The sequence below is a fragment of the Pecten maximus genome, unplaced genomic scaffold (genome assembly GCF_902652985.1).
Source record: "Pecten maximus unplaced genomic scaffold, xPecMax1.1, whole genome shotgun sequence".
Lineage (NCBI taxonomy): Eukaryota > Metazoa > Mollusca > Bivalvia > Pectinida > Pectinidae > Pecten > Pecten maximus.
The window spans coordinates 11,959-74,542 of record NW_022982912.1 but is presented as its reverse complement, the minus strand read 5'-3'; the positions used below and the strand labels follow the sequence as shown (position 1 = coordinate 74,542).

Here is a 62,584-nt window from a genome sequence, read left to right as displayed (position 1 = left end):
ATCTTATAAAACTAACAGCGACTGTTTCACACTCTTGTCCTCATCCTTTCCTTACAGGACATCTCCAATGAATGAAAACACCCACTTAATACTTAAGTAGGAACTCCAATGGCTGCCTTCAATCAATGGAGGATATGCAAATGTAGATTTTGGATGATACGGTGTACTAATGCATCACAGTGTTAGTACACTGTATCACCTTACATTTGCATCACGTCAAGCATAGGAAAGGCCAATTAGGGCTTACGGGACCTTTGATTACACAGCGGTACATATTCGCACCTGTGCTTGAAAATAAAAGTGTAGTTCTTGCAAAAACCTACGCATTTATGCCAAAGGAAATCGATTTTCCTATATGTACATATATTTCCGATATATTTTTATATCGCTGCAGCCGTTTCATGTTTAACAAATTTGTTTAAATACGTTTCAGAGTATTCTAAACATTCACATATTAATTTTTTTCAAGAAATAAAAGTGAAGTACTGGGATGAATTGAATTTTACTTCATTCCCTGACAAAAATGTAGGAGGTAACGCTTATTTTGTCCCCTCAGGTAGACTAAGTACAGTTCACCCCTCCCCAGTACTAATCCCTACCCAAGTCAGTACCTCTATATACTAGTCCCGACAATTATCTCCGCTTGACACTCCAACAGCCCCGGTAAACGGTGACGAACTACAGTCAGCACTCAATGTATGTGTTATTTCTATTCCTTTTCCATTTTATTTGAATTTTCACGTTAACTGCAACTAGTCTTCGAGACAGTAGCCGCCGACGATGGAGTTAGGGTTAGATCCCCCACTGAGGATTGTATTGCTAAGATACAAACTTTAGCTCGTGATATGTTACATATCCCTAATGCCCTGGCAATTGATAGTGCCCACAGGATTGGCGAGAAAAGACGGGGCAAGACCCGTCCGATCGTCGCCCGTTTTAACACGAAGCATCGCCAGCAAAAGGAGGAGGTGAAACGGAGGTCAGGGAAACTGAAAGGAACCAGTGCGTTTATTTCGGACCAGTATCCCCCCGAAGTACAGGAGACGAGGAAACGTATATGGCTTATATGCAAAAAAGTTAGGGAGGAAAACAAGAAAGTATAGATGGGGAGCTCTACATTGAAAAGTGTTCAGCCTCACGCGCAACGGACAGGAAAAATAATTCGATATCCGCCCGTCAGGGAACATCCGGTAGAGGGAAGCGATAGGACATACATGTAGTGAATGAGAGACTGACTATTCTATCGTGGAATATTAATGGAGGTTTAGACTCAAAGTTAACTATACATGATTTTGTATCCTTTATAAAAAATATGATATCGTTTTTCTCTCAGAATGTTGGATCCCTAATGACTACAGTGTAGAAATCGAGGGTTTTAATTATCATTTTATACCCATAAAACGTACGTCCCACATTCAAGGAGGTGGAATGTGTATCCTGATCAGTTCAAAATTTACAGATTATATTTCTCTTTGTGAAATAATAAATATGATTCTATAGGATGGTTAAAGATATCCAAAACGCTAACAGGTAAAGAAAAAGATATATTTCTAGCATGTGTATATATGCCTCCTGTTGGTTCCCAATATTATAATCAATATAATTGTGATTTATTCTATGAATTAGAAACAAGTATATGTAAATATACCCGAGAGGGTGATACAACGTTGTTAGGTGATTTAATAGCCGCACTGGTAGCTTGAAGGATTATATTCAAAATGATAATATACACATAAGTGTTTCAAGACAACTTTCAAATTTAATCACGTATATACCAGATGTGGATATACAGAAGCGGATCAACACTGATAGTGTAGTAAACCAGTTTGGTTACCGTTTAATTGAATTATGTAAAACCTGTGGTATACGTATTTGTAATGGAAGGGATGCTCTATGCTCTACAAATAGTTATACATATTGTGGACATAATGGTTCAAGTGTAATTGATTATCTTTTGATAACCCCATCTTTATTTACATCTGTTCATATGTTTTTTGTTGGAAATTTTAATATGTCGTCTGACCACGCCCCACTACACGTGGAAATGAATACAGGTTTCCCATTGGTCGAGAACAGTGACACACGCGTAGACATGAGTGCATACAACACACGAACCGTGTATCGATGGAACGATAGTTTGAAAGAACAATTTCTGGAAAAACTAGAATCAAATATAATGAAACTTAATGACTCGGTACATATTGAAGTTGATGTTACACAAGAGGTTCCTCTGATCCGACATCAGACTTTTAAACAAATCGCCAATGCTTACATACCAGTAATATGTACCAGTGATTGTTATATAAAGGCTTGCCAGACATGAACATGTACTTGACTTAATTGTCCCCCTAACTTGTTGCCATGGGTACTAATCCCCCTCCCCACCACCATCAACTTCACCTGATGGCCATGGGTACATACTTGATTATGTGTCATCGGGCTCAGGTGTGTAAGTCATAACCACACCTGGTCAGTTTCTCCTTTTTACAATTAGCCCTATAGGGGGTCTATTCATAGCTTGGTCAATCTTTGTTCAGAATTCTTGATCTGTTTACCTTTACCTAAATTAACACTTTGATACAAGTTTTTTTCAATTCATTTAGTGTATTACTTAAACCTTACGGTTTATCAGTACAAATGCAGTGAATAAATGCAGTGAAAATATAGATAAATACATAAAAACAAAACAATAAAGTTCGGGCACACAGAGACAACACATACGCGATCGCAGCGCTAGTGCAGAGAATGATTTTATTTTAAAATTAAATGCTATCGTCTTTTGTTGCCGAGAATAATAAATTTTCCTAAATTTGAAAGATCCTTATATGACCTTAATATTTCCGGTTTCTAAAAGTTGTACAAATTTTCGCATACTGTTCTATAGTAGTACAGTTTGATAAAACGTTCTTCCGCTTCCCGATACAGCATTCATTCCATCAGACGCCATTTCACTGTCGTTTCTATGTGTTCGCTTCGTCTAGGATCCGCTTTTTATAAGAACCAGACAATTTATTCAGAAACGGCCGATTATTTGTGAGCGTCAACCGTAGCATTTCCGTAGCACTTCCGTAGCATTTCCGTAGCATTACCGTAGCATTACCGTAGCACTTCCGTAGCATTATCGTAGCATTACCGTAGCACTCCCGTAGCATTACCGTACGTAGCGTTTGCGTTGAAGACGGAACAGCGAACGTACACGGGTCTGAAACATAAAAATGTTTAAAGGAATGTAGTGATCACAGGGGCTATCGCCAATCGGGGTTATCGATGAATAAGTCGGATTTTTATAAGGTTTATCTGGAGTCCAAATGGAGTGCACTTGGTTGTAACCTTTAGTCTACACTCAATTGTATATGAATACTTAATTTATAGTGTTGTGGCTGTTTACTGATGTCATATATATGTTACTCAGAATCTCGAAAACGAGTCCCTGTGTATGACACTACCCTATATGTAACTGAAAGGTTTACATTTATGTTTGTGCTTTTTACCGGCTTTTGAAAAATATAACACTTTAAAGGGACGATAGAACACCAGAAACCTTCGAGTTATCATACATGGAGCATTGCTTTGAAGAAAACAGCACTTAAACAAAGGAGATATTTGAGGATGGAAATAGTTTCCATTCATTTTCTCCCTCCACATATATCTATTGTGCGTCCAAAAATAATATTGTCTTACGTAGTTATATATCAAAGACAAGAAAACAACGAATACAGGATGTGCGGATATGTATTTCGTTTCCAGCATAACAACAACATCATTTAACAAACAATTGTTGATGATTCAATAAATAAAACCATCTTACTGATTGAAACTGTTGATGTACAACAAAGTAAACTTTGTACTTTTTTCTTTCCGTAAATACTAGATAGGTACCCTATATCACAGGTAATGTCGCCGACCAGGTAAAACCACGATTTACTGTGTAGAATGGAAACCTGTGTTAGATAGCATGCGATACCTCAACAAGAGAAATATATCTGAAGTATATCAAACCTGATCGAAACTCGTCAATAACCAATTAAACCCAATGTACATGATTATAAAAAAATAAAGTCAAAGGGCCGGGAGGTTGGGGTAATCCACATAAGAACCAACAAATTGACAACATCCTCACTGTTCGACACCGACCAACGCAATGCCCTAACTCTACACACCCCACGTGTAGTGTATACGTAATGCCGCGTAAAGTCGCAGGAAGGGAGATAACTCGTACGACCTTACACTCTTTGAGGAAAGGATATCTACTAAGTGTCCGAAAATAGTCTCCTCTCACAACAAACACGCAAATACCATTTGCCGACTAGCCCTACTGTATACAGTATTGTATTTATATTGTGTACATTGTTGTATGTCTACTGTATACATTATTGTATTTATACTGTATACAATATTGTATTGATACTGTATATATTATTGTATTTACATTGTATACATTATTGTATTTATACTGTATATATTATTGTATTGATACTGTATATATTATTGTATTGATACTGTATAAATATTGTATTGATACTGTATATATTATTGTATTGATACTGTATATATTATTGTATTGATACTGTATACATTATTGCATATATACTGTATATATTATTGTATTCATATCGTATACATTATTGTATTGATACTGTATATATTATTGTATTGATACTGTATAAATTATTGTATTGATACTGTATACATTATTGTATTGATACTGTATATATTATTGTATATATACTGTATACATTATTGTATTTATACTGTGCACATTATTGTATATATACTGTATACATTATTGTCTTTATATTGTATACATTATTGTATTGATACTGTATACATTATTGTATATATATTGTATGCATTATTGTATTGATACTGTATATATTATTGTATTGATACTGTATACATTATTGTATTGATATTGTATACATTGATGTATTTATACTGTATACATAATTGTATTTATACTGTATATATTATTGTATTGGTACTGTATTCATTGTTGTATATATACTGTATACATGATTGAATATATACTGTATACATTGTTGTACTGATACTGTATACATTATTGTATATATACTGTATACATAATTGTATATATATACTGTATACGGTGTTGTATTTAAGTTTTAATAAATTTTATTCCGAAGTGTCAATATCTATCCTCCCCGGCCACTAGAAATGACCCCATGACCCCTTCCGTAGGATCAGACGTGTCTAACAGTAATGTATATTTACAGCGGAACCTTGTTAGTACGGAAACTTGCATCCGGATGAACCAGGTTCCGCTGTGGCTCATTTGTTTTATGTGATACGTCAAAGTGACTATAACTGTAAACCGAAGGGAAATATCAACAATGCTATCAACAATTAAATATTTTTCCTGTAAAATACCACAATTATCGTTTGTTCCAGTTACCAAGACTTTTGTTTGTTTTTTTAGTTAAAAATCCAAATAAAACAAGTCCTGCATAATGAGGCTAGAAAATTCCACAAATATAAAATGATATGTATTGAACTAAAGGAATGTTTTATTCTTTCAGTTTTTAACATCAAAGTACTCTCTTTGATACCACAAATGTTAACACTAACTAGACTGGAGTTCGGAGTTCGAATCACCAAAAGGTCACGTTTTATTTTTAATGTGTTTTACTACTATGTGATTATTCTTGATCATATTTGAAAGATATTTTTCAAAAGTTTATAAAATATATTCAGTATAAAGATAAACACGTTCAGATAGGAGGAAAAATGTATTTGAATAAGATAATAAGTACAATGAACGATTTTCTCTGCAAACTGCCACTTCCATAGTAGAAATACCAAATGAACGTAGATATAGGTAGTGGGAAATCCTACTTCACTTCTCAATCGGAGTGGGGGCTATAGTCCGTCAACTCAATTTTCTGCACTTTTCTCAGTCATGCTTCAAGGTATGTTATTAAAATATGAATACCTACTGGTCGAGTTCGAGTTTCAGTGTTTAGGGATCAAGGTCAAGGTAAAGGCCACTGTTACTATTTAGATATAGATTTCCTCCCCGTCTGTCTGTTTGTCCGTCAACTCAAATTTCCGCACTCTTCCAACCTTGGATTTTCTGTGAATTAATTGAAATGATATAAAACAACAATTCAGTAACGTAACAGTAACTTTTATTACATGTAAACGATGACATTTACAAATGATTGGTACACACCAGGACCAGACAGGGTCATGACCTGTTGACACTACATATTAAACTGTAACAATGGTGGTACAATTCGTGACGTCACGTAAAATGAACATCCATATTATACATCACTTAATAAGTATCAATGCGGTAATTTTAATGACATAAAACATAAATATTTACAAATGATTGGTACACAACAGGTCTAGACAGGGTCATGACCTCCTCAAACTAAACTGGATACATATTATAAACAGTGACAATGGCTGTACTACAGTACATGTTGTACATGTATCGGATTGAAAATAATATATTTCGGGGTCATACCAAGTATTTGTGGGTAAAATAGTTTTGGTAAGATCCACAGATATTAGTCGTATTGACAGACGAGGCGAGTGTCAGTGGTTATACACCTTAAACAGATACAGGAGTGTTGATTTCAGATTTCATTACAGTAGTTGAAATGTATCACAGTGACGTGATTACAAGTTCCAAACCCAATACACATGTACTAAGTCAACTAAGATTACACGCAAAACAAACGGCCTCTTCAAATCAGTTGGGTGGTTAACATCCTTTATATAATTGTGTTGTTTAAAACAACGCGAAAAAACAACGACAAAATATTTCAACATTAATTACATTTCTTATGTAATGTGTAGACAAACATTGATAAAAGTAAGATATGATATCGAACTAAAAAGTTAATGTTGTTTAAGTCCACTGATATAAACTGTCTGTACCCTCACTCAAGGTTGAGTCACTCAGTCACTATAATACTTGAGGAGTATGAGTCCTCTATCTAACCCTAAGTGTGACCACAACACATCACCCTTCTGTATACCTACTACCCACTGGTCTCCTTTGTTTGTGTGAAGTGTTTTTATGTACTTCCCTGCTCCACTTATCAGTTCTATTGTTTTCCTTGTCATGTCAGCAATAACAATATTACCCTTACTGTCATATACAACTGTAAGAGGACCAAACCTGTCTGGTGTGATCGACCCCCGCACCTGCATCCCCTCCCCCCGGGCCTGTATCCCCTCCCCCTTGTAGTTGACCAGGGGCTGGAGTGTTGAGTTGTACACAATGATATGTTTATAACCCACTACTACAGCTATATTACCTGTAACACCACATTGTGATATTGACCATACTTCCCCCTCCACAATGGCTGTATGTAACACCTGACCGTCCACTGTATACACCCCCACCTTGTACCCCTGTCTATAACAGTCTGTACCCACCACTACCCGACCCTCCCTGGTCACACACAGTCTGACTGGGCTATCCTCTGTAGTGAATCTTGTGACTGGTGTATATGATGTAGATACTTCACAGATAGTCTTATCATCATAACAACAGAACCACAGACGACCTGTGGTGGGGTCCAGACTGATGTCCTCGATCTTACTGCTGTGTCGTATCGTCTGTATGACCTGACCTTGGTTGTCGATGAGATTTACTGTGTTGGTGTCCCGCTTACACAGCCACGCACGTCCATCAGATGTAGGGCAGATCGACCAGATGTTACCCGGGTATGGGAACTGGGACATGACGGTTGGACGGTCACGAAGTTTGTACCGGACTTCTCCAGTGGACGCTTGATCAAGCCTCTTTAGACTGTTTTGGTCGGACTACTGGACATTGGTCGGAATGACCACCAGTTGCTAATCCTGCCTGGAGATGGTCAGTAGGAAGTTTGAGGTTCCCGAGGGCCTGTTTCAGGTGACTTAGTCTGTCCATTCCCGGAGTAAACTCGGCCATGTCTATGTTAGGTGTCGGTGGGATGTCTGGATCCAGTTCCCGGATTTCTGATACCGAGTCGTACACGAGTACAGCGGTTCCTGTCTGGAGAGTCTGGTTATACTCAGATGAGAGTTGCTTCAGAGTATCCAACCTCTCCTCCAGGTTTGTGATGTGGGTCTGAATTAGGTCCATGGCCGCCACCTCCATCTTGTCACAAAATTTTATGTAATCGTCGGTGATCTTGTCCAGTTCTAATTTACACTGGTTATTATTGTCAATAATTTTTTTGCGAAGATTTTCGTAATTAGGTTTACATGAAGTCATTTTTGTTCGCGATGAAATTATTTCCTGCTTCAATTTCGGAATATTAACGTTGTCGGTTTCATTTAAAAAATTTTGAATAACACTTTGGTTTTCTTTATTGATTTTTGAAATTTCAACAAAACTTTTGATATGTGATATATGTGTGGAAATTGAGCAAGTCGGGCAAATTAGCGTTTTACAATTTTGGCACAAAAAAATCACGTCATTGTCTTTGTGATCTTTACACTTAGTATTTCCCTTAGCCCTAATATGAAGCTGTGCCCGGGGGACGGCGTTTCCAGAAGCCATGATAAATATATATATATATATATAGGTGTGTATATTAGAATGGTGATTTGATGTGACAAGATGGAATGCGGGGCTCTGGTAGATCTCTTGTTTTTTTCTTCTGTATAACAAAGAAATGACAGAATTAATAACAAGCAGCTTTATTGTTATAGATAGATTTTATACATATAAAAAATCCCGAATCGTTATCCGTATGATAATAAAATTCTTCTCACATACAAGATTGACCAAAGTTAACTTTCTCCAATTGTATATACATACGAATAGAAGTTACCGTCTAATTAGAGGTAAAGAGAGGACGGTCAGAACATATATATATACAACGTTATGAGTTGTACGTACAACATAATTCTGGTGTATGTATAAGATAAGTCAAATTAATAACATACCAGTCGAGATCACTGACCCTCAAGTTTAGCTATGGTTGTGTCTTTGGTGAGGATCTTAAATAACGTAAGTGGTTTGAATATGACAGTGAGCTAGCCACCAGCTACTACAATTTTTAAAGTATGACACTATACTCACGAAGTAGTAAAATTCCAGTTTTTGACAGCAATTTGATGTGCTACGTTCCCTGGTTTGAAGAATGATGTCCTCCGAGAGACTTTGGGGGTACTACTGCCTGGTTGAGATAAAAGTAGAACAATAAACATATTTTTCGTCTAAAAGGCAACAATACAAATGGGAAACATTGATGTAGATGCTCGAAAATGTATCAATTTTTTATGAAGTATTAAAACATGAGTTCCCAGACGGATCTTTCCTTCTACCATCGAATTATCTTTATGTGTTCTGAATGTAGATTTTAAGTCCGTTTTATCATTTGGCAGTATGAAATGTATGAAAGATAAAAGAAACAAATTCTGAGAAATAGCGATTGAACTTCAGCTGACAAAAAATCCAAGATGGGTACCTGTCGGTCCATGGCCAGACTTAAATTTGAGTGGGCACAACTAGGGACCAAGCGTAACAACTAGGGACCAAGCATAACAACAAGGAACCAAGCGTAACAACAAGGAACTAAGCGTAACAACTAGGGACCAAGTATAACAACTAGGGACCAAGTGTAACAACTAGGGACCAAGCATAACAACAAGGAACCAAGCGTAACAACAAGGAACTAAGCGTAACAACTAGGGACCAAGTATAACAACTAGGGACCAAGTGTAACAACTAGGGACCAAGCGTAACAACAAGGACCAAGCGTAACAACTAGGGACCAAGTTTAACAACTAGGGACCAAGTGTAACAACTAGGGACCAAGTATAACAACTAGGGACCAAGTATAACAAGTAAGGACCAAGCGTAACATCTAGGGACCAAGTGTAACAACTAGGGACCAAGTATAACAACTAGGTACCAAGTGTAACAACTAGGGACCAAGCGTAAAGACAAATGAAATTTGGGAAATATTCTCCAGGAATTTTCACGAAATAACGTAACAAAATTTCAAGATGGCCACCTGTAAACCATTTTGTTCCCGAGCCTAGATGTACATGACTACGGATCAAGGGTAATGTACATGTGGAGTTTAATATGTATCCCTAAGAATTAGCGATAACTAATTCCTACGGTAAAGATGAAAGACGGCCGCATTTCGGCCATTTTGTTTTCCTGATCAAACTCAAAAATATAATTGGGCACAACTAAAGACCAATAAAAACATATATGTTTTGTTTTAGAAAAAGAACTGGCCCTTCAATACATCTCAAGAATAGCGATAACCAGAATTGTTTACGGGCGGACGACAGATATATGACAATTAGAATAATTTGAATAATTTTCAAATGTTGAAAAAAACTTGATCATATAAATCAAGGCCACTAATTAACACCTGATTGTAGTTCAGAGCTCCGTGTAATGTAAAACCTGATGACTTTGTAAGATCATGATTTTTTATTTTTTTTTTTTTTTTTTACAGATATCTTAACTTCCTATAATATTCAACATTTACGTAAAAAAAGATGTTGTGATTGACTTTATGATACTTAATATTTTCGTACGAGTTACTTCCCTTCTCATCAGACAGTCATGGTCCGCAAAATATTCCTAAGTATGGCGAGAGTGTCGAAATTTTGTTGATAAACATCTCTTCCTGACACAGGATATAGCAAGCATTTTCAAACCCACTGTCCATTTACAATGTATCACATATATTCAAGTCCCTGTGCGTTCCTTATTAGTATTGTAATGTTGGACTGATATCATTTGTTAACCTTTGATAGGGAGGGGTCGATGGTACCTGGTAAAGAGGGAGTACATTGGGAAGTAATTGATTGGGATATAGACTGTGATTCCAAGGGTTACAGTCTAGCTACGAAATTGTTCAACGACTTACCAGTAGAGGTGGATACTGTTGGAATTCGTATTAAAACGACGAATTGTTTCTCATTCGTTACGAGAAGAATGGAGTAAATTAAGAATTCAAATGACATTAAGTCCTTCACAATTTTGTACTCACCGATTAGTCAACTAAGGATGTTTTCGCTCGAAATCACTGTCACAATTCCAGGCCCAGGTCAACAGTCGGCGTCCTCACTGTGACAGAAGAATAAACTTTGACTTATATGGGACTAGATCATAATAAGCTAGTTCTGTTGGTTAGTACAGGGTTAAAGTGTACCACATAACGGGATAAAGGTATACCCGTGTTATACTTATCTAACTCATTATAAAACAAGAGTACCGCATGGCGGTATTATAAACGTCCATCGAATGCCAAAGATAATAGATTATTGTTTATAAATGAATACAGAAATAGAAATGAAATATTTATTGTCCGATTGAATTCAAAATGTTGCCGAAAATTTGTCTGTTTGTTTGTTTGTTTTATTTTAAGTCCTAATAACAGCCAGTGTCATTTAAGGACGTGTCAGGTTTTGTAGGTGGAAGAAATCCGGAGTACCCGGATAAGAACCACCGGCCAACGGTCAGTACCTGGTTACTGTCCCATTTAAGTTTCGAACTCGCAACCCAGAGGTTGAGGGCTAGTGATAAAGTGTCGAGACACCTTAACCACTCGGCCACAGGGCGGAGAAAGTACAATTTCATGTCACAGTAAACAGAAAGAAACTCGAAAGAAATTTGTTGAAAAACTGAGGGAGAGGACTTACAAACGACACAAAGAAGATTAGAATACTTAAAAATGACGAATCAAAGTGTCGCTCAGAGAAACACAACATGTTACGATTATAAAGTCTGTCAAGATCGATTGAAATATATAGGATGGGATCTTCGGAACACACAAATTACTGCTGAAGGAATCACATCTTATAATCATTAAAGTCTACCAAGTATCAAATGAACCGGTTGTATAATGTATGAGATTTACGAGAAAAAAAGCTGACAGTGGACAAAAAAACGGCCGGCAGGACGTCCGCTCGGGTGCAGAGGTACTTGTGAGGAGATTCACCCGTACATTGATGACTTGTGTGTAAAACTCGACTTGTGCGTTGCAGCGCATAAAATAATCGCTCAAAACGTCACGGATGATCAAATCTATGCAAAATAAAATGTGTTGAAAAATGCACCCCACACAATAACGGACCCCGGACAGCCAATGATATTTCAGACAAGACCGTAGATCGTATCTGATTTGTTTACGTTCTGTGTCGTGCTTTCGGAATGCCTTGTAGTTTTCGATGTCCTCGGGAGCTTTCCTTAACATGAACACTGTAAACGGCGGGAAATGTCAAGTTGATCAGCCATGGCCCACTGAGTGATGGAAGCGAACGGCGTGTCAGTTTGAAAGGTAAGAAGCTTTTACGACAAGTTTAGAGGACCAGTATATTATATTATAAGATATTATGAGACCAGGACAGTTCTGAAATGGGGGTAGATCTAACACACTTGAACGAAACGTAGATAGATCGATCAGTCAGGGATCATACTATATTTTTTTTAGATCGATGCCAGCAATGCTCAACCATTTTTTTCCTTAATATGTGTTTATATAAACTGTATCTTATTTTGTTTATCTGTGTTTTCTCATTTCTCATTACAAAACAGAAAACAGATTGGAAATCGGTTGAAAAACAAATTTTCTATGCTATTTTTAAAACACGAAAATCCACTGTCCTAAAATGGCATTATTTTCAAATATACAAAAAACGCGTACTCCATGCATCTTGATAAGTTGAATATGATTTTGTTTGTATAAATGGTGTAAGAATTGGCCAATTGTAATATTCAAACTAAAAACAGAACATTCTTCAAAACTAGGTCAAGTTGACTTCGATATGACGTCGAGTCTTCGTCAATGAAATGGTGTGTTCATCTGTTATTGTAAACGTTTCATTTGTTTAATATTGATGCTTAAATTGATTTGATTGTTTGCTGTGTAATTCAAACTAATGGATTCGGATCATTCCATACAAAACTAGACAGAAAATGTGTATGGTGTACCGCTGTGATCAGGGTCTCTCGGCGCTACTTTCGACCGCCATCTTTGATTTTACGATGTTTTTCAGTGACCCCTGTCTCGAATAAATGGCATTTTCATGTGTTTCCCGGGATTGTCATGCATATTATTATATACCCAAAAAATCAGAAATGCCTAAGTAATACAGCAAGTATGGTCACGCCGTTTGACTCGGCCGGAATCACGGTAATATTCATAATTCAGTTTTTCAAAAAATCGGCATTCCTTACCCTTTTGCCAATTTTAACATACGAAACATAGTTAAATCAATAGGATTCCTTATGGATATTTTTAGGTAATTTATGCGTTTGTACAGAATGATAAAGACAGTTAAATCCTCCGGATACTAAACCCTATAATTGGGGTACGTGTTTTAAAGCGTTTCTAAGATATTGATACGAGTTACCTGAGCCCCGTTCGATTTGCACTCTTCTAAGAAGAGAAGCCTTCTAAGAAGATCGTATTCCGTTATATGTAAATCGAGTAAACCGGGAGAATAAAACAAAAAATAAGCAAGTTTTTAAGTTTTCTCAAACACGATGACACAAACATGTGCATGTATGTGTTATAAATCCTTCTCTAGTGAAACTCATCACTCGCACACTTAAAACATGGTCGCCGCCATCTCGGAAGATAAATCTTTCAGCTTTGAGACGGAAGAGTAGAAGATCTTCCAGAAGCAGAAGAGCTTCAAATCGAGTGACCGGAAGATATCTTCTAGAATCAGAAGAGTGCAAATCGAACGGGGCTCCGCCCTTTGCTTGAGCATTGATGGTCCATCATTCGTGATATCGATGTCAGTTCTTGTTTTGTAAGTTAAATACCTCCTGACCTGTGTAGGAGAACCTCCGAAAAGTTAAACTATAAATTGTTCCTTCACCGTCCAAGATATGATAAGTTTTATTTTACATTTTATATAGATCAATCTATATTTTATATTCACATGTTCAGTTAAACGAGGAATTAAGAATTCAATTGGCGCCAAGCAATCATATCAATTCTGAATTCAAGAATCTAGCTCCAGTTCGACCTATAATATCTATTTTATTTTTTTAAATATCTTAATAGTTTTTGCAAAAAGTTTGTATTAAACTGATAAAATTCTGTATTTTTGAAAACGTCTTTCACTTGTAGATGATCAAGCTGTCTTTGTGGTACAATGTAGGCCCTATAAGGAAAATAATTAAGTTTTAAAGCTACATTAATTAGGTTTTATTGATCTATCAATTAAAACACTTTCTAATAACAATGCAATTATGCTACATCATCCATCAGACAAAGTTCCTTGATCTGAAAATCGCTTGCCAAATCAGATTTTTACTCATGGACTTGTAAAACAAGTGTTGTAAACAAGTGCATGGTTTTCCAGAGCCCTGATCATGAATTACTAGGCTAGTGGTGACATACAAATAAAATTAAATTCTTTCAAATAATTAAAATAAGCTGATTCATGTTATAAACTGAATAATAATTACATGTATAGATCTATTTAATTTATCTATCTGGCAATTTTTTTTAAAGATGGGACGAAAAGCCCCTAAAAGACATGTGGACGTGGACAAGAGCCACTTAAATGGTAAGTTTAATATCTAATCATGTTTTCATACTTATCTTAGAGATCATTCACGTACCGATACCGTTTGTGCAGTACTACTGTTTGCTATTGAGGTTGAATGCAAATAAACAGGAAATAATCTTCTAGCATCACTCAATCACCACGATAAACAGTATAGTACCACACAAATATTATCAAGAATCACATTGTACATGTACATGAAACTGTCACACTTACACTTGCATTTAAACCGGGTCCAATTAAATCAATGCGAAATAGACTCAAATGACAAATAGTCAATTGACATACTCTGAATTTATTCAATCTGTCTCTGGACCAATCAGATTGCAGGGTTTTTACTTGATGCAGAGTTGTTCGAAGGAAATGTTAATGCAAATTTCTTTTCGGACTGACAAAAAAAAATGAAAATTTTGAAGACTTCGGTCGCATACATGTATTTACAAAGATTTCTAAATGTCTTGACATGTGAAAAAAGTTTTCAACATCAATGTTGATCATGAGGGATAATCATATAATTTCACATACATGTAGAACTAAGTAGTAAAGCACTTGGTTAGCTTTTTAAAGTACTACTAAAAAGTACATGGAAAAATTAAGTCATGATCCTATATACATGTAGTTGAATACTCAAGTGTTTATTCATGTACATTTTATATACTATAGCAGGTGAACCTGTACAATTTAAGCAGCTCTTAACATGTAGCCATGCACGTGTAGTATACAATTGTAGTATTCAGTATACATGTATTTTATTGTGGGTTGCAGTCCACATTATTTCGATTGAATATGTCAAGACAGGAAGTGGTCATTGCACATGTGCACATCAAGGAGGACATTCACTGCCATGTGGTTGGTGTTTTAAGGGATAACTTAAAGCTTCAGAAAACACTAATTAATCAGCAAAAGAAAGTTTTAAATGTTTCAGTTATATTTCACATCATACTACCTTTTTAGGTGTGCATTGGCATTTGTACTTGATGCTTCTATTGACTGTTTGATAATAACACAGAACAAAGATGAGATATCTGTTTTTGGACTACAGTTTGGGTCCAGTCTGGATGCAGAAAAAGTGACCTCATTTTGCTGTTTGTATAATATTCCTTTTTCCTGTGATTAATTTGTTTCTGTGGTACATGTAGATATCGCAATGGATATCCCTTATGGGTTTCTACTTTTTCATTGCCCTTTTCAATATTCAGAGGCATGTTCATTTTGTTCAGACTTCAATATTGATGTGCTGGAGTTATTCATCTCGGGTTTTAACGCCTTGGTATTTTATTCTGTCAATGAGTTTTGTGCTTGCGTTTATTTCTGCAATGTTCATGGCTTTACTTACACCAGGTATTTGTGAGGTTGTGCATACATGTCATGTCATGTATATTACACATCATTCATGTTATTATGACTTGTGAACTTGTGATCTCATCAGAAGAGATGTATGCCAGAGAAGCAACAGAAGAAAGGTTTAGTTGCTATTTTTTACCTATCATCATTGGAACTGCAATATTAATAATACTGGCACAAGCTCAAGTTATGGCCAAGACATTGATCTTGGAGTACAGATTTCCAGTAATTATGATACTAATAGTGGTACATGAAAGTGGTAAGTTTATATTCGGTATAGAAACTATATTTAAGTAGCATTGAACATAATTTTATGTGGTTTAAATATATATAATTATGTATAGTGGATACATGTACGTATATCACTCGGCATTGCAGGAATGCAGTTTAACCCTCATTCACAAAATCAGAGTTTATCTTAAGAAAAAAAATGTGTCTAATATGTACACTACAGCCCTCAGCCATGTTAATTAAGTGAAACACTGTGTTTTTACAGTGTTTATTAAGTTTTTCTCTCTAAAAACACTGTTTTTCCACCAGCCACAGTGTTTTTATAGTGTAAGAGATTTACCCCCTGGTGCAGCACAGCATGGATCTACCTTGCCCTTACAGAAGATAACAGTTTGTGGTCTTGGTCAGTTGAGGCCAAGAAATAGTGTCATGATTGAGTGCATACAGCATGCAGAAAGTTACCTGTGTTGTTCATTAGATCATTTACAAAATTACCTTTAAAGTGCATTATCTAACAGTAATTAAAAGGACACACCTGTAAACTTTACACTGTTATTCCCCATCACATGCAATATGCTTGGGCTGTGTATTTTGCCTCCAGCAATATTGATGCTGGTGACAGTTAATCCCCTCTGACACCTCACAGCTAATTTTACAGGTAAAGTTTTCAAACAGTGAAAACATGTCCTTTGTTAAAACACTGTATATATTGTATCTCTATACATGTATCTTGTAAAGAGATATAAAGAATCATGTTAAACATTTAATTCATTACAATTATCATGTGAAAAAATGAAAACAATTCATTTGTTTCCCCCAATAATACATATCCTGAAGTTAGTGTTACACCCCATTGTTATGGACAGAACAGCCCAGACATCTTGGATAATTCTCCTCAGAGATACCTGTCTGTTATGTGTACACTATGACTTAAATATCCTGAAGTTAAGTGTTACACCCCATAGTTATGGACAGAACAGCCCAGACATCTTGGATAATTCTCCTCAGATCTAGAGATACCTGTCTATAAATTGTGTGTTAATAAATGCACAAAAAGTGTTTCTTCTAACCCTACATTGTACCTACCACTATCCTTTTGTTTGTGTGCCAATTAAATATTTACTAAACTTAAGCTTGTTGTTGCAATTTTGAGATATGCATGTATGAGAGTTTTGTCATTTTATAATTTCAGATGAAGTCCTGAAGAAAATGAAAGTCGACAGTCAGGTAAGACTTGCTGTAACAAGTTTTGTAAGTTTTGTGTTTAGCTAGCCCTCTGTTCCTTCATATTAAATACATGAAGGATGCAGCTTTTGGCATGGTTTGCTTATCGGTTGCTTGAACATTTAGCATAAAAAATTCATGGTCAAACGGTGAGATATATAAATATGCCGTTTTGTTTTTATAAAGTTAGTGCAAGTTTTGTAACATTTAAGAACTGTTTCCTCAGAGACACCCGTCAGTTATTTGTGCAATACAACTTACATATCCTGAAGTTAAGTGTTACACCCCATTGTTATGGACAGAACAGCCCAGACATCTTGGATAATTCTCCTCAGAGATACCTGTCTATAAATTTAAATTGTGTGTTAATAAATGCACAAAAAGTGTTTCTTCTAACCCTACATTGTACCTACCACTATCCTTATGTTTGTGTGCCAATTAAATATTTACTAAACTTAAGCTTGTTGTTGCAATTTTGAGATATGCATGTAATGTATGTTTTAATATTTACACGTTGCAATTTTCCTGCATAAACTTTGTTATGACGTTGCGTGTCATTTTCCAACAACAGAGATTGGCATAGCACTACAGCGTATCAGCAATGATTGATGTTTTTCCTATTGTTGATATGTAAATATATAGATTATTTTTTATGTTTTTGACATTCATTGATGTGTATCAGACATCGGGAACCTACATATTCGACATGGTGCGCGAGCGCACCATTGAATATGTAGGCCCCCAATGTCTGTTACACATTGATGAAAGTCACAAAATGAAAAGATAATCTATAAAAATCAGCATTGTTTGTTAACTTGGTCCCATTCATCAATCCCTTAAAAGATTTAGAAATAAGGAAAATCCTTATCTTTAACAACCCTTATTTATTTAATGCTATTATATGTCATATATGTATAGTCAAAGTAAATAGAGATAATTGATAGTTTTAATGAATTTTTGTTTTTACTCAGGAACATCACACTCCTTGTCTAAAAAAGATGGATTTTGTGTGGGCTTCATTGCCAAGATGTGCAGTTCTATGGCCTGTCCAGGTTACAGAAATTCACCCGAACCACATTACAGTATGGGTAAATTCTGATGATGCAGAGTGAGTAGCATATATATATAATATCAATATTGCATTTTTGATTTTTATGGTTTTTAGCTCACCTGAGCTGAAAGCTCAAGTGAGCTATAGGCATCCGCTTTCGTCCGTTGTCCGTCCGTCGTCCGTCTGTAAACTTTTTCTTTAAACGACTTCTTCTCAAGAACCACAGGACCAATTTCAACCAAACTTGGCAGGAAGCATCCCCATAGGAAGCTGCTTCAAGTTTGCAAAAATCATAGGGTTATCTCCCCTTGGGGCCCTATAAAGGGCAAAAATATGGTAAAATTTGGTCAATCTTAAAAAATTATTCTCATGAACCGGCATTCAGATTTGCTTCATATTTGATATGTAGGCTCTTCCTGCCCTAAAGTCTACAAAGTTTGCACACGGAAAAATAAACTTGTTGATAAGCGACCCCACTAGGGGACACTGAAATTTACCAAAATGCAAGTTTGTCAGATTTTAACCTATGTGGTGTTAGGTTGAATGAAGAGAGCTGCAACGATACACTAGACCCACGATTCGATTCGATTTTCGATATCCTCTCCACGATTCGATACATTTTCGATACATTATCATATGACTGGATTTTGTTTGTAAAACATATTCGCTGTAATTGGCCATGCATGAACCGAGAGTACATGTATACACTGGAACTGTCAAGTGTATTCTCGCAGCTGATTGGCTATATTTCACCAAATAGTCCAATTAATGGAAACAACAGGGCTGTAGCCTTGTTGTAAATGTATTGAATAATGTGTACCGTATCTGATAAAAAAAATTTCATTTACATTTAATTTCCTGCATTCTGGTGTGTTTTCACTGCTGATATCTACTTAAATGCTACAGCAATCAAATGCTTAAATTTACAAATTTAATTTCTTATAGTTATAAATCAGAATTTTAACTTTAATTAAAACTGCTGCATTATTTCAGATTACATATTAAAATAAAAATGATATGTAAAAAAAAATATGCACTTTGGGGGGTTTGGGGTTAGATAAGTTATAAAGTAAATAAGTTAAAATGTTTTTCTCCCTAGGCCTGACAAGAGAAAAATATTTATTGGTAAAATTATATAGAAAGCTGTAGAGCTTATTGTTTACATTTTATTTGACTCAAACTGCGATTCTAATTGGTGGTTAAATATACATACGTTCATATAGATATAGTTGTGAACATACATGTATCGCTGTACTAGCTAGCTAGCAATTCATTGTAAAATGTTCAAGTATTTGATTTTACCTCAAGTCTCCTATTCAGAATAAATAAACAAAAAAATCATTTGTATGGGCAGTGATGGGGTCGCAGCGATCATGTTTTGCACTGTCATCACCTTGTCAAAGACCGCAGGCTGTGTATACATCAGATTGAGAGCACCTACTTCCGGTTTCGTTTTTATCAGCTGAAACCAATAAATTAAGCTTTGGATGTGTCAACACGTTTTAAAATCATAGCAGTTAGGTTCTATGTTTGTCAATTTCATTATTTATTGTGTTATTCCTTATTGACAAGTTTTCAGAAATGTTAAACAATCGTTTGTTGTCGGCTCATTGTTTGTCCACCAGATGTCGCTAGTAAGCCAAACACTGTTTCAGGTCTACGGTGAGGATCGAACGATAGCTTGCAGAAATGTTTCACTCACAATCTACATAAATATTAAAGAATATCTAGATATTTAAGCATTGAACTGCTTTCACTTGGAAGTTATGGGCTGATGAATGCCAACTGGACAAAGGCAAATTTAATGAAGTGCGCTAGCGCTTCATGTTGAATTTGCCTTTGTTCAGTTGGCATTCATCAGCCCATAACTTCCAAATGAAAGCAGTTCAATGCTTATATTTACATTTGACAACGAATTTGAAAGACTATAGCCAGAAATTTGACTCTGATAATGAATGAACAACGTATTATCGTCAAAGACGGAACAGCCTTTTCAACAGCCATCTTTCGTTATCGCCGACGTGACAATTATGACGTCACTATAATAATGACGTCATAATAAAGATTTGGAAGTTATGGACTCATAACTTCCAAGTGAGCATGGTAAAGTTATATAGTGGGGCTGCAGTGTAAATGTAAATATATTACAATGAACTTGTTGTGGAGAATTTTAATTCTGATGTGGACATGTCATTGCCATAGTCAAAAAGACGAAATTAAAGATAGAAGTTGCCGGCGATTGTGGTGAAGTACACATCGATTTTCACTCTTAACAAGCTTACGGAGTTAGTATTAGATTGTAAAGTTCGAATCGTGGACGTATCGAAATTCCGGAAAACGTATCGTGAATCGAATCGTGAGAGAAAATATCGCGACTCGATCGTATCGCGGTGAATCGTTGCACCTCTACTTGCCCACTAGAATTAAGACAGCAAAAGGAAATGAACAAGGAATAAACAAGCTTAGGAAAAACTATTAAAAAGAATCTAGGATGATAAAAATTTGTTTATATCACAGAGAAAATGCAGCCATAATTTGCATTGAAATCTACAAAAGTCATGGACCTAAAATGTGTTTCATCTACGAAGCTGTTGGAAGTTTTTGTTTGTACATGTAATTATATATCACAGAAAGTACAACACTAAGTTCAATTCTTTTGATATCTACAAATTAGACAGAAGAAACGTAAATCATGCTCACTTACCTGCACAGGATACATGTACATGCAGGTATTTGTGTACACCTGTTAAAATCAACACAGGACCGGATTTTACTAACTTCTAGAAACCAACACCTCTGAAAACCGACATTATTTACATGTCCAAAGCAGTGTCGGTTTTGGGAAGTAACACTGTATTTAATAAAATAACGCTTTTAATTATTTGAATATTTCCAAACTTTAACAATATGTTTATCCTGATTATTCATACTTTCTAGTAATTTTCTTGTGTACCAGTTTCTTATTCATTCAAATGAATGCATTTCAGATTTATGATCCCTCATAAGAACATACATGTACTTCCGATGTGCAATCTGGATAGTATGAAAAAATCCTGTGTCGGTAATGAAAAATATGCATTGGGTTTTGTTATGTTTATGTTTCTGTTATACATGCAATTTTCTAAATAGGGTTATTCCCACTTGTATAGTAAAATAGCCCATCCTGTCAAAATAAACAGGACGATTTTGAAAATATGGGTCAAAAGCCCATGATGCCTCGATGGCAGAACCCTGATAAAACACTATATGCAATAATATTTCAATCTGTAAACTGTGTATGCTCTGATCTCCCCTACAAATATTTACTGCACTATATAATGTGATCATGATAGGTGACATTTTACTCTTCCATTCCATTTAAATAAATGAGAATTTCAATGCCCAAGTTGCTCAATTTTTTCCTAAGTAATATTAAAACCCTTTTCACTATTAGTCTAGTACTCGCATTTAAATTAAGTTTTTGGCTTCTTCAGACTACTATTTAAAACCGATTGACTCTAAACTTTGACCTTCTACTGACCTTCTCATTGAAAAACTTTGAAATCAAAGACATAACTTTTATCTTTAGGTACAACATGAAACACAAGTGTGTACATATTAGTGTCACTAAAATTTTAGAGGGGCAGTGTTTGGATGTGGCAAAGGTTTATGTAATTTAACATTGTTTGTGTGGCTTTTATTGCAAAAATTACCCTGTTGAGTAATTTTCAGACTTAAGCTATAAATATGGGAACTTCCCCCCCGAAGTTATATAAAAAATTCTCAACCTGAACCCGACTTTTACGTTTTTAGTGATCCACTTGTGAAGAATTTAGACACATGATCTCATGAATTTTAACATGTAAATGTATTGTGAAATGGTTGAATTGAATTCATTATATAAGGTAGTTCTAGAACAAGAACTTTGAAAATTGTGGTAAAAATGAAATGTTTAAAATTCAGAGGGACCGTTTGAAATAGATATATATGACACTTAAAAAGTATCTATTTATGACCAAAAGACTCATCACATCTTTGATATGATTAAGTGCACTTAGCGTATACATGTACACTGTTTACAATATTATTGCATGTAGGGTTTTTTTCTGCACTAGGCAATGTTTTAGAACACATGTTCTCTATTGATTTGGAGATGTCTTTGCATAAAAACATTTTTACTGTGTCACATTTTTGTTATATGTTTTATAACTCCCCAATTTATGAGTGGGGCTATAAGCAGCATTAAAGTTAATTGAATGAAAATCATTTCTCGACCATTTTATTCATGCTGCTCTAAAATGCTCCAATCCGTGAGAGCTGCTTGATTTGTTGATGCTTGTTTTATGTTGATTTTTGCATGATTTCATTTGTAGTCCGTCCTCTTTATAACAACATATTTACATTAAATGTGTGTTTGGTCTATTTGATATAAGTAATAGTTATATATCAGCTGTAATTCTATAAAGTCACATAATCACAATTCGATTTCCACTTCTGGTAACAAATTAAAGTGATAGTTTTAAAGTCTTCAAATGGATCAAAGTAACGCAATGTTAATAAAGAGATGGAACTGTTGTCTGAAGTGGATTATGGGCCATATGAACCCCATTCATATGTGTAGATAAATAATTATGATGTCCTGCTGAAAGTCATTCTATTTATCTACACCTAAATGGGGTTCATATGGCCAATAATCACCATCAGACAACAATTCAATTCATATGTAGCTCACATGTCCTTGGTCCAGCTGGTCGTAAATTTTTCTTTAACCAACTTATTCTCAACCACTTTAAAGTTCATGAGTATTAAGAAGCACTGACAATGCCAATTTCTTCAAAACAATCAACATAATTTAATAGCTGGTAACATTTAACATGTGAGCACCTTACAGTTTTTTATACTCTTGTTTGTTGACTCTGGTATGTAGATATATTGTGCATGAAGTCAGTTTTCTAACTTAAGCTTTCACCTGTTTTGAAATAGAGGTCTTAGGAAGATTGTTTGCAGCAACATATATGTATAACTTTATACAAACATTCCTTATGAGGTCCCAACCAAGTACATGCAATGTAAAATATTAAGGAAACAATGTCTTTAATACATTTTATGAGGTGAATTCATTGCAATGCTAGACAAAGTATTTTTTTAAGAACGTTAATACACGAGTGGGTAGTCTATACTATGATGTCACAAAATGTAATGACTCCTTGAGGCCCAGCCAATTGTTATGCAGAAGGCAGAGCTTATCAATGATTTTATTTCATCGAGGTATGAAAATATTCTTTAACCATTCAGAGTGCCTAAAATGAAGGTAAATCAACTAAAAATTAATTATTTCTGTATATAAAAATACTGTTTAATAATCTCTGATTTTGATATTTTATAAACATAATATTAATGTTTTATCTCAGCTGCACTACTAAAGAAGAGGATGAAAGAAACCTCAAGATGTTTTCTTAAGGATCTGGAATGGGCATTTGGTAACTATGCTTTCTTTGCTATTTTACATTCCGTGGACTTCCTGTTCTACATCCATATGTGTACCTGTACAAGGTTGTCATTCAACAGCTTTTCATTTGCATATACATCATGTATAGGATATTCAATGATTTTCTATCCAGTAAATATATATTTCACAAGTTATTATTTTCATTTGTGCGTAGCACTAGTGAGAATAATAGAATCTATCACTAGTAATGGTGTGGGATAGAGAAATCTCACACCCGAGGACATAAATTTGCCGTCTAAGACGAGGTTTACCGAGTCTTACTCAATTACACAATTAATCTATGCCCAAGGGTGTGAGATTTCTCATTCCCAAACCATTACTAGTGATTGATTTTTTTTTCTCACACCTGAACAACAGAAAATATGAAAATTTAAGACTTATGAAGTGTTTTACAACACGTTAAATTCTGTTTATGCGAGTACTAAAAGATCTTCAAACGTGACGTCATAATCAACGCACGAGCTGTCTCACCCTAGGTTGAGACAGAAAAATCTCAAACAGGTAAAACTACGGGAAAACCCAATCCCAGGTGTGAGAATATATATAATGCGAAACAGTTGAATTTTCTATTTTATGTCATTTTCAATTTCCTGATAATTCTTACCAAACAAAAGTTCTGACATTAAACTTATGGATTATGAATAAAGATTTATGCATTTGCATAGCATGTAAGAATTTCTATCAGAGATGATGTAAGTTTTTTTACTTTTTATCAGTTTGATAAATCATGTAGTAATTGAAGTTGATAGTTTGTGCATCACCTTGGAAGCCTGATGGACACTTCGGGTTTAATGGTTCACTTTGTCTGTCCCCTACCGTAGGTGTCTTCAGTCACACTTTAGTGTTGCACAATTTTTTGCCACTCCTCAACTACTGTAGATTACTTATTTTTAGCGAGGTAATATATTTCGCGTTAATTTGTGAAGAGGGTCATTCGCGAATTCATAATACTCACGAAAATTATAAAGTGTATATTATCCCTATATAAATAACCTGTTTTACGGACTCAACGCGAAGTTATATGTTGAGAAGTTATATACTCACGAATAAGTCAATGGCGTGTTCCTCGCGAAATGTGGTACTTGCGAAAATATTGTGATTTACAGTAATCAATTTGTGAATTTGGTATATGGCTTCAACCTAGTTGGTTACAGATGGAGTTCGAATCTAAGCTTGAAATTTCATTTCATGTTCTAGTTATGGCCAACTGTAACTTTGTATATGTTACATTAAAAAGTTGACAGATCGCTTTTATTTTGATACTAGATCATTATCTTGGTATTAAACTTGAACGTAACAGCTCCAGAATTTTACTTTCATGAAAAACAATTTAATGAGCTTCACTTTCTCTGATGGTTAAATACTTTTCTTGTTATAGGTGCGAGATTAACATCTGATGCACAGCAGACCAGTTTAACATCGGATGCACAGCAGACCACTTTGACATCTGATGCACAGCGGACCACTTTGACATCTGATGAACAGCAGACCACTTTCCCATCTGATGCACAGCGGACCACTTTGACATCTGATGCACAGCGGACCACTTTGACATCTGATGAACAGCAGACCACTTTGACATCTGATGCACAGTGGACCACTTTCCCATCTGATGCACAGCGGACCACTTTCCCATCTGATGCACAGCAGACCACTTTGACATCTGATGCACAGCAGACCACTTTCCCATCTGATGCACAGCGGACCACTTTGACATCTGATGCACAGCGGACCACTTTCCCATCTGATGCACAGCGGACCACTTTGACATCTGATGCACAGCAGACCACTTTGACATCTGATGCACAGTGGACCACTTTGACATCTGATGCACAGCGGACCACTTTCCCATCTGATGCACAGCAGACCACTTTCCCATCTGATGCACAGCGGACCACTTTCCCATCTGATGCACAGTGGACCACTTTCCCATCTGATGCACAGCAGACCACTTTCCCATCTGATGCACAGCAGACCACTTTGACATCTGATGCACAGCGGACCACTTTCCCATCTGATGCACAGCAGACCAGTTTAACATCGGATGCACAGCGGACCACTTTCCCATCTGATGCACAGCAGACCACTTTCCCATCTGATGCACAGCAGACCACTTTCCCATCTGATGCACAGCGGACCACTTTCCCATCTGATGCACAGCAGACCACTTTAACATCTGATGCACAGCAGACCACTTTGACATCTGATGCACAGCAGACCAGTTTCCCATCTGATGCACAGCGGACCACTTTCCCATCTGATGAACAGCAGACCACTTTGATATCTGATGCACAGCAGACCACTTTGACATCTGATGCACAGCAGACCACTTTCCCATCTGATGCACAGCAGACCACTTTGACATCTGATGCACAGCGGACCACTTTGACATCTGATGCACAGCAGACCACTTTGACATCTGATGAACAGCGGACCACTTTGACATCTGATGCACAGCAGACCACTTTGACATCTGATGCACAGCAGACCACTTTGACATCTGATGCACAGCGGACCAGTTTCCCATCTGATGCACAGCGGACCAGTTTCCCATCTGATGCACAGCAGACCACTTTGACATCTGATGCACAGCAGACCACTTTGACATCTGATGCACAGCGCACCACTTTGACATCTGATGCACAGCGGACCACTTTCCCATCTGATGCACAGCAGACCAGTTTAACATCGGATGCACAGCGGACCACTTTCCCATCTGATGCACAGCAGACCACTTTCCCATCTGATGCACAGCAGACCACTTTCCCATCTGATGCACAGCGGACCACTTTCCCATCTGATGCACAGCAGACCACTTTAACATCTGATGCACAGCAGACCACTTTGACATCTGATGCACAGCAGACCAGTTTCCCATCTGATGCACAGCGGACCACTTTCCCATCTGATGAACAGCAGACCACTTTGATATCTGATGCACAGCAGACCACTTTGACATCTGATGCACAGCAGACCACTTTCCCATCTGATGCACAGCAGACCACTTTGACATCTGATGCACAGCGGACCACTTTGACATCTGATGCACAGCAGACCACTTTGACATCTGATGAACAGCGGACCACTTTGACATCTGATGCACAGCAGACCACTTTGACATCTGATGCACAGCAGACCACTTTGACATCTGATGCACAGCGGACCAGTTTCCCATCTGATGCACAGCGGACCAGTTTCCCATCTGATGCACAGCAGACCACTTTGACATCTGATGCACAGCAGACCACTTTGACATCTGATGCACAGCGCACCACTTTGACATCTGATGCACAGCGGACCACTTTCCCATCTGATGCACAGCAGACCACTTTCCCATCTGATGCACAGCGGACCACTTTGACATCTGATGCACAGCGGACCACTTTGACATCTGATGCACAGCAGACCACTTTGACATCTGATGCACAGCAGACCACTTTGACATCTGATGCACAGCGGACCACTTTGACATCTGATGCACAGCAGACCACTTTGACATCTGATGCACAACAGACCACTTTGACATCTGATGCACAGCAGACCACTTTCCCATCTGATGCACAGTGGACCACTTTCCCATCTGATGCACAGCAGACCACTTTCCCATCTGATGCACAGCAGACCACTTTGACATCTGATGCACAGCGGACCACTTTCCCATCTGATGCACAGCAGACCACTTTCCCATCTGATGCACAGCGGACCACTTTCCCATCTGATGCACAGCGGACCACTTTCCCATCTGATGCACAGCAGACCACTTTCCCATCTGATGCACAGCGGACCACTTTGACATCTGATGCACAGCGGACCACTTTGACATCTGATGCACAGCAGACCACTTTCCCATCTGATGAACAGCAGGAGACAGGTAGCATGGAATGCCATGATCTTGACTGGCTTATTGCAGAGACTGCTTCAGATATACATGATCCTGACTGGCTTATTGCAGAGACTGCTTCTGATAGTGGTGACAGTGAAGAGAGTGAAGGTAGTGAAGATAGTGAGGTGTATCCCATGTTGTCTAGAAATATTGCCAAAAAGAGCAATACACCTTCAAATAATGTACCACAGCAGGAAAAGACAGATAGAACTGCTGAGTCAAACATTGAGAATGAGCCTTCATATGATCATAGCACTGAAAGTGAAAGTGATATTGAAGAAGAAACAGTGCTTAGAGATAAAAAAAAGCCAAAGTTGTACATCAAGAAAGTCATGAAGTCTGACACTTCTAAAACTGGAACAAAGAAAAAAGTGAATAGGGTGTATAACAGTTATCAATTTTGTTCTGTTTGTGGTATCAAGGTTTCCAACTTTGCACAGCATTTAGAAAGAAACCAAGTTAAACATGAAGGTGTCTCATCTATAAAAGAGATCAAAGAAGAAAAAGATCAAAAGAAAAAAAACAGACTCCGTACATTGATCAGAGCCCGTTTTAATCATGAATTCAACATGAGAAACATAAAACGGGAAAAAGGAGAAATACTCCTGGAAAGACGTCCAACCTCATCATTCATTTTGTCAGATTATGGCCCCTGTCCTGCTTGTTTACTCTGGATGGGGAAAAAATTGATACAGAAGCATCAGAAGACATGTCCTGCAAAGACCAAGGATATGGAAACCACAAAAACAACCTCAGAATTATTAACCGCATCTGATACAATTTGTCAAAGGATTGAACCAATAGCAAGTAAAAAACTTGTAAAAGAAGTATTCCAAAAAATGAAAATGGACGAGGTAGGAAAGGCAGCAAGGGATGATATTCTCATAGTACAATTAGGAAACCAATGGATGGAGAAAAATATAGGTAACAAATTGAAGCGTGGAAATTATACTGCAGAAATCATTCGACTTGTGTCTAGGTTACTTCTGAACCTCAAAGCTATTAAACCACTTCCCTTAGGTCCTAATGGTGAAAAAAGAACATTCTGGGACTACTTAAAACCAGAACATTTGGAAGCGATCGTGACAGCAACCTTATCTGTTGCATCCCCGTCCACATATGATGAAGACAATTTACAACACCCAAGCAACGCAATCAAACTAGGCTTTGACATAAAACGCTTGATTTGTGGGAAAATTGGGTTGGCGATTATACAGGGCGACAAAGCAGCACGTGACGATGCGGAAAACCTCCTCAGAGCAATGAATATATACTGGGCAACACGAGTCACAAAATTAGCCAGAGTACTTTTGCAGCAGAGAATATACAGAAAAAGCCATAAACTGCCAGTGCCTGAAGACATAAGAAACCTCAGCCTTTATCTGAAGGCTAAGATTGCAGATATGGATTTGTCAAACAAAAGTCTGGACAATTTTCGTAGTGTGGGGGAAATTGTATCTGCCAGATTGCTTATGTACAATCGAAGGAGACCTGGCGAGCTTCAGGCAATTGGGTAAGATTTCTTTCAGTTATGTTTAGAATTGAATTTGGAAAAATGCCTCAGAAATCGCCCCGTGTCCATACGTCGTCCATCTGTAAACAAAAAGTACTGAAGGAATCTTTCCAAAATTTAATTCAAAAACTTACTAGTTCGGATGAAAATCTTAAGTGTTTTTGCTCAAATTATTGCAGAAGAAAATGTCTTTTTTTTTAGTCTGAAATAACCTAAAAACTTGTTTTATTGTTGAGGTAATTAGGGTGTAATGCAGTTTCAGCCTTTCTCCTGTATGCCCACTTTCATATCTGTATTTTTAGATTGACAGACTATAGGGAACGAAAAAGGGGTGATGATGCCATGGATGCTGGGCATTTGGTTGGAGGTTATACTGAGTTTGAAAAGAAACTGTTGGAGAACCAAGTTGTTATCACAGTGCGAGGAAAGGTATAATCAGTAAAAGTTTATCTGAATCATTTGAATGAATATGGTAAAACTTGTTTAAGGCACAAAGCATGGCCAAACTAATTAGCAAGCATGTATAGTGATGTTTGATGACAATAAAGTTGTCGCTTTCGACCAACAACGTTGATAGCATGACCGTCAGTCCGTGTAACCACAAATGTGGGAAGGTCTATGAAAATAGTCATGTACAGTATACATGTATTTTGAGAGGGGAAAGTGAAAATTGAAATCTAATGTACATATTGTTCAGAGGCTTATTTATTGGTTATTGAATGAAAAATCATTCTTTTCAGACAGGAAAAGGTGTACCTATTATTCTTCCAAATGATACCATGTCAGCCATGGAATACCTGACAGATGAGGATACCAGAAAGTGTGCAGGGATTGATGAAAAGAACATCTATGTATTTGCCTCAAAAGGTTTGTTTAATATTTACATATTTTTATTGGTATCAAGTTTATTGTAAACCTCACATGATAAGTCAGTTGATAACAACAATGTGTCAGTAGTTGGTGGGTAGACCAGGATGAAAGCTATTTTTGACAGCATGATTGCCTTATAAAAAAAACATTATATTTTGTACCTGTAGTAATCTATGATACCCCGGTACATAACCAATGTAGGGGGGGGGGAAATGCAAAATAAAAACAATTTTCAACCTGCCTACCCTATTTTTGGGATGTGAAAGTAAACATGCATAGTTATGATACAATTAGCAGATTATGTAATAAGCTGGTTTCTTCCTGATAGTGTCCAAAGTTATTTGTAGGCAGAGACCGATTGTTTGACAGCATTGTTTGAAAAATCATAAATATATTATTGTCCCTAAACATTGAATATTGGGAAAGATTGATGATACACAAAAAGTCATGTTAGATGATATTCTAAACATGATAATATACTTAATATGTTTTACTTTCTTGTGGTTTTAATCTTTTAATGTTTGTAATATAATATACTGGATACTTGGTAAACTTTTGTGACATATATTTTTGATATAGTTATTTGAAGTGTGAATCCACAAATGAATCTTTCTTAATGTGAAAAACTTTCTACAATTTTCTTATTGTAATACAGAGCAACCCGCTTATTTGCATACCCCTTTTTCCACGACAAAATATGCAAATAACCGGAGTATTCGTATAGGCGGAGTTGGGTTTTGGCCCCTCTTATACACTATGTAGATCGTCAGGTAGGTACTCAAAATGGGCGCTATATGATTGTTTACGTTATTTGCATTAACAATACATTTTAAAAAAAAACATTATTTAAAATATAAGAGTTAATACGAAATACATGGGTTGTTATTCTTTGTAAATGTACAAATATTTGCATACACTTCATCGTTTACTACTTGTCACTCCGAGTCTCTGGGTCCGATATCAGTCATACGCGCGTGGGTTGGCACTACGATGTACAATGTCATCGTTTCAATTAACATTCATTATCGTCTCGAGATGCGTTGTGTTCCTGCTATGAGTATATTAGTTGTTTGATCATAGATGATGAACTGCTGAAGCAATAGACTGTCTTAAATGACCGTGACATGTTATTGTCGTTTGGGTTTGTTTTGGAAAATGGCGCACACAAACAAAGAGTTGTCGTTCATTACACATATGCCCCCACAATGCAACGCGCCTAGTAAACAATCATGGCGATCGCAACCTGCCTCAGCGAGTGTTCAAGTGCACAGAACACAGGTTTGGATCGATGCTATAATTAATAAACAAATCTCATCAAAAGATGAGGCATATACATATTTTATTCAGTAATTCTTCTGCACATTGCTACTGATATGGTCTGAATAATAACTTAATGTCGATATCGATGCATCGAACGTAACCTGTAATGACGAAGTGTGAACCAATGATAAGATAACGTTGTACATCGTGTCGAATCAATATGTAAGTTGAAACACATTTCATCAAACTTTTATTAAGGGAAAATCACAAAAGTACCCTAAAATCAATTAAAATTTTCGATTTTTTGGAATTTTTATATGCATATAAGCGGGAGTCGGTGTTTTAGTCGATGCAAATACACGGGATTAAAATACAAAGATAAAGAAGGAAAAAATCGGGACCTGAGAATTTTATGCAAATAAGCGGGATATTCAAATAACCGATATGCAAATAAGTGGGCTCCTCTGTATAGTTAACATTATTACCATAAGTCTATTGAAATACATATGTTTGTACTCTCATATGTATTTTTTTTCTTGTAATAACTCTGGTTTAAATGGAAATCAATTAATCAAACCCTATTTATTTTGGTGATGTGAAAGTAATTATGCATATTTCTATGCTGTTTGGCCTAACCTTCTTTTAAAATGGTTTAATTTACACACCATAACTAAATTGACATGTTAGATTTCTACATTTGGTTTCAAATTAATATACGTATTCATTGCATTTATTTTAATACACCCATGTTAACTTGTTTGGCTTTGCTATCACTTTTCCTGTGTTGTATATATTCATGAGTTGCACCCTACTTACTCCATTCGTTTTTGTAATTATCCCCCAGCATTTTTCTAAAATGGGATATTAATTTGGGTTTGTCCGTCTGTCCATGTGTCATTTCCAGTGGATAACTGCCACAAATATTATCTGATTTTCTTGAAACTTGGTGACATGATTGAATACCAGAAGAGCTCTGTCAAGTGTGATTGCCAGATTTGGCGGACATTATTTGTGGAGTGAAGGCCCCTTGATTGAAGAAAAATGTCATTTTCTTCCGTTTCTGCAATAACTGCTACAAATATTATCCGATTATCTTGAAACTTAGTAACAAGACTCAATGCCTAAAGGGCTCAGCCAAGTTTGATTGCCAGATTTGGTGAACATTATTTGGGGGAGTTTTGGCTCCTTGGTTATCGAAAAATGTCATTTTCTGCTGTTTCCATGCAATAACAGCTTGAACATATAACATAACCCCTTTAGAGTTTACTAACAATATAATTACCCCCATTAAGAATTGGGGAGGGGGGCAATCGTGGGATTTGAATTCCATGAATTTGCTTCTTACCAGAAAGTAAGGTGAATAGTTTATCTAGATCATGATGAGCTGTCGGTCTCATGTACTTTTTTCTGACTTAATTGATATTGTATCTTTACAATTCTAGATCCCTCATCACATTGCTTCATTGCAAACATTCCTGTTTCAAAATAAGCATTCCCAATGTTCCAAAATATTCTCAATTACCAGCATATGTGGGTTGCACCCCATATTCCTTGGGCAGATCAAGGTCATGTGACATTTATTTCAAAGATGGAGGACAATGCAGAATCATTGAATTTGCTTGTGTCTTTAATTTTGATGGCACTGATTTTGATAATAGTTGTAGGTTTGGTTGTAATTGGGTTGATGGTAATTTTCTTCAGGCGTTGGACTCGACTATTTCTTTTATGTCTGCACAAAAAATGAAATGATGTGTATTTCGTTTGTCACAAATAAGTGTACATGCGTCTTTCAAGCAACAACATTGACATCTTTCAAACCATTTAGTTGTTTTTGTTTCCAATTATTTTGTTCTCCAAACATCATTAGAAGCAGGTTATGATATTACCATTTTCAAATCACCTCTTATCATACCACGACCTGATACTAGGTCTGGGACTAATAAGGGTATATAAAGATGTCATATACAGGCATTGTAGTAATGACGTTATTTTTATTTAACTTTGCTGGGAGAATTTTTAATGTCTTTTTAATGTTTTATGTCCTGAACGTATGCACTCCTCATCATGTTTGTAAATGCAATAATGCTTGATTTTTGTATGGTCTTTCTTATAGGCGAAGGTGTAGTCCGTGCATATGATGCACTAGCAAAAGCATGTAACAACGCAAACCTGAGCGATCCAAAAACCATAACAAGTACTAACCTCAGAAAATACATGGCAACAATAACACAGGTAATTGTAGTTTGTATTGAATAAACAAATGCACCTACTTGAGAGCTTAAACTTTAGAATGAAGAATATGTTAATGTCTTACTTACAAATTAGTTTTTGCTTTGCTTTTGTTTCAGGTTCTGGATCTTAAACCGAACGAAATGGAATGGGTCATTAACCACATGGGCCATTCACTTGATGTACACAAGATACATTACAGGTAGGTTTGTAGTCTAACTAGTCTTGGAGTAACATGCCTTCTGATAGTCCATTGGTTTAATATGTTAAACTATATATATATTATTGTTTATTTAACATTGTACCAATCTGTAAGAAATGGTCACTTTCTCTATATTTTATTCTTGTTAACAAGTAAACACTCTTGGAAATACGGAAATAAACAAATACAGACTGTCGATACAAAATTAATGACTAAATAACTCAAACCCATGCACTAAAATCAACAATTTGTATGGCTACTAGAAATATACAAAACACATTACCGGTATATCCGGGCTTCCAAAGATAGAGATAGGACAGTTAGCCATGCATTTTTTTTCTATCATTGATAAACAGAGATCGCATATATAATTGATTATTAATATTAATATATAATAAATTAATATTGATTTTAATATATGTGCCCAAACTATCAATTCATTTTGATGTTTGATTAAAAAATAAACTTAACCAGATATATAGATAATATCTAATGAGTGAGAGTGAATTACGGATTATATCCAGTCGAGTTAGTTAATTTTCAAGTATAACCCACGAGACTTGAAGAAATTTAATTGTGACGTCATGTTATCCCACCGGCTGGGAGTGACGTAACATGTACCAACCATCGGAGAAATATATAGAGGTTACACAACGAGTGGTTGTTGGATATGGAATTTATTTCACACGAGTAAGTTATTTTTTTAAAGTTACAAAAGACACGAGCTTTAGCGAGTGTTTTTTGCAACTTTTAAGAAATAACTTACGAGTGTGAAATAAATTCCATATCCAACAATTTTGAGTCGTGTGACCTGTTTCTACCACAATAATATCGGCTTAAATTAAAGGGAAACGTGGCCAAGTATAATTTCGCGGATGCAAATAAAGTGTAACGGTGACGTCCGGGACCCGGTGATGTGACGTCATTAGATTATTGATGACGTCAATAACAATTGCAGCTTGGGTCAAAGTTCACCGTCTGATTTTACACTCAAACGCATTTAATATCCGATTTATCTCATAACAAAACCATATTGTAATTGCCTGCACAAATTACGTATGAATTTCTTACGGCAATCAAATTTTGTACGCAAAAAACTATTATGACGTCACAAAAAGGTGAAGGTCGATTGATATACCACATGTGATATATTAGCACGCGCGTTTATATCACTCCCCGCCAAATATCAATAAAAACACAACCACTTCAGAGTTGTATAACCTATAGCAGTTATGAGATAAATAATTATCCATACTGGTATTCTGTTTTGTAACTTTCATGCCTATTGTCAATTTTTCTTCAATTCCAAACAATCAAATATGTCTCCTATGTCTGATTGTAATGATCAACATGAAACTTTTGTGTTAACACCTATGAAACAATTTTATGATGAAAGGAATGCTTTGGATAAAAATAAATACACAAACTCTAAAACAAGGAATATTTTTTAATGCGGTTCTGATATTTCTTGAAATATAAAAAAAAAAAATTAATTTGCGACAATTATTAGTTATGATAACTTATAATATTAAGATAATTCGAAGTTTTGCAAATTTATTTTCAATGATATATAAAGTTGGCTGCAATTATTTTATATTATAGCTGATATTTTATTTCTAAAAATTTGAAAACGGTGCATATCCCAGTGAATAATTAATGCAACAAATGAACAGTTAGCACTTGTCTTGACTTACTGGTGGTGTAACAACATGTATGCTTTTGGCAATATGCCATGCTTAGTTATGCTTCGCATCTTCGAATTAACTGCGTTGCTATTCATGGTGAATGTTTAGTTAAGTACTCCTACATTACAAGTATATCATATAGTCACTACAAACATAAGGGATTTAGGAAGTAGATATACAAAATGGGGGAATAGTGAAATTAAATATCGTATTGAAAATGATGTAAAATATTGCAAAATATATACTATAAATGCCCCAATATATTTTCTAAAAATGAACTATCTTCCTTAACTAAGATTTGTTTACCATATCTGATCAAAATATTTCTGCATTATTCAGGTGCACCAGTGGTGTATTGGAGAGAACACAAATTGCAAAAATACTCCTACTCCAGGACCATGACCGTGTGGGGGAGTTCAGGGGCAAGTCACTACAAGAAATCCAAATGGAAGGTTTGTTTCCTTTATCGGATATCCATTTAGAACAGATTTACTGTACATGTGCTTCAGTATAAAGTTTGTTTATTTTTTTGTTCTTGACATATTCTTTAGAAAATTGTAGGGAATGACCTAATGATTCACGAAAAAAAAAGAGCAGCAAAAATTTTAAAAATGATAGATTCTGTTATAGGTGAAAATCAGGAGTTTTTAAGGCATCTGTATTTGAAAAACAATGTGCAATTAAACTGGTTTACAGTAGTTGATACACAATTTTTCAAGTATTTGTCACTGGAGGAAGGATTCTTTCTTGGACACTGGATATTGCATGCAAAATTTCATTTTGTGACGTTCATCAATGAATATCAGACATTGGGGGCCTATATAGGTATCCAATTTGACATATAGGTCCCCAATTTCTGTTACACATCGATGAATGTAAAAAACATGAAAAATAATCTATATATTTACATTTCAACAGGAAAAAAGTCCATTTAAGAAATAATTAACGATGATTCGTGTATTATTGCAGGATATACAACGAGGACGAGGATATTTTGCAATTAAATTAATAACGAAGGCCGCAGGCCTGAGTTATTAATTAAAATTGCAAAATATCCGAGTCCGAGTTGTATATCCTGCAACAATACACGAGTCAAAGTTGATTATATCTATTCTACCATGTACTGTTTAGTTCTGAGATCGACCTCTTTCTAATAGAAAAGCAGCAAAGAAACCCCGGGAAAACCTTATTTCTTGAGTACTGTATTATTTGTTGATGAAATATACAGGCAATACAGTACTACGATCAAGAGCATCTATCATATGGCATTGATTTTGAAAATTAAAAAAAAAAAAGGATAAAAAAAAGAAAAGAAAAAGAAAAAAAAGGAGGGCCTCCGTAGCATTCGAACTCGCGTCGTGATAAAAATATATTGAAAGACTAACCCATTAGCCCACTCGGCTACAGTAACCTTTTATGAAATGGGGGAATATTAGATATTTAAAATTGTGACAGCCGTGACTCACGACCGTGTATTATTGGCACGAGCGTGGGTTATTGGAAAATAATACATGGTTTTAAACCAATCAAAACCGGCGTTACATAGCAAACATGGTAGAATGTTGCTTATATGCTATGCCAATGTCTGTTTTTGGAAAATGAAACATAACGTCAATGTGAATATTTGAAGATTGAATGTATTAAAAAACATAAAGCAACAACTTATCATCTTGGTGTATTAACGATATCTTATCTTCATTACCTCAGTATATTATTTAGGTGAACTTGACTGCTAGGTCTATAAAATGATTTAGATATATATGAGGGTTTAAAAAAAAACCAAAAGAAATAATGACTGAGCTTGATGTTTCTGTATGAATACATTTTCCTTGCAGACCTGGTCAAGGAATCATCATCTGAAACCTCACCCATAGATGATGCAGATGATACAGAAGCTGCGTTGGGGAATAAATTACATGATGTAGTGGGTAATGAAAACGACCCATATGATTTTGCAGTTTTGGACATTGCCGAAAAATTTGAGGAGGAATTTGAGGCAAGACCAGTAGTGAAGCGGAAGAAACCTGTTATAACTCGCCGTGAAAGGTGGACGCAAGAAGAAGAAGAAGAAATCAAAATGCTTTTCAAAAAACAGCTGGCGGGGAAAGTTAGACCTACTCCACGTGAATGTGCAAAAGCTATTGCCCAAAGCAAGGCAAACGGAGGAATACTCTTCAATAGGAAGAAAGACGTGTTGAAGAAAAAACTATTCAGAATTGTGGATAATCTGAAGAAGGTCCGAGCTTAACCTTCTGAAACCTTTCAATATTATTTACAGTGGTTGTGTTAGTTTTTGTCTCGCCGCGCTTTAGTCTATGTTTCAAGCAAGCCATTAATTTAATAGTGGTGCTAGGATGCTAAAATTTCACATGGGGTTTCTCTAGGATGTATCCATCAGTGCTTTAAAGCCAAAAGAGCAAAGTTTTAGTTTTTGATTCAAGCATGCCATTCAGTTAATAGTGGTGCTAAGGTGCTGAAATATTACATGGGATTTCTCTATGGGGTAACCATCACTAATTAAATTTTTTCAATTTTGACCATGTTTTGGACCTAACTTGCGTTTAGCTGAAATGTTTAGTTTTTAATTCATGCTTGAATAGCCATTTAATTAATAATGGCGCCAGGATGCTGAATTTTCACAGGGGGTTTCTCTATGGGGTAACCATCAGTGCTTTAAAACCAAAACACCAAATTTTTTAAAAATAATTTCAAATTTTACCATGTCTTGGACTTATAAACTTGCGTTTAGCTCCAATGTTAAGTTTTTATTCCAACCTTGCCATTCAATTCAATTAATAATGGTGCCAGGATGCTGATATTTCACATGCGGTTTCTCAAGGGGTAATCATCAGTGATTTAAAGTCAAAACAGCGATTTTTTTTCTTTACCAATTTTAACATCTTTTTGACCATGTTTGGGACTTGACTTTTTAGGGCAAAATTTCTAGTATTTAGATCCAATATTAACCTTTTGTTAAAAGTTTTTTATTTATGTTCATACATATACAGAAAAAGCTGGCGAGACATAATTACACGTAATTCTTGTTGTTAAAATCAAACAGTTTGTGGACCAGGGATAGGTCTAAATTTTTATTGTGAAATCTACAACCATTTGATGTTACTTTTTATAGTTGTGTTTGTTTTTCGCTCGTTTGGCCAAAGGAGCAATTGTCATGACATGTTTATGAGGCTATAAACGCCTTTTTCTTGAGAGATGTGGTGTCACCAGGACATTGCCATTTCAAAATATGACATCATAATACAAAATTAAAATAGACCTATGAACTACTCTGAACTGTGTTGGAAAATCACGAGGTTATATGATTGGCTGTCCTGTTAACCGGCAAGCATCTCGTTGGATGGAGGTATTTTTCCCACCTTAAAAGGAAATGTGTGATTTTGCATATGTATTTTGTAAAAAATGAAACCTATAATCAATAGACTGGTATGTTTACCAACCAACCTTTGTCCTTCTCCATATGAAACCTACAAACTTCCATGGTTGTGCTTTTTAGCTCACCTCGACGAAGGAGAGGGGGAGCTTATGTTGTCACCCCGGTGATGGCATCGTCGTCATAATTCAGGTTCAAGTTTTGGTGAAAGTTTCTATTTTCTCACCTATTTCAGCTTAGAGCTAAATAAACTTTTATGATTTTATTTTCCTACTGTGTTTTAGTTCTAAACGGGATACTGGGACCAATTTGGGGTCCATCAGGGGTCTGTGGGCCAATTACTGAGCCATTTAAGTTGGCGTCACACTTCAGGGTAAAGTTTTGGTGAAAGTTTCTATTTTCTCACTTATTTCAGCTATGAACTTCATAAACTTTTACTTTTTTACTTGGTATTGGTTCTAAACAGGAAACTGGGACCAATTTTTGGTCCATCGTCTGTGGTCCCAATTACTTAACCATTTTTCATTGTTAAAGTTTTGGTGCAAGTTTTTTTGTTCTCACTTATTTCAACTAAGACCTTCATAAACTTTTATGATTTCATTTTCCTACTATGTATTGCCGCTTAACCGGATAATGTAGTTATTTTGGGGTCTGTAGGACCAATTACTTGCCCATTGTTAGCTCTCCTCGGCAAATTATCTAAAGCACCAATTCAAAAAATGTGGGAAGAGGCGAGCTCTGCTGTTCTCCAACAGCTCTTGTTTTTTTATTAAAGTGAAAAAATATCACAAAAAGATGTAAGTGAAATGTCTTTCAAAATTAAGACTTATACCATATTTTAATGCTAAATGGTTTCATGAAATCTCTTTCTGATGAACATGATGAAAATGTTGAATTTTTGAAACCGTCTTGTTTGTTATTGTTAATGGTGCAGGTTTTATCTCATTCTGTATACTGCAAAATAATTGCCTTTTATAAATACTGCATATACTACTACATCCCCATTTTTGGTATTAAAATTGGTGAATTTTGAAAATCATGTAACATTCTTTTCTTTGCACTTACAGATGAACATTTATCATGTAACAGTATAAAGTTGTTCCACACCTTTTCAGTCAGCAATCAAAATTGTTTTCTCTGAGGTGGTGGTACCAACCAAGCCAACTGTTTCAAATTGGTTGGTATCAACACCGAGGAAAACTATATTGAATGTTATCAGATAAAGGCGTGAAACAACTGTTTTGTTATCTGATCAGTGATATATGTATGTATAGGATATTGAATAAGTTTTGGTGTAATATCAGTTTATATACAATCTGATTTTACACTCAAGACGCATGTAATATCTGATTTATATCACAACAAAGGTCAACTGATATATAAGGTGTGATATATCAGCATGTGCATTTATATCACTTCTTGCCAAATATCAACAAAAAACAACCACTTCAGAGTTGTATAACCTATAGTAGTTGTGAGATAAATTAGGATATTAAACACACATCATTTGTAAATTCAGTTTAATGACAGATCAAAAATTGTGTCATTGATTAATAGTATAACGTAAGGTTTGATAGTGTGACGTAGCTTGTGACCGTGGTTTTAGGGTAGCATCATTAAATGTCATCAACAGTTATTCTTAGAAGCAATCTGTGGGGAAACAGTTGAAATTTTTCATACATCTTTGAAGATGCCTTTTATTCAGAGTCGGATAACAATCACTACTGCATTTCTATTTTTTGGACTATAGTGAAGCCCTGTTACTCGGGTCTCCTGTACTCCAGATTTCCCCACTTGTGTGAAAATTGTTCCTTTCTTGGCACTTGTATAATTTAATTGTAATACTGTATTTTAATTAGATGAAGCATCGAAAAAAAATACATTTTGTATTCAATTCAAAGTAAAATTTATCATTGATTGTAAAAAAAACCACTTTCATATATGTGCACGTATGAATGACTTTTTAGGTTACCCTAGCCGAAGGCTCATAATAACCTATTGAAATGGGTCTTCATCATTCACGGTGCGTTGGCAGTATATTTTTGTCTTCTTACTCCCACTTGACCAATTTGAACCAAAAGGAAGGATAATTCTCCTCATAACTTAACTTCAGGATATGGGCTGTTCTGTCCATAACTATGGGGTGTAACACTTAACTTCAGGATATTTAAGTCATAGTGTACACATAACAGACAGGTATCTCTGAGGAGAATTATCCAAGATGTCTGGGCTGTTCTGTCCATAACAATGGGGTGTAACATTAACTTCAGGATATGTAAGTTGTAGTGTACACATAACAGACGGGTATCTCTGAGGAGAATTATGCACACCTATTGTTAAACAATACATCTACTGTATCCATATTATTTTTTATATTTCTAACTTCATGTTTACAGATTATCTGTTAACATGGTGATGATAGTATGCTACACAGTACTACTGCATGTTCATTATTGTTTTCCAAACTACAGGAAATTTTTCATCAATTTACACTGCTTTGCATGATGTCTGATTTAGTTGTAATTAAGTCTACTGATATGAACTACTGTTTTTTGGATATAGCTCTGCATGATAATCCTTTACACAAGAACACGATATGGGAAGCTTTTAACGGAATCTTTAGTTGTAAAATGCAGCACAGATGGTAAACTCCCAAGAGTGTTTCTTTGTAAACTCTTTCAACAGTATATAGTTAATCTTTCTTGAAACGTTTTTTTTTGCCCAAGTTCAACATGCTAAATACGTTTCCTTATCAATTCTTTATAATTGATTTTAATTAAATGAAGCATACTACAAATATTGTAATTGCTATGACTTCAAAATCATTGTTTATCATGCAAGAAATTATGTACTCTTATAGATTGTTTATCGTTAAAGAAATTGTGTATATGTAATTCACATTTTTGTCTTCTCAGAAATAAATCACTGGACCAATTCCAATCAATATGACAATTTTCTCAGGCGTTATTGAAAGTATCATACACAATAAACTTGCTGGGAATTACACAAATGTTTTTTATATACTATATTCATTGCAAGGTCATGTTTAAGGTCAAGGTCACAGACACATTAATGCTGGTTATGTTAATAACATTAAGAAGTTCTGTCAACAAACTGATTATTTGTGTATTGTTTTGATAGTGATTACATTGTCATGTATCATGTATTTTAAGCCTACGGCTGCTAACTAAACCTTCAATGCATACTTTATTGCTAGTTATAAGATTTTTTTCAGAATGCATTTACCTATATTTACCATACCAGTGGTTATTCACAAAAAATAGTTTGATAACATAGATGATACATATACAATGTTTTGTTAATCAAATAGAAATATCCATAATAATATTGCTATGTTGATTGTCTTGACTTTTAGATCTATACTATATCTTCTAATTGCAATTCTTGAATTAAATGACGATTTTGATAATCCCGAGATATTTTGAACTTGTGTTGTGACAATGTCATATTAACACTGAATACCCAATCAAATAAAAGTGATTTACAGTACACAACAGCAATGAGTTTGAGTAATAATGTCCATAAGTGATTTGTACAGGGTCAAAGCCCATCAGGAAACTTGTGTTTCCAATTTAAGCTCATTATTATTGTACCCCTTAGGTGGATGGCAAACACTATCTGAAGTTATTTGTCCGGTACGTTGCGGTAGGCATTGCCTAATGTGTTTCTTCCGTGAAGTATTGGATAACTTGTACATAATTGTGGGCTTCAACTAGTGTTATATCCATTATTTTGACGGCCAGCAATATCTGAGGTTATTTGTCCGCTAGGCATTTTCTGAGGTGATTCATCCGTGAAATCTGGGATGACCTGTCCATAACTGTGGGCTTCAACTATTGTATCCATTAAGTGGACGGCCAGCAATATCTGAGGTTATTTGTCCGCTAGGGATTTTCTGAGGTGATTCATCCGTGAAGTCTGGGATGACCTGTCCATCATTGTGGGCTTCAACTATTGTTGTATCCCTAAGTGGACGGCCAGCAATATCTGAGGTTATTTGTCCGGTAGACATTACCTGAGGCGATTCATCCGTGAAGTCAGGGATGACCTGTCCATAATTGTGGGCTTCAACTATTGTTGTATCAATTAAGTGGACGGCCAGCAATATCTGAGGTTATATGTCCGGTAGACATTATCTGAGGCGATTCATCCGAGAAGTCAGGGATGACCTGTCCATAATTGTGGGCTTCAACTACTGTTGTATCAATTAAGTGGACGGCCAGCAATATCTGAGGTTATATGTCCGTTAGGCATTGTCTGAGGTGATTCATCCGAAAAGTCTGAGATGACTTGTCCATAACGGTGGGCTTCAACTATTGTTGTATGCATTGAGTGGACGGCCAGCAATATCTGAGGTGATTCATCCGTGAATTCTGGGATGACTTGTCCATAATTGTGGGCTTCAACTATTGTTATATACATTATTATGACGGCCAGCAATATCTCAGGTTATTTGTCCGCTAGGCATTTTCTGAGGTGATTCATCCGAGAAGTCTGGGATGACCTGTCCATAATTGTGGGCTTCAACTATTATATCCATTAAGTGGACGGCCAGCAATATCTGAGGTGATTCATCCGTGAATTCTGGGATGACTTGTCCATAATTGTGGGCCTCAACTATTGTTATATCCATTATTTTGACGGCCAGCAATATCTGAGGTTATTTGTCCGCTAAGCATTTTCTGAGTTGATTCATCCGAGAAGTCTGGGATGATCTGTCCATAATTGTGGGTTTCAACTATTATATCCATTAAGTGGACGGCCAGCAATATCTGAGGTTATTTGTCCGCCATGCATTTTCTGAGGTGATTCATCCGAGAAGTCTGGGATGACATGTCCATAATTGTGGGCTTCAACTATTGTTGTATCAATTAAGTGGACGGCCAGCAATATCTGAGGTTATATGTCCGTTAGGTATTGTCTGAGGTGATTCATCCGAAAAGTCTGAGATGACTTATCCATAACGGTGGGCTTCAACTATTGTTGTATGCATTGAGTGGACGCCCAGCAATATCTGAGGTGATTCATCCGTGAATTCTGGGATGACTTGTCCATAATTGTGGGCTTCAACTATTGTTATATACATTATTTTGACGGCCAGCAATATCTGAGGTTATTTGTCCGCTAGGCATTTTCTGAGGTGATTCATCCGAGAAGTCTGGGATGACCTGTCCATAATAGTGGGCTTCAACTATTATATCCATTAAGTGGACGGCCAGCAATATCTGAGGTTATTTGTCCGCCATGCATTTTCTGAGGTGATTCATCCGAGAAGTCTGGGATGACCTGTCCATAATTGTGGGCTTAAACTATTGTTGTATCCCTAAGTGGACGGCCAGCAATATCTGAGGTGATTTGTCCGGTAGACATTATCTGAGGCGATTCATCCGTGAAGTCAGGGATGACCTGTCCATAATTGTGGGCTTCAACTATTGTTGTATTAATTAAGTGGACGGCCAGCAATATCTGAGGTTATATGTCCGTTAGGCATTGTCTGAGGTGATTCATCCGAAAAGTCTGATATGACTTGTCCATAACGGTGGGCTTCAACTATTGTTGTATGCATTGAGTGGACGGCCAGCAATATCTGAGGTGATTCATCCGTGAATTCTGGGATGACTTGTCCATAATTGTGGGCTTCAACTATTGTTGTATCAATTAAGTGGACGGTCAGCAATATCTGAGGTTGTATGTCCTTTTGCCATTGTCTGAGGTGATTCATCCGAAAAGTCTGAGATGTCTTGTCCACAACGGTGGGCTTCAACTATTGTTGTGTGCATTGAGTGGACGGCCAGCAATATCTGAGGTTATTTGTCCGCCATGCATTTTCTGAGGTGATTCATCCGAGAAGTCTGGGATGACCTGTCCATAATTGTGGGCTTCAACTATTGTTGTATCAATTAAGTGGACGGCCAGCAATATCTGAGGTTATATGTCCGTTAGGTATTGTCTGAGGTGATTCATCCGAAAAGTCTGAGATGACTTATCCATAACGGTGGGCTTCAACTATTGTTGTATGCATTGAGTGGACGCCCAGCAATATCTGAGGTGATTCATCCGTGAATTCTGGGATGACTTGTCCATAATTGTGGGCTTCAACTATTGTTATATACATTATTTTGACGGCCAGCAATATCTGAGGTTATTTGTCCGCTAGGCATTTTCTGAGGTGATTCATCCGAGAAGTCTGGGATGACCTGTCCATAATAGTGGGCTTCAACTATTATATCCATTAAGTGGACGGCCAGCAATATCTGAGGTTATTTGTCCGCCATGCATTTTCTGAGGTGATTCATCCGAGAAGTCTGGGATGACCTGTCCATAATTGTGGGCTTAAACTATTGTTGTATCCCTAAGTGGACGGCCAGCAATATCTGAGGTGATTTGTCCGGTAGACATTATCTGAGGCGATTCATCCGTGAAGTCAGGGATGACCTGTCCATAATTGTGGGCTTCAACTATTGTTGTATTAATTAAGTGGACGGCCAGCAATATCTGAGGTTATATGTCCGTTAGGCATTGTCTGAGGTGATTCATCCGAAAAGTCTGATATGACTTGTCCATAACGGTGGGCTTCAACTATTGTTGTATGCATTGAGTGGACGGCCAGCAATATCTGAGGTGATTCATCCGTGAATTCTGGGATGACTTGTCCATAATTGTGGGCTTCAACTATTGTTGTATCAATTAAGTGGACGGTCAGCAATATCTGAGGTTGTATGTCCTTTTGCCATTGTCTGAGGTGATTCATCCGAAAAGTCTGAGATGTCTTGTCCACAACGGTGGGCTTCAACTATTGTTGTGTGCATTGAGTGGACGGCCAGCAATATCTGAGGTTATTTGTCCGCCATGCATTTTCTGAGGTGATTCATCCGAGAAGTCTGGGATGACCTGTCCATAATTGTGGGCTTCAACTATTGTTGTATCAATTAAGTGGACGGCCAGCAATATCTGAGGTTATATGTCCGTTAGGTATTGTCTGAGGTGATTCATCCGAAAAGTCTGAGATGACTTATCCATAACGGTGGGCTTCAACTATTGTTGTATGCATTGAGTGGACGCCCAGCAATATCTGAGGTGATTCATCCGTGAATTCTGGGATGACTTGTCCATAATTGTGGGCTTCAACTATTGTTATATACATTATTTTGACGGCCAGCAATATCTGAGGTTATTTGTCCGCTAGGCATTTTCTGAGGTGATTCATCCGAGAAGTCTGAAATGACCTGTCCATAATAGTGGGCTTCAACTATTATATCCATTAAGTGGACGGCCAGCAATATCTGAGGTTATTTGTCCGCTAGGCATTTTCTGAGGTGATTCATCCGAGAAGTCTGGGATGACCTGTCCATAATTGTGGGCTTAAACTATTGTTGTATCAATTAAGTGGACGGTCAGCAATATCTGAGGTTATTTGTCCGCTAGGCATTTTCTGAGGTGATTCATCCGTGAAGTCTGGGATGACCTGTCCATAATTGTGGGCTTCAACTATTATATCCATTAAGTGGACGGCCAGCAATATCTGAGGTTATTTGTCCGCTAGGCATTTTCTGAGGTGATTCATCCGTGAAGTCTGGGATGACCTGTCCATAATTGTGGGCTTCAACTATTCTTGTTTCCATTGAGTGGACGGCCAGCAATATCTGAGGTGATTCATCTGTGAATTCTTGGATGACTTGTCCATAATTGTGGGCTTCAACTATTGTTATATCCATTATTTTGACGGCCAGCAATATCTGAGGTTATTTGTCCGTTAGGCATTGTCTGAGGTGATTCATCCGTGAAGTCTGGGATGACCTGTCCATAATTGTGGGCTTCAACTATTGTTGTTTCCATTGAGTGGACGCCCAGCAATATCTGAGGTGATTCATCCGTGAATTCTGGGATGACTTGTCCATAATTGTGGGCTTCAACTATTGTTATATCCATTATTTTGACGGACAGCAATATCTGAGGTTATTTGTCCGCTAGGCATTTTCTAAGGTGATTTATCCGAGAAGTCTGGGATGACCTGTCCATAATTGTGGGCTTCAACTATTATATCCATTAAGTGGACGGCCAGCAATATCTGAGGTTATTTGTCCGCCATGCATTTTCTGAGGTGATTCATCCGAGAAGTCTGGGATGACCTGTCCATAATTGTGGGCTTAAACTATTGTTATATCAATTAAGTGGACGGTCAGCAATATCTGAGGTTATTTGTCCGCTAGGCATTTTCTGAGGTGATTCATCCGTGAAGTCTGGGATGACCTGTCCATAATTGTGGGCTTCAACTATTATATCCATTAAGTGGACGGCCAGCAATATCTGAGGTTATTTGTCCGCTAGGCATTTTCTGAGGTGATTCATCCGTGAAGTCTGGGATGACCTGTCCATAATTGTGGGCTTGAACTATTGTTGTATCCCTAAGTGGACGGCCAGCAATATCTGAGGTTATTTGTCCGGTAGACATTATCTGAGGTGATTCATCCGTGAAGTCTGGGATTACCTGTCCATAACGGTGTTGTTGTATGCATTGAGTGGACGGCCAGCAATATCTGAAGTGATTCATCCGTGAATTCTGGGATGACTTGTCCATAATTGTGGTCTTCAACTATTGTTATATCCATTATTTTGACGGCCAGCAATTTCTGAGGTTATTTGTCCGCTAGACATTTTCTGAGGTGATTCATCCGTGAGGTCTGGGATGACCTGTCCATAATTGTGGGCTTCAACTATTGTTGTATCCCTAAGTTGACGGCCAGCAATATCTGAGGTTATTTGTCCGGTAGACATTATCTGAGGTGATTCATCCGAAAAGTCTGAGATGACTTGTCCATAACGGTGTTGTTGTATGCATTGAGTGGACGGTCAGCAATATCTGAGGTGATTCATCCGTGAATTCTGGGATGACTTGTCCATAATTGTGGGCTTCAACTATTGTTATATCCATTATTTTGACGGCCAGCAATATCTGAAGTTATTTGTCCGCTAAGCATTTTCTGAGGTGATTCATCCGAGAAGCCTGGGATGACCTGTCCATAATTGTGGGCTTCAACTATTATATCCATTAAGTGGACGGCCAGCAATATCTGAGTTATTTGTCCGCCATGCATTTTCTGAGGTGATTCATCCGAGAAGTCTGGGATGACCTGTCCATAATTGTGGCCTTAAACTATTGTTGTATCAATTAAGTGGACGGTCAGCAATATCTGAGGTTATTTGTCCGCTAGGCATTTTCTGAGGTGATTCATCCGTGAAGTCTGGGATGACCTGTCCATAATTGTGGGCTTCAACTATTGTTGTTTCCATTGAGTGGACGGCCAGCAATATCTGAGGTGATTCATCTGTGAATTCTTGGATGACTTGTCCATAATTGTGGGCTTCAACTATTGTTATATCCATTATTTTGACGGCCAGCAATATCTGAGGTTATTTGTCCGTTAGGCATTGTCTGAGGTGATTCATCCGTGAAGTCTGGGATGACCTGTCCATAATTGTGGGCTTCAACTATTGTTGTTTCCATTGAGTGGACGCCCAGCAATATCTGAGGTGATTCATCCGTGAATTCTGGGATGACTTGTCCATAATTGTGGGCTTCAACTATTGTTATATCCATTATTTTGACGGACAGCAATATCTGAGGTTATTTGTCCGCTAGGCATTTTCTAAGGTGATTTATCCGAGAAGTCTGGGATGACCTGTCCATAATTGTGGGCTTCAACTATTATATCCATTAAGTGGACGGCCAGCAATATCTGAGGTTATTTGTCCGCCATGCATTTTCTGAGGTGATTCATCCGAGAAGTCTGGGATGACCTGTCCATAATTGTGGGCTTAAACTATTGTTGTATCAATTAAGTGGACGGTCAGCAATATCTGAGGTTATTTGTCCGCTAGGCATTTTCTGAGGTGATTCATCCGTGAAGTCTGGGATGACCTGTCCATAATTGTGGGCTTCAACTATTATATCCATTAAGTGGACGGCCAGCAATATCTGAGGTTATTTGTCCGCTAGGCATTTTCTGAGGTGATTCATCCGTGAAGTCTGGGATGACCTGTCCATAATTGTGGGCTTGAACTATTGTTGTATCCCTAAGTGGACGGCCAGCAATATCTGAGGTTATTTGTCCGGTAGACATTATCTGAGGTGATTCATCCGTGAAGTCTGGGATTACCTGTCCATAACGGTGTTGTTGTATGCATTGAGTGGACGGCCAGCAATATCTGAAGTGATTCATCCGTGAATTCTGGGATGACTTGTCCATAATTGTGGTCTTCAACTATTGTTATATCCATTATTTTGACGGCCAGCAATTTCTGAGGTTATTTGTCCGCTAGACATTTTCTGAGGTGATTCATCCGTGAAGTCTGGGATGACCTGTCCATAATTGTGGGCTTCAACTATTGCTGTATCCCTAAGTTGACGGCCAGCAATATCTGAGGTTATTTGTCCGGTAGACATTATCTGAGGTGATTCATCCGAAAAGTCTGAGATGACTTGTCCATAACGGTTTTGTTGTATGCATTGAGTGGACGGTCAGCAATATCTGAGGTGATTCATCCGTGAATTCTGGGATGACTTGTCCATAATTGTGGGCTTCAACTATTGTTATATCCATTATTTTGACGGCCAGCAATATCTGAAGTTATTTGTCCGCTAAGCATTTTCTGAGGTGATTCATCCGAGAAGCCTGGGATGACCTGTCCATAATTGTGGGCTTCAACTATTATATCCATTAAGTGGACGGCCAGCAATATCTGAGTTATTTGTCCGCCATGCATTTTCTGAGGTGATTCATCCGAGAAGTCTGGGATGACCTGTCCATAATTGTGGCCTTAAACTATTGTTGTATCAATTAAGTGGACGGTCAGCAATATCTGAGGTTATTTGTCCGCTAGGCATTTTCTGAGGTGATTCATCCGTGAAGTCTGGGATGACCTGTCCATAATTGTGGGCTTGAACTATTGTTGTATCCCTAAGTGGACGGCCAGCAATATCTGAGGTTATTTGTCCGGTAGACATTATCTGAGGTGATTCATCCGAAAAGTCTGAGATGACTTGTCCATAACGGTGTTGTTGTATGCATTGAGTGGACGGTCAGCAATATCTGAGGTGATTCATCCGTGAATTCTGGGATGACTTGTCCATAATTGTGGGCTTCAACTATTGTTATATCCATCATTTTGACGGCCAGCAATATCTGAAGTTATTTGTCCGCTAAGCATTTTCTGAGGTGATTCATCCGAGAAGTCTGGGATGACCTGTCCATAATTGTGACCTTAAACTATTGTTGTATCAATTAAGTGGACGGTCAGCAATATCTGAGGTTATTTGTCCGCTAGGCATTTTCTGAGGTGATTCATCCGTGAAGTCTGGGATGACCTGTCCATAATTGTGGGCTTCAACTATTGTTGTTTCCATTGAGAGGACGGCCAGCAATATCTGAGGTGATTCATCTGTGAATTCTTGGATGACTTGTCCATAATTGTGGGCTTCAACTATTGTTATATCCATTATTTTGACGGCCAGCAATATCTGAGGTTATTTGTCCGTTAGGCATTGTCTGAGGTGATTCATCCGTGAAGTCTGGGATGACCTGTCCATAATTGTGGGCTTCAACTATTGTTGTTTCCATTGAGTGGACGGCCAGCAATATCTGAGGTGATTCATCCGTGAATTCTGGGATGACTTGTCCATAATTGTGGGCTTCAACTATTGTTATATCCATTATTTTGACGGACAGCAATATCTGAGGTTATTTGTCCGCTAGGCATTTTCTAAGGTGATTTATCCGAGAAGTCTGGGATGACCTGTCCATAATTGTGGGCTTCAACTATTATATCCATTAAGTGGACGGCCAGCAATATCTGAGGTTATTTGTCCGCCATGCATTTTCTGAGGTGATTCATCCGAGAAGTTTGGGATGACCTGTCCATAATTGTGGACTTAAACTATTGTTGTATCAATTAAGTGGACGGTCAGCAATATCTGAGGTTATTTGTCCGCTAGGCATTTTCTGAGGTGATTCATCCGTGAAGTCTGTGATGACCTGTCCATAATTGTGGGCTTCAACTATTGTTGTATCCTTAAGTGGACGGCCGGCAATATCTGAGGTTGTATGTCCTTTTGGCATTGTCTGAGGTGATTCATCCGAAAAGTCTGTGATGTCTTGTCCACAACGGTGGGCTTCAACTATTGTTGTGTTCATTGAGTGGACGGCCAGCAATATCTGAGGTTATTTGTCCGCCATGGATTTTCTGAGGTGATTCATCCGAGAAGTCTGGGATGACCTGTCCATAATTGTGGGCTTCAGCTTTTGTTGTATCAATTAAGTGGACGGCCAACAATATCTGAGGTTATTTGTCCGCCAGGCATTTTATGAGGTGATTCATCCGTGAAGTCTGGGATGACCTGTCCATAATTGTGGGCTTTAACTATTGTTGTATCCATTAAGTGAACGGCCAGCAATATCTGAGGTTATTTGTCCGCCAGGCATTTTATGGGGTGATTCATCCGTGAAGTCTTGGATGACCTGTCCATAATTGTGGGCTTCAACTATTGTTGTGTCCATTAAGTGGTCGGCCAGCAATATCTGAGGTTATTTGTCCGCCAGGCATTTTATGAGGTGATTCATCCGTGAAGTTTGGGATGACCTGTCCATAATTGTGGGCTTCAACTATTGTTGTATCCATTAAGTGAACGGCCAGCAATATCTGAGGTTATTTGTCCGCCATGCATTTTCTAAGGTGATTCATCCGAGAAGTCTGGGATGACCTGTCCATAATTGTGGGCTTCAGCTTTTGTTGTATCAATTAAGTGGACGGCCAACAATATCTGAGGTTATTTGTCCGCCAGGCATTTTATGAGGTGATTCATCCGTGAAGTCTGGGATGACCTGTCCATAATTGTGGGCTTTAACTATTGTTGTATCCATTAAGTGAACGGCCAGCAATATCTGAGGTTATTTGTCCGCCAGGCATTTTATGGGGTGATTCATCCGTGAAGTCTTGGATGACCTGTCCATAATTGTGGGCTTCAACTATTGTTGTGTCCTTTAAGTGGTCGGCCAGCAATATCTGAGGTTATTTGTCCGCCAGGCATTTTATGAGGTGATTCATCCGTGAAGTTTGGGATGACCTGTCCATAATTGTGGGCTTCAACTATTGTTGTATCCATTAAGTGAACGGCCAGCAATATCTGAGGTTATTTGTCCGCCATGCATTTTCTAAGGTGATTCATCCGAAAAATCTGAGATGACTTGTCCATAACGGTGGGCTTCAACTATTGTTGTATTAATTAAGTGGACGGCCAGGAATATCTGAGGCTATTTGTCCGCCATGCATTTTCTGAGGAGATTCATCCGAACAGTCTGGGATGACCTGTCCATAATTGTGGGCTTCAACTATTGTTGTGTGCATTGAGTGGACGGCCAGCAATATCTGAGGTTATTTGTCCGCCATGCATTTTCTGAGGTGATTCATCCGAGAAGTCTGGGATGACCTGTCCATAATTGTGGGCTTCAACTATTGTTGTATGCATTGAGTGGACGGCCAGCAATATCTGAGGTTATTTGTCCACCATGCATTTTCTGAGGTGATTCATCCGAGAAGTCTGGGATGACCTGTCCATAATTGTGGGCTGCAACTATTTTTGTATCAATTAAGTGGACGGCCAGCAATATCTGAGGTTATTTGTCCCCTAGGCATTATCTGCGGTGATTCATCCGTGAAATCTGGGATGACCTGTCCATAAGTGTGGGCTTCAATTTTTGTTATTATTAATTAAGTGAACGGTCATCAACTTAGGCTGAAACATTTCATTATTCTTCAAAATAACATATGTTTTATATAATTGTATAATGCGGATAAGGACGATCAGGGTGAATGAGATACGGTGTTGGCAAACATACGAGATGACATAGTCCAGTATAATATATCCATTCAAAGTTTCTCGCGTTAATGCAATTATTTTAAACATACGTTATCTGGAATGAAATATCGGTTTCTTGTTTGCAGTTACTGTAGCACATGTAAACTTTAAAACTACACCTACTTTCATCCATATTGCTTATGGGATGCACCTCTTATACTTATTCGGATTAAAGTCCTCACACATACGGTTAAAAAAGGTGCACCACAGAAGTACTTTTTGTACTTTTCGCAGCTCACAAGTCGAAATAAGCACAACTACCTCTACAACAGTACGGACGAACGGACGGACGGACGGACAACGTCATACAAATACCAATACCAATACCGTCATTCAATAATTTGATATGCCACGAGCCTTCAATGATAATTTGATATGCCACGAGCCTTCTATAATTTGGTATGCTGATCTGCCGTGAGCCATCAAGAATCGTGTCGATTGACAGACTTTAATTCGAATTTTCTTCATTGAATTAAGAAATTTCGGAAGTTTGTCTGCGGTTTACCTTTACTATGCTAAAACGTTTTTCATCAGAACCTTTTTGTATACTTTACCAACACTGTATTCCTCACTTTTAGCTTCAATATCGGCTGCTTTTGATCTTGATTCAAATGGATAGGCCTTTAGGCTAGCAGACGACAACATCATTTAGAAAGACAGAGTTACCCCTCTTTATTTGTAGGTGTTACATGAATTTGTCCATGGCAAGAAAGTTCCGGGGCATCAGCAATGAAGGATTCGGAATGTGCGTACACAGGGACCTCGCACGAATTCCAAAACCGCAGTCGATATATATATTATATGTAATTTACTGTCAGTGGAAATACATTTTAACTTTAGAAGGAATAACGGAAGAATGATTTTTATATTTTATATTTATTTGATTATTTATGTATTTATTTATTTGTGTTTAGTTTAGTTTTTTGCCCGATGCGTTGTTAATCTGCATGATATTACATCTTTCCAACGTGTGTTCTTAAGAAGTAATTTGCCAAGTATTGTGCAAGTTATGGCATAACAAATTTAAGAAAAAGTGGGTAGCTATATATATATGCAAGGTCGCTATATTGGTAGCTGATTACACACCTTATATCGTCTGTGGTGCGGATTAAAATGAACGAGCCGCATATGTGTTTTATCTTTCATCGCTATGTTGACTTTCTTTTCCATATTATACTGTGAGATTTGTTGAAATATACCTAATTGTTTAATCTTAGAAATTAGGACGAATCTAATGTTCTGGCGTTACTATTTTTAGCTGATTGTTGAAACAATTCAAATTCCAAATTACATTAGCGGAAATTGAAGGATTTTTGTTTTCTTATTTTATTTTGATAAAACCTTAATTTATACTATAAGAACCAACCTGGCTGTATTATTGGAAGATAAAGCATGATTATTGTTCTGTTGACAATTTACAAATGTAAAATGCGTAAACAAACCTGTTCTGTAGAGTGTTAATTTGGCTAGTCTGTATGTTGATCTGCAGGCTGATTTGGTAGTAAATCTCACAGCTGGTCTTTTGTCAACCTGTCAGGTAAAAACCCAATTAATGAACAATAAACGTTTCACACAGGTGGATGTATATATATCGTAAAACAATCAACCTGACAGCTGGTAAAAACCCAATTAATGAACAATGAACGTATCATACAGGTGGATGTATATATATCGTAAAACAATCAACCTGACAGCTGGTAAAACCCAATTAATGAACAATGAACGTTTGATACATTTGTATTTTGTAAAAATATGGAAATGATATGTTTTAAAACTTACTTCTTATCATAAGTACTACAGTATAGTTATTGTATTGAAAGAATATGCAGTGTATAATACAAACTTTGTCTAAATGTAGGAGAAATATGACAGTGAAAACGCTATCTGATTCATATACCTGAGTTGACCCTATTTTTTTACCTGTGCTAGTATTCCGTATTGAAACAGACTATAACAAACTTCAAAGAACTTCCTACATAAACACCTTCCTTTGTCTTTACCAGAGTTGGTGTTCGGGGAATGAGCCGTACAAACACGGTGCACGAGTCGATACTTCATTCGTGCGATTGGTTAGATTATGTTGTATTGGTATATTTTGGTCACGTAATTATCTTAACATTCAAATGCAGTGTTTAAGACGTATATACAATGTGATTTGAATTAAATGTGATATTTATGCAAATGCGCAAAAGCTCACGATTTAATTAATCCAGCAGAAATAGAAATTAGCCGATGTAATATAACAGGAAAGGATTTAAACGTTAACACGAGGGAAATCATCTTTAAAGAGGTACGAAACCTACCATGTTGTTGTAATGGTCTGAATTTTCCCTACAAGTTCTTAACTATGCGTGATAGTACCGTGCTTGGAATATATAATTAGATACAGGTCCTTCATTTATTTAAAAATCCATCATTGGCAATATAAACCAACTAGCAACCATAATTATTTACAGCACCACAAAATGACAACTTACACACTTTAACACCAGAACAGCTACTATCTCAAAGAAAAAGACTGAAAACTTCAAGGTAAGTAACCAGTCAATGGCTTATCTTAAGTGGAAGGAAAATGTAAAAGGGAAAAACGAAAGTATAGAAGGGAATTATACAACCAACTTGCAACAATGATGTACCAGCCAATGGCTTCTATAAATTATCTTCAAAAATCCTACCTGTCTTGTATGACGCTAAACTGAAGTCTTCGTGTGTTGATCTGTAGAGGTAGATTATGGTGAACTTCTTAGGTAGGTAAAACGCCCCGTCTAATGTATAATTAGAGGTTTGATACCGGTATATATACACTTTTATCTACATGGTCATGTGAAGTACTTATGTAATCTCCTGTTGTTTGATTGGATATATTTTGTCACACTACCTTAAATGAGGCAAACGATAAAACATTATCGTATACGTATACACCAAAGTATACTTAACACGAGCGAGGAAGGAGATCAAGGACAACGGACACGGGTTTTGTGATACTATTACATACATTGAACCTGGCTGAAGTGGTAAAGTCATACAGTCATGCGTAAGGGTATTATAGTCCCTTCCAGTTATAACCGAGAATACGACATTTAGTGTGAGGGGGAGGACGGGGTAATCACTCCCCTCTTGTTAGTTTTTAACCAGATAACCATCGGGTTTAACTCCCCCTCTCCCTCTTCCCATTATAGTATCACACACACCCAGGGGTAGGAGACTGATACCCCGACCGGCACACACACACACCCAGGGGTAGGGGACTGATAGTCCGGCCGGTACACAAACACACCCAGGGGTAGGGGACTGATACCCTGGCTGGCACACACACCCGGGGGTAGGGGACTGATATCCCGACCGGCACACACATCCCGGGGTAGGGGACTGATACCCTGACCGGCACACACACACCCAGGGGTAGGGGACTGATACCCTGACCGGCACACACACACCCAGGGGTAGGGGACTGATACCCCGGCCGGCACACACACCCGGGGGTAGGGGACTGATACCCAGACCGGAACACACACCCAGGGGTAGGGCACAAATGACCATACACTAAGGGATCGCAATTGCTTACAACATGACGTTGGGGATAACTCCTCGGGCGAGGGATTACAACTACAAAGCTAGGGACAGGGATACCATTACAGTCATGTAGCCATCCAACAAGGGACTGGGGATTAATACAACTATATGGTAAGGGACTGATTGATTACTACGACCATACAGTTTGTGGATTTATTCAACCATAGTTGCGGGGATTACTACAACCATACACCAAGAGATTTAGGTATTACTACAACCATACAACAAGAGATTTGGGTATTACTACAACCATACAACAAGAGATTTAGGTATTACTACAACCATACAACAAGAGATTTAGGTATTACTACAACCATACAACAAGAGATTTAGGTATTACTACAACCATACAACAAGATATTTAGGTATTACTACAACCATACAAGAAGAGATCTAGGTACTACTACAACCATACAACAAGAGATTTAGGTATTACTACAACCATACAACAAGAGATTTAGGTATTACTACAACCATACAAGAAGAGATTTAGGTACTACTTCAACCATACAACAAGAGATTTAGGTATTACTACAACCATACAACAAGAGATTTAGTTATTACTACAACCATACAAGAAGAGATTTAGTTATTACTTCAACCATACAACAAGGGATTTAGGTATTACTACAACCATACAACAAGAGATTTAGGTATTACTACAACCATACAAGAAGAGATTTAGGTACTACTTCAACCATACAACAAGAGATTTAGGTATTACTACAACCATACAACAAGGGATTTAGGTATTACTACAACCATACAAGAAGAGATTTAGTTATTACTTCAACCATACAACAAGGGATTTAGGTATTACTACAACCATACAACAAGAGATTTAGGTATTACTACAACCATACAACAAGAGATTTAGGTATTACTACAACCATACAACAAGGGATTTAGGTATTACTACAACCATACAACAAGAGATTTAGGTATTACTACAACCATACAAGAAGAGATTTAGTTATTACTTCAACCATACAACAAGGGATTTAGGTATTACTACAACCATACAACAAGAGATTTAGGTATTACTTCAACCATACAACAAGAGATTTAGTTATTACTTCAACCATACAACAAGGGATTTAGGTATTACTACAACCATACAACAAGAGATTTAGGTATTACTTCAACCATACAACAAGGGATTTAGGTACTACTACAACCATACAACAAGAGATTTAGTTATTACTTCAACCATACAACAAGAGATTTAGGTATTACTACAACCATATAAGAAGAGATTTAGTTATTACTTCAACCATACAACAAGGGATTTAGGTATTACTACAACCATACAACAAGAGATTTAGGTATTACTTCAACCATATAAGAAGAGATTTAGTTATTACTTCAACCATACAACAAGGGATTTAGGTATTGCTACAACCATACAACAAGAGATTTAGGTATTACTACAACCATACAAGAAGAGATTTAGTTATTACTTCAACCATACAACAAGGGATTTAGGTACTACTACAACCATACAACAAGAGATTTAGGTATTACTACAACCATACAACAAGAGATTTAGGTATTACTACAACCATACAACAAGAGATTTAGGTATTACTACAACCATACAACAAGAGATTTAGGTATTACTACAACCATACAACAAGGGATTTTGGTATTACTACAACCATACAACAAGAGATTTAGGTATTACTACAACCATACAACAAGAGATTTAGGTATTACTACAACCATACAACAAGAGATTTAGGTATTACTACAACCATACAACAAGAGATTTAGGTACTACTACAACCATACAACAAGAGATTTAGGTATTACTACAACCATACAACAAGAGATTTAGGTATTACTACAACCATACAACAAGGGATTTAGGTATTACTACAACCATACAACAAGAGATTTAGGTATTACTACAACCATACAACAAGGGATTTAGGTATTACTACAACCATACAACAAGGGATTTAGGTATTACTACAACCATACAAGAAGAGATTTAGGTACTACTACAACCATACAACAAGAGATTTAGGTATTACTACAACCATACAACAAGGGTTTTAGGTATTACTTCAACCATACAAGAAGAGATCTAGGTATTACTTCAACCATACAACAAGAGATCTAGGTATTACTTCAACCATACAACAAGAGATCTAGGTATTACTTCAACCATACAACAAGAGATTTAGGTATTACTTCAACAATACAACAAGGGATTTAGGTATTACTACAACCATACAACAAGAGATTTAGTTATTACTACAACCATACAACAAGAGATTTAGGTATTACTTCAACCATACAACAAGGGATTTAGGTATTACTACAACCATACAACAAGGGATTTAGGTATTACTACAACCATACAAGAAGATATCTAGGTATTACTTCAACCATACAACAAGAGATTTAGGTATTACTACAACCATACAACAAGGGATTTAGGTATTACTACAACCATACAAGAAGATATCTAGGTATTACTTCAACCATACAACAAGAGATTTAGGTATTACTACAACCATACAACAAGGGATTTAGGTATTACTACAACCATACAAGAAGAGATTTAGTTATTACTTCAACCATACAACAAGGGATTTAGGTATTACTACAACCATACAACAAGGGATTTAGGTATTACTACAACCATACAACAAGAGATTTAGGAATTACTACAACCATACAACAAGAGATTTAGTTATTACTTCAACCATACAACAAGGGATTTAGGTATTACTACAACCATACAACAAGGGATTTTGGTATTACTACAACCATACAACAAGAGATTTAGGTATTACTACAACCATACAACAAGAGATTTAGGTATTACTACAACCATACAACAAGAGATTTAGTTATTACTTCAACCATACAACAAGGGATTTAGGTATTACTACAACCATACAACAAGAGATTTAGGTATTACTACAACCATACAACAAGAGATTTAGGTATTACTACAACCATACAACAAGAGATTTAGTTATTACTTCAACCATACAACAAGGGATTTAGGTATTACTACAACCATACAACAAGAGATTTAGGTATTACTACAACCATACAACAAGTGATTTAGGTATTACTACAACCATACAACAAGTGATTTAGGTATTACTACAACCACATGGTTGGCGATGTGGTACGATACACATTGATGTTAGGAGACTATAACCGAACATTCGGATGTTAAGGGACAAGAAAACTAGCGACATAAATATGGATATAGTTAGTATTATATCAGCCATATTTGACTGTTCGTTGTTTCCGTACATGCATTAATACTGTCAAACATAATTACACATATATCAGGGTTATCTTGTCCAAGAATATCTACAATCAAATAATTATTGTATTTCTTTCTTCTAATAATTCGGTTAACTCACATCAGGTGAAACGCCCCGTCCAATGTACAATTAGATGTTTGATACAGGTATATGTACCTGTCACCGGTTTATCTACCTGGTCATGTGAATGACGGATACGTCTGGACTATTTAGAATGAGGTCATCAGAGATGATAACATTGTATGTTGTCAACGAATACATATATACTTATAGTAAAGGGAATCGACGAGTTGATTAACTAAATCAGCCACAGACTCTTCGGTTTATCAACACGTTGTCAACATTTGGGGGATCAACATTAAGCCCAAGAGGGTAGAGATACTGACTCCCAAGCCTGATAGAATGTTACGGATCCTTAGGGGTCATCTATATAGCAGAATGTGTTGATTTTCCAACACAAATATATATATAAAGATATACACAGAAATAGTAATATATTTATACCCAAATGTTTGTTTGGACATGTTGTTTCTTACAATCGCCAATAATTTGCTGTATATGCTATTAGTTTCTTCTATAGATCTACTTTGTGGTAAGATGTAGTCTGGAATAATTGTTTGTCACTGAAAAGACCAAACCTGCAAAATAGCCCAGCTGTCATGCTCACAAGTGTCTATAGTTTTTGTTTGACCAGATTCTACTTTATGTACGTATACACGCATGTTTTGTTTTGACCCTGAAATGCTAATGATGACTTTAAATGATATTACACAAATATGACATAAAGAGAAGTATTTCAATTGATAAAAATGTTCCTTTATCATACTTTTAAGACATCCGATCATACTCAGCAAGGACATTTTAGAGTCAAATTTGTGTGCAAAACGACAATGCTAATTTGTGCAATATATATGATACAAATGAGCTAATTATGTCCCTCTGAAACATGCATTTTGCATGTTTTGTTGAAATTTACAAATAGCTTAACAATAGACATGTCAACAACAAGTCCAACGGTTCACCATGATATATACGAAAAGTTATTTCTGTTTAATTGCACTATAGTTACAATTTATAGGCTTGTAAAATATCACTGTTTTGACTTGATTGGCTGTTTAGATGACCCTGAACTGAAACATTTACAAACACAATCACGGAGACACGTTAAAAGGAGCGCGTGATCGATAAGTTTATTATTGACTAGTTATTATTGACTAGGTATAAACAACAAAAAGGGAAATGATGGAAATATTCTCGTTAATAGAGATTTTATTGTATCGAGCGTCAACACCTATACCGACAACGCCTCCTCAATCCTTGTACTCGAGTACACAAATACAAAACTGATAAACACATCTGATAGTATGTTAACATTATGTGATCATGTCACACCAGTGGGATGTTAAAAGCACTTCAAATCTGAGAGGATTCGTCAACAGGTGCAAAGGATAGGGAATTCGAGCGAGTTATCTCAATGTGTCAATAAGTGGGATGCACATTTACCTCGTGATACCGGCAAATATACAGTTTGATTATTAAGCAAAGATTCATGGGGTCAGGAGGTCCACATGAAATATAATTAGTTTATTCTACATGATTTTAAGTGTAAATTGTGATCCGTGAAAGAAGAGCATATCAATAATGGTAGAAACTGCCATACAATAGAAATTGCTTTCAGATTGAATTTTTACTGAGAATGCTTGAAAATGTTTCATTTATGAAGCACTAATGAATATATACTTGACTCACAAAATTTTCTGGAGCCACAAACATTAATTGCCAATTACGACACATGTTTGATTGTTTTATATAGTTAATAGAGTGTAACCTTGATGAATCTTCTTAATGTTGTATCTATAAAAATCTGGAGCCCAAGATTCCTTCACATTTTTCAAAAAACCCATTGCTGTGTCCACCAAACGCCAGAGTCGGTACACCTACTCAGAAAATCGGCTGTTATGTTTTGACGCCTGGGCAGCCATTGTTAATAAACCTGTACGTCCTATTTGTGACAAAAGTTCTGTACGTTCCTACCGATATCCAGTAAAGCTGACTTTCTGGTATATATCCGTTATGTCGGGGAGCTTTACAGTCCCTCTAACCACCTGTATGGTCCTCTCAACAAGTTCTGAAAAAAAGATATTTCATGAAAGTCTACCCTCATTGGACCTCCCTGTAGCACAGGGGCTCGGTTTCGGCGATTTAAGTAACATATGACATCAGTAAACGACCAAAATTCTGTTATCGATGTATAAAAATAATGGAAGGGATGACAGTCGCCATCTTTGAATGAGTGGGGTCCCTCGATTCAAACGCTATGATACGGCTGACAGAAGTATTGTCATTAGAAAATATCCATCCGTAACCGTAATCGGATACCAATCTTCGTCACGACAAAATCACTATATAATCTCCCATAAATCCGTTAAAAAGTTGTATTACCATCTAATCGTTTCCCTCCGCCTCGTACAATTCATGTAGCTGTTAGCTTGAACAGAAGTTAGCTAGGCTTTCTAAACATCGAAACTGACAGCCGGAGCATTTTTTAGGAGGCGTTCCGAGAGCAGTATGGGCACAACTTAAACTCAAGGTAAGCTACGGGTGATATCAAAAGTGTTTACAAGCGATTGTTTTTATATTGGAAAATTAATTCTAAACATTTGCAAGTGCAAAATCGTATCTGTGATGGCCACAAATTGATTTCAATAGGAGAGGGTGGCATAGGTAAGCCATATACCATGACGAAGAGTGTTGATTCGCTGAAATCAGGCGGTAGAAAGGTGACTCTTACCTGTTACACTGGAAGAGCCTGTATGCAATACATACTATGAGTTCGATGACACTGCATAGATTAGTAAGATAAGAGGATTTCCGTCAAAGCAATCAAGCTTTAC

At 36.9% G+C, this 62,584-nt stretch overlaps 2 protein-coding genes across 4 annotated transcripts; one reads left to right on the top strand and one right to left on the bottom strand.

The window, feature by feature from the left end:
- Positions 1–6,129: 6,129 nt before the first annotated feature.
- Positions 6,130–10,992, bottom strand: LOC117321135. The gene is made up of 3 exons (XM_033875603.1): positions 10,986–10,992; positions 9,050–9,146; positions 6,130–8,621 (listed from the first exon to the last, which is right to left on the bottom strand). The coding sequence occupies exon 3, from the start codon at positions 8,522–8,524 to the stop codon at positions 7,772–7,774; it is 753 nt and encodes a 250-aa protein (XP_033731494.1). The 5' UTR covers positions 8,525–8,621; positions 9,050–9,146; positions 10,986–10,992; the 3' UTR covers positions 6,130–7,771.
- A 939-nt stretch (positions 10,993–11,931) lies between these two features.
- LOC117321134 (mucin-12-like) lies at positions 11,932–42,408 on the top strand. Of its 3 annotated transcripts, XM_033875601.1 has the most exons (12): positions 11,932–12,275; positions 14,466–14,520; positions 17,288–17,322; positions 18,291–18,427; positions 23,761–23,829; positions 25,237–29,254; positions 29,557–29,683; positions 29,995–30,121; positions 33,498–33,616; positions 33,733–33,815; positions 35,840–35,952; positions 37,336–42,408. In XM_033875601.1, exons 4-12 carry the CDS (start codon positions 18,418–18,420, stop codon positions 37,746–37,748), a joined length of 5,079 nt encoding a protein of 1,692 aa, XP_033731492.1. In that variant the 5' UTR covers positions 11,932–12,275; positions 14,466–14,520; positions 17,288–17,322; positions 18,291–18,417; the 3' UTR covers positions 37,749–42,408. The 3 variants fall into 3 exon arrangements, 2 of the variants coding, with proteins under 2 accessions (XP_033731492.1, XP_033731491.1); XM_033875600.1 differs by lacking the exon at positions 11,932–12,275 and having other exon boundaries at positions 13,843–14,520; XR_004531225.1 differs by lacking the exons at positions 11,932–12,275; positions 33,498–33,616; positions 37,336–42,408 and having other exon boundaries at positions 13,843–14,520; positions 35,840–35,947.
- Positions 42,409–62,584: the final 20,176 nt, after the last annotated feature.

Excerpts from the sequence above, each read along its gene's own strand:
- LOC117321135 (XM_033875603.1), bottom strand. The coding sequence starts at position 8,524 with ATGGCTTCTGGAAACGCCGTCCCCCGGGCACAGCTTCATATTAGGGCT.
- LOC117321134 (XM_033875601.1), top strand. Across the intron at positions 23,830-25,236 it reads GGATCTGGAATGGGCATTTG|GTGCGAGATTAACATCTGAT; the intron begins GTAACTATGCTT and ends TTCTTGTTATAG. Across the intron at positions 35,953-37,335 it reads ACAAGAAATCCAAATGGAAG|ACCTGGTCAAGGAATCATCA; the intron begins GTTTGTTTCCTT and ends TTTTCCTTGCAG.